Consider the following 70,401-nt stretch of genomic DNA (forward strand, 5'->3'; position numbering starts at 1 on the left):
CGTAGCAACATCATGGCTCATCAATTTAGCCATTGATAGTATACATTATGGGTGGGTTAGTTACCCTTGATTAGGATACAATTTTCCTATATAAATGATCAGTGTGAATGATATTACAAAACAAAGAGAAAAATAATCTTTTTGTTATGCTTCTTATCCTGTAACTCATCTATATATTCAATAACAATAATTATGGAAAAATAGGAATCTGAACTACTTATCAACCAAACAGGCCTGTAAGATGGGAGAGAAGGAATGCATTTCATCTGATGAAGGCTGTAAGACGCCAACGATTGCCTTTAGTTCCTCACAATCTCCTCTCACTTGGAATCGATATCCAACTTATGCATGACATTGAGAGGATTGAAATCTAAGAATATGAGAAGGAAATAGAAAAAGAAGATGTGGAACTAGAGGGCGTTCAGATCTGAGAAGATACTTTTTTTATCAATAACTGTGGATTGAATTAAGATTATGAAAAATTATAAAGCAAGGGAGCTAAACAATCTTAACTGACTAACACAATCATTGAACACCAAAAAACAATTACACTATTACAGCTCAAAATATAGAGTTTCTATTCATCCTTTGCCTAGCTAGACCATCTGCCAATGAATTTGCACTTCTCTTTACCCATTTGTATTGAATTTCAATATCCTCAGTCACCCACTTAAAATTTCTCTTTTAATCAGTGTAATTCCAGAGCCTAGAATAATCCGCTTTTCTAAGAAAATACTTATTTTACTTATATGCAATGAGATTGATGTACAAAAGACCAAAAGTAAAGGATTTTTATAGCATACGACCCTCCACACCCAATATAGCATTCTAGTTTTATACAAACATACCCTCTACACCCAATATAGCATTCTAGTTTTATATAAACATCCCTTTTATGGGAAGTATCGAAGTCTTTAAGAGCTAAATAGCAGTCCATAACCAAGGAATTTTTATATTCCACTCAACATATTAAAAAGGCCTTACATTATATAAATAACCCTAGAATCAGTCAATCTGCGTGAGATCAGTCCCATTCTCGTATGATAAGGGATCTCAACCAATCACATAGTCTATCAGTCCTTTTTCCTGTAGAGACTGATTTTTGTCTGTTACACTTTCTTTCCTTATTTGACTCCTGGGAGCACACGTTTATGTTGTATCACAAGTACTAGGTTATTATTTAAATATAACCAAATGGTTTTAGCATAACCGGTTCATTTATCCAAGATTGTTTAGGTTTATGATTCAACCTAGACCTGACCTGGACCCCACTTACTGACAGCCCTATGTTGAATGACCAACCTCCATTCGAGCCACCACTAGAAGTTTTACAAGTAACAGTCGTCCACTTATCCTAAGCAATGAAAAGAAAAGAGAAATCCATAAAGCATGTGGAAAAGAAAATTAATAAGAAGCAACTTTACTTCATAAATTGACAGTTACCTAGCGACACATATCCCGTCGTAGTGCGGGCTTTCCCTCTTGTCTTCGTACAGGCTTCTCCCTACTTTCACACCCTTGATTCCCCCCGGTTCATTAGCATGGTTGAGGCTATCTGGACGATGCTCTTCCCAATGAAGCTTGGAGACGATTGTTAGTTTTCAGGGTCCTCTCCGACCGTCCTGTTAAACCCGCAGGTCTAAAGGAAATGGTTTCAAAAGCTTGGCAAATCAAACCATTAGCTATTTCAGAGTTTACATCAAATACTTTAAGAGTGAATTTTTCAAGCAGTTTTGAACCTGCTCAAATAGTGGATCGAGGCCCGTGGCTCTTCAAAAATGATCTCATCACTATGCAAAAAGGTGAACCCAACAAGAGTCCTATAGACTACGTTCTAGATCGTGCAGATTTCTTGGTGCATCTATATGGCTTCCCTGTTGAGTACCTCTCAGCAAACGCAATCAAAAAGGTTGCACCGGAGAAAGGTAAACCATATGAGCCCAATCCGAAGGATATCCCGAAGTGGAGTCAATTTGCTAGAATTAAAGTTTCAATCAATATTTTTGATCAGCTAGTGCAAGAAGTTCCTTTTACTCTGTTAAATGGCAAAACAATTTCTATTGGCGTTCAATACGAACGTCTCCCTAGATTCTGTGTTTTTTGTGCTAGAATTGGACATGAAACAGTGAGTTGTAAAACAAAACATAGGTTGCAAGTTGCAATTGAAGATTGTTCTAACCAAGAAATAAAAGCTAAACTTGAAGCGATGTTGGTGGATAAAATATCCAAGGACTTACGAGCTCAGAATCAGCCCCGCCCTACAACTGGCCGAAAGAGAGAAGACCTTTCATCAGGCCCCCCTACATCGGAATCCGAACAGCATCTTACCGGCAGGGACATTGAATACGAACGGTTTGGAAGCAACCACTGAAGCTCGAGCATTCCACTTGGATGGCGGAATTTCTGCCGAAGAAACCGGAGGCAATCTTGCCAATATTGGCAACGCATCTTCAATGTCGCCCTCCCAGTCAGGAAAACATGGCGGGTCCCACCCCAATCCTTTAGAGATGACTCCACAGATTCAGGCTCGTCTCATTTAATCAATTTAAATGATTCCAATCTTTCCGCTTCAACTTCCAAATTCCAATCCTAGTGTTACGGGGGTTACTTCCACATGCATGGATCAAATTATGAAGGAGCAATTACTTTTGGACCATCCAGCTCAAGTCTCCTTTAAGTCAAATGCGCCAGAAAATTCTGAGAAGTCAAGGCTTATTGATTCAGATCCTAGTGATTCTCATAAGGAAGGTGGTACCCACTATTCATCTTCTTCTTTGAATGCACCCAATCAATCGGATAGAACTATGATGCAATATGAGTATTCTTTAGTCCACACAAGAAAGAGTCCTACTTCTTGCACAAAAAGGAGAGCTTTGGAACCTGCAGAAGAATAACCGGTTTCAAAAATACAACGAACCCAGTGCCCAGTAGCAATAATATACGTACCGGTCGTCGCAACTCGCAATGTGAAAATCTTGGCACTGAAAATGACCTATCTTATTTCTTGACTACAGGGGTGGAGGAGGCGCACCCAAATCATGCCCCTACCTCCCCATGAAGTTGCTCTCTTGGAACTGCCAGGAGATGGGGAGCCCCCGTGCAGTTCGTCACATTTCAAATCTCCTCGCCAGCACTAAGCCTGATATTATTTTCTTATCTGAAACAAAGGCTAGTGAACAAAAGACAAGGAGCTTAATGTTTGTTCTTGGTTGGGGTCTATTTCATATAGTGGAAGCAAATGGCCTCTCCGGTGGCCTTTGTTTAAGTTGGTGCAGCAATATTAATCTTCAAATTTTGAGCACTAGCCGCAATCTCATTATTGCAAGGACCGATGATCCCATTGGAAGAGGGCAGTGGGATCTTCTGTGTGCCTATGGTTTCCCCAACAGAGAAGATAGATCTAAGCTCTGGGATTTTATCAATTCTGACCATGCTTCTTCTACAGTTCCCTGGGCTTTAATTGGAGACCTGAATTCCATTATGAACGACAAAGAAAAAGAGGGTAGTCGCCAAATTTCCATCAGAAATACAAGAGAATTTAACTCTCATTCAAAACTGTGGTTTACTGGATCTTGGCTTTCATGGCCCAGCCTATACTTGGACGAATAGAAGATCTGCCCATCTACTCATCAGAGAAAGGTTGGATAGGATTTTAGTGCAACCTCTATGGCTAGAACTGTATCCGAAAACAATGGTCAAGCATCTCCCTGCTGTTGGTAGTGACCACAGCCTATTATCTGTAGTTTGGTGGGTTTCCACAAGAAGTTTAAACCCACAAGACGTTTCGAAGCGGCATGACTGACCTATGCAGATTATTCTGAGAATCTTGTTCAAGCTTGGAATTCTAGTGAAGGTTCTTTCATTACCAAGTGCAGTCAAAGTAAAAGCAAGCTATGGCTTTGGTATTCGTCTAAGCTGAATTTTAAAGCTAAGATCAAGGATTTAACTCACCGAATTGAAGATTTACAATGCAGCCCTTCTTCTCCATGGACTATTGCTGAAGAGACTAAGCTAAGAAAAGAGCTCGAAGAATGGTATAAAAGGGAGGAAATCTATTGGAAGCAAAGAGCAAAATGCAACTGGTTAAATTATGGAGATCGCAACACCCGTTACTTCCATATTTCAGCTACAAATCGGAAGTGCAAGAATGGTATATATTGGCTCAAGTACTCTCATTAATTAATTATTTTAAATCCATATTTACTTCTGTTAATCCGGCTTTTGCTGATCTCAACGAACATTTGATAATGCCTTGCATCACTGATCATGAGAACTCGATGTTGTGCACTCCAGCTCTTAACCTGGAAATCCAGCAAACCTTCTTCAGTATGAACACATTAAAGGCTCCTGGCCCTAATGGCCTACATGCTCTTTTCTTTCAAAATGGTTGGAATGTTGTGGGGGAGGACTTTTGTCATTTCATTCGCACCCTATTTGTTGAACCTTCCCGCATTGCATCCATTAATGATACCTGTATTGCTACTATTCCAAAGAAAGGAAAGGTGGAAACTGCAAGTGATTTCCGTCCAATTGGACTTTCAAATATAACTTACAAAGTTATGGAAAAATTGATTGCAAACCACCTTAAGCCTCTTTTGCAGAAAATTATCTCTCCATTTCAAAATGCTTTCTTACCTGGGAGACAGATAATTGATAATGTTGTGGTAGCTCGTGAATTTATTCACTCAATGAATAGAAGCAATTGCCGAGAAGGTTTCTTTCTACTGAAGGTGGATCTATCAAAGGCCTACGATCGGGTGGAGTGGTCGTTCCTCACTCAGTGTTTGAATCTATTGGGCTTTTTGGAATCTATTTGCAAATTAATTAAGGCTTGCATTGTCTCTAACTCTATGAAAATCTTGATTAATGGAAAGCCAAGCTATGGTTTCTCTCCTGAAAGGGGCTTAAGACAGGGTTGTCCACTTTCACCCTATCTTTCCATTATATATTTGGAAGTTTTTTCTCGGATGTTATCTAATGCCTTGGAGACTGGCACATTAAAAGGCTTCAGATTCGACAGGTCAAATGTGAAAATCAACCACTTCGTTGATGATTTATTATTAGTGGGAAGAGCTGAAATTGAAGAAGTTCAACACTTGAATGTCATTTAAAAAAAAAATTCTGTGATTGGACAAGTCAAGTGATTAACCTTGAGAAATCATCTATTTTTTTTTTCAGCAAAAATACCCATTTATCTACACAAAACTCAATTAAGAATTTGTTGGGTGTTGCTGATATGAAAAAGGAAGATACCTACCTTGGTGATCCACTCATTGGAGTTAGAAAATTCTCTTATTGGCAGTTTTTATTGGACAAAGTTAAAGCTAAACTCAAAGGCTGGAAAATGGGGGTTCTCTCTCATGCAGGAAGATCTACTCTCATTAAATCTACCCTTACCTCAATTCCTATTTACCACAAGCTATCTTACTCTCTACGCTCAACCATTTGTAAGGGTTTAACTGCCATCTACAGAGACTTTTGGTTGGGTGTGTCTCATGGTAAAAAACCTCTTTACCTCAAGGCTTGGAATTCCTTTTTACTTCCTAGTGAGAAAGGTGGTCTAGGCTTCAGACATTTTCTCTTGGTCAACAAAGCACTCATAACGAAGATTGCTTGGCGTTTCTTAAAGGAAAATAATTCTTTGTGGGCCTAGGTTCTCATTGCAAAATATCTTCTAAATGGTTCTTTCAGGCGTTAGAAGAAAAAATCAGGTGATTCACCTCTTTGGATTGCTATTCTTGATTGCAAAAATGGCTTAATTAAAGGGTGCAAGTGGATTATCTATAGCAGGTCGAATGTTAATATTTTTTATGATCCTTGGTTGCCAAATGGTCTTATTGACCGACCTACAACTTGGAACCGGCCCATAAACATGGTGGCTACTCTTATAGATCAGCACTCTCATAATTGGAATAATATTGTGCGCACATAGGGTTTCAATGAAGAGATTGTTAATATGATTTTGAGAACAGGTATCCCTTCTACTTCTCATTCCCATGGGGATACCCTGGTTTGGACTTTAACTCCCCATGGTAACTACACCTGTAATTTGGGATACAAACTTATTTTTAATTCTTCAGAATCTTCACACTCTATGTGGATTTGTCCAGGACTAAGCTGGAAATCTTTTTGGAAGATAAAATTCACCCTACCTAGAATAAAAACCTTTGTTTGGCGTTATTGCAAAGGAGCCCTTCCTATGTCTGCTGACCTTGCCAAGAGATCGAATCACATTGATCCCACTTGCAGACTTTGCCATGAAGATCATGAAACTTTGGACCACTTATTTTTCCACTACCCATCGGTTCAACCAATTTGGTTTGCCTCATCCATGGGTTTGCGAGTCAACATTTGCAATGATCAAGGTTTTCTTTTCTAGTTAGAGGAATAGAGGAAAATGGATAACATTATTAAAGAGGAGTCCAATCTCTCCCTATTTACTAGAGGCATTGTTCTTATGTAGTATATTTGGAAGGATAGATGTCAAACCTATTTTAATGGGAAGCCATTCACTCATTCAGCCGTTCTCATTCCCTATAATGCCCACCTTGGAGACTTGGTGAAAATGCATGAAAGACCTTTGTTGACCCAGCCTAAAAACTTAGGATTTGCTTCTCCTTCTTCTCTTCAAAGAACCTCATCAGTTTGGATCAAACCTCTTCATTTGCACAATAAAATCAATACTGATGAAGCATGGTCTCCATCAAAAGCTGCAATCGGTGTCATTGCTCAAGATGAATTTGGATCACTCCTGGTTGCCAAAGCCTTGTTGGTGAAGGGTTCTTCTCCCATTGAATCTGAATTTAAAGCAATTCTAGAGGGTCTTCAACTAGCAAAACCTTTCATCTTGGACCCGATTATCATAGAAAGTGATGCTAAAGTTGCTATTCAAGTTCTCTCTTCGGATCTGGAACCCCCTTGGAGTTCACTGCTAGTTGCCTTGGATTGCAAAACCATCTCAAAATCCTTCTCATCCTGTGCTTGGTATCACACCCCTCGGTCCTGTAATAGAGCAGCCCATGGGCTTGCCCAATTTGCTCTAAGACAAAACCGATCATTTACTTGGTCCTCTATTCCAGATTGTATCCGATCTATTATTTTGGATGAAATGTAACCTCCAAGTTGAAAGTTAAATAAAGCTCTTGCCCTATGGCTTAAAAAAAAAAACAGTTACCTAGCCAAAATCAGCATTCATAAAAGCATTTTAACAAAAGTGGCTGCTTAGTTCAGCCTGGCTGATTGCACCGGAACTTAACGAACAAAGTCGAACACAAAAAGCACACAAGGGAACTGTATATCCTTTTTTGCTTCCTTAATTGATCGATAAAATAAATTACATTAGAAGTCAAATGACATATAGGACAGAAAGAAAGGCATTTAACACATGATTTAAAATGAGAATATCTAGGACCTCTGAATTATTTAAGCTTTACAATGAGGCACTTCAATACCTTATTGAGAGTTATCTGTGTGCATGTGTTCTTGTGCGCGTGTGTGTGCATGTGTTGTTCACTCTCCGTAAATCTCCATACATCCTACTTTACTTTGGGAGGTAGGAAGCAGCAGTGGTTTACATTATTTTGAGCAGATGGAGGGACAAGAGGAGGTAAAAGCTAAGCTTGATAGAATGAAAGGATTGAAGACGGAAACCAGTATTTTGAAATACTAGATAGAATTAGTTGCATTTTTCCTTTTTCTAAATTCATGTCACCAGAAGAAACGGAACAGCGGGAAGGTTGGGCCTTAAGGCGCAGTTTGGAAAAAGTATAAATGCAAATATGTACAGCATAAATACATACAAAATAATACAAAATGTAAGATTTTGCACTAGGGCTTGGGTCAAGCTCAGGTTGGGCTTGGGCTTGGACTTGAGCTTGGGCTGCACTAGGCTTGAACTCAAGGTTCACACCTTTAGTATTGGGCCTGGCCCACCTGAGTTACACCCTAAGAATATTATTAATATATTTATTACAAATAAATAATCAAGTATTATAAATAGAATACATTTATTAATCATATTATTAATAAAATTTAATTTGCCAATTTATTTATCCATATATATATATATATTGATAAATGATGAAATGTTTGTATTGCTTATTAATAATGAGGGAGGGAGAGAGATATTCCCTCCAAGCTACATACATTGTACATAACCATATGGAGTTTTAATAAGGTTGGAACTAATAAACCAATCAAATGTACATTTTGTATTTTTGTAACGAAGTCAATTGATATCAAGTATCAACAGAAAACTTACTTGTCACTAATGACCAAACGCCCCCTAAGATTAATGCCAGATCCTTAGGATTGGATTAATGGTTCATGTAGCCCCAAGCCCAAAGGCTTCTAAGACTTACCATTATATGCCAAACAAAATAATTAAGCACATGCAGTGATTTATAATGTGTTATAAATCACAAATCAACCCAAACTTAGTTTCCCAAATAAAGCAAAAAAAAAAAAATCCAGAGAATGCTTTAAGATGTATAGTGGATGGTGGATCCCAAACAATATATTACCCTTTACATCCTTGGCAATCTTTACATAGGCCATAAAATATAATTAAGGTTAAAAAAGTCAAAGGTCTCCAATGCGTGTAGCAGTACTATTTGTTACCAGCAGGAAAACGTAAATCTCTCTCTATCTCTCTCTGCTTGCTGCAACCTGCATCTATGGTTGCAGCATTTTCTTAACACTGGGTGATCTGTTTAAAGAAAATACTGCCACCATATGCGAAAACTTCTCTCTCTCTCTCTCACAGATGGATTATTAGAAACACAAGATGGGAGTGAAAAGCTTGGGGCAGATACGATCCATGATAACCACAAAAGCCATGACCAGCTCGCAGTCGAACCCTGGTTGTACAACGAGATTAAATACGTCATCACTTAACAAAATTGTTGTGTTGTTTACTTTCTTCCTGGATATCTCTGCTGCCACCGTGCCATTGTGGCCTATGATCTTACAATGTCGTTTCCTAAAGGAACCCTCAATCTGAAAATCCGGATTAGTCGACGTCTTTGCATATCGCTTCCTGGGGACTCCCATGAAGGCTTCAGTTTCGCCGTTGCCGGGAAAAATCGATCGCCGTCTCATGCAGAACACTGGACTTTTATTATAGCAACCTTCCCCTTTGTATCCCTTCCATTTATGTTGCAGGTTTAGAATCTGGTAAATAATATTCCAGTACTTAATACTAGTCACCCTAAATGGAGAACAAAATTAAAAGAGAAAGAGAGAAAATTAACTAAAATTTGTACAGTAACTGTATATACCTGGGGCTTCAAAGTTAGTAGGGGTCTCCCAGCTCCGTCCATGAGAAGAAGGCCTCCCTTGGGACATGTCTTCCTTGAGTAGTTATCGACTCGGAAAGCCAACTTTCCCTCGTGATTGAACACCGTAAACCCATCTGTGCCCTGGAAAGTCATGCTTGACTTCTTCCACACAGTAAACACGGATGGAGCAGAAACATTGACAAGCTCTTCTTCTGTGGCACTAGTACTACTGCTACATCTATTCTGATGATGATTAGCTACTGTTGGATGTACCTTTGACATATCTTCTCTTCAGTTTTCAGCTACACTTAATCAAACTAACAAGCTAGTAATATTAATGGAGATCGATGTTGAAGAAGAAGAAGAAGGCGGGTTTTGGGTTAATTGAGATCTCCGAAAGAATTAATATTGATGATGATGAACTGTGTGAGAGCTAGCCTGACAGCAGGTGAAAGGTGGGTTTGGCCTTCTTATATCTGAAACTTCTCTCAGAGAAGAATTGGAGCGGGAGGGGACGTGGAAAGAGGGAACTTTTTCTCAACTCTCAAGCTGCTAGAGTCTGGAGTACTTTGGATAATTTCCAGATTGTTTATTGATTAATGGTTTCCACGACTCCCTAAGTCTTTTGACAAGGAATTACGTAGGCCATGATGACGATGATGCCGCCATCCATGACTTTGGCTTAAAAAAGAACACTACCATCCCGCACACCACTCTCACTATGGATGTATATACACAAAACAGGTCAGAGATCACTAGCTAGCTACTTATTTACTTTCTCAGAACTCGATCACGAGGGTGACACTAAAGCATGCATGTTTTCTGGCCCATCATTTCACATTGTTCACGCTGTTGTACTGTTTTCTTTTTCTCTGGTTCCCACTTGCTTTACTTAATTTATAGACACTATATAGCTTTATCGTCTATTCCTATTACATTGAGAAACTCTAGCTAAATATACTAACCCTTTAGATCCTTTATTCCATTGTTATCCAATTATCATGCAGAAAATATTCCGTTTTGTCTGCATAGAATGCAAAATGGATTATTGATAGATAAATTGAGCTAGCATGCACACGTCAGAACATATTGAACCAAATTAAGTTTTAGTTGAACGTAACACCAATGCCTCTTCCTTTTCCTTTTCAAAACATCTGTATTAGGTTTTTAGTAACGTTGTCATTGTGAGACTTTACGACTTTTAGTTGTACTCGTGGAGAGGACAAGAAAGATTGGAATGACAGGTAGATAAAAGAAGGTTTGTTTATATATCCTCTCCAGTCACATAAATATATTAATAAATTTAGTTTCAGTTCCCCCAGTTTTTATTTTCACCAATATCATAGCATTCACATTGCTAATGCTGTTTCTTTTTCCATGAATCCTTATACCTGTTAGGGGGCGTTCATTTTTTGGATTTTAAGGGGGAAAGTTGGTTAATGGGATTTTGATTCCCATTGATCAAGAAATCCATGTTCTTTTTTCATTTATTTTTTAAGTATTATTTACCCATCTTTTAGGTGGATAAATAATTTTGTTACTTGGGGAAAGTTACCTACATTTGAATGGACAAAAATGCACCTTTTAATAATTGAATTTTATAGATAAAATGGCTATTGCCTTTTCTACATGGGAAATAAAAGAGCATGGATAAATGCACTTACCCGGATAAATCTTTCTTAGGAAACACTTAAAATAACTTAACAAAAAACAAAAACAGGGCCTTAATGTTACAGGGTAAGCAGCATGGTGGCCTCTACTACCTGACCATGACCATAGACCCTCCCACTATCAGCTCCACTACTTCCTCCTCTTGCGCCTGTTTTTTTTTTCACCGTTGTTGATGATTTTACACTTTGTACTTTGTATTTTCTTATGCGTTTTAAGTATGAAACTATACAATTAGTACATGATTTTTTTGCTTATGTTAAAACCTAATTTAATTCTTCTATTAAAATTGTTTGTATCGATAATGGTTATAAATTCTTTGCCAATGGCTTAACCAACTTTTTTCACTCTAATTGCCTTGCTACCCCACAACAAAAAGGGGTAGTCGAACGCAAACACTGCCACCTCCTCAATGTCGCACGTGCCCTCCGTTTTCAGTCCATCTTCCCTTATCCTTTTGGGGAGAGTGTATCCTCACTACTGCTTACCTCATCAATAGGACACCCACCACTCTCCTTCACAATCGTTCTCCTCACGAACTTCTCTTTGGTAAGACACCCCCTACAAACATCTTCGCTTGTTCGGGTGCCTTTACAGCCGGATAAATTTGCCCCTCAGGCATGCCATTGTGTCTTCATGGGTTACCCCCACAACAAGGTTCAAAAAATCGTTACATATCCACCGTGCCCATACAAGGGTTGTATCAGGTCAAGGCCTGGTTCAGAGGGTAGTTGGAACTTAAACCAGCTCCTCTGAATTAAAATTGAAAAAAAAAATAAATGAAAGATAAAAGAAGGGTCGATACTGCCGACGTATCGGACAGTATTGATACTTTGAACCTTGCCCCAGGAGCAACAGGCATACTGCCTTTTTGGTCTTGACATAGGCCGGCTCTTCACAAATGAAGATGTTTTCCCCTTTTCTACCACCTTTGTCCCTGTCACTACCCTCCCCTCATTTATCATTCTACCTTCACCGATTCTGGATACAAAACCATACTCCCTTATCGACACACCGTGTGCAGCCACACCTGACTCATCTGCTCCGACTGCTTCCAACGACACTATGTTGGATTTTAATCTCATAAGAGATTAAATCCAATGGGTTCGATTGGTCAATTACATGAGAAATTGCACCTGCACACTTGATTGAAAAATTAGCTTTTCTCTTACAAAACCCAGTTTTGAACATGTCCCACATTGGAAAATTATAAGCTTTGTTTTCAGTATTTTAATAGGAGTTGATTTACACTCCTTAGAAATAGTAGAGGAGAGTATGGGGGTTTGATATCGTGCACACGTGTGTGCGGCGCAATGAGGCGCTTTAGAGGCACACTTTGCTCGCACTTCACGTGGCTCGCGAAGGGCGGCTTTGGTTTCGGTGCGATGCTGTCCGTTGATCACCGTTGATGAGATCAACGATCAAGATTCGATCGAGTGTGATCAAGAGGCACAATTCAAAGTTAGTAATCATTAACTGTTAACTACTTTTTAAACAGTCACAATATTTGCAATTGTGACTGTTCAAGGTGCCTTATTTAAACTAGCACCTACATTTTCTTCATACCTCTTCATAAACTATTTAAGGAGCATGAATCATACTCCAAAAACACACAATTTCGAAATCCACTTTCTCTTTCTCTTAATCCGGTCTGCTACAATCTTACAGAAGGTTTCTTCGGAGATTCTTCAACTTTGCTGGTTGCAGATTCTCGCCCAAGGCTCTGTGGGAACGGATTTGCCTATAACCCAACAGCAAACTCGATGAAATTGAGTGAGGGAAAATAACGTTCTAAAGACAGTGTCTTCAGATGCGCCTCAAAGCTTCTCCACTAAAGTTACAGTGACCCCATTTTCCAACATACTACTCATGTACCCCCGCCTCCACCCAATCATGCCACTGCCCATGACTCCATACATATTAATTCCTACCATTCTACCCACCGTTGCACCAACTTCAACCCCTTAACCTACCCTGCATTGCTCATCCTGGACCACCAAACCACTGGCTACCTTGCTGACTATTGTTATGTTGTCTCTACTCCATCTCCATCGGTTTCCTCATAGCAAGGTACACCTTATCCTCTCTCACACTATCTTTCATATAATCGTTTCTCTACTCCCCACCTACATTCTTGTCTAGCGTATCTTCCCATATAGAACCTACATCCTTTTCCACTGCTGTTAAGGATCCTAGATGGAGGGAGGCGATGGTGAAAGAGATCCATGCACTTGAACAAAACATGGTCTCTCACTACTCTTCCACTGGTTAAATCTATGATTGGTTGCAAATGGATTTACAAGGTTAAATATCACTCTAATGGCTCTGTTGAGTGGTATAAAGACCATCTCGTTGCCAAGGGCTTCACCCAAACAGAAGGGATCGATTATCGTGACACTCTTGCCTCTGTTGTGAAACTAGTGGCACTTCGTTGCTTCCTAACTCTAGCTTCTGCCAAAAAATTGGCATCTCTATCAACTCGATGTCAACAACACGCTCCTACATGGCGATCATGACGAAGAGGTCCATACGAAATTACCTCCCAGTTTTGGTGACAAGACTGATATCTATGGCCTCAAGTGTCTTGCAATTGGTTCACAAAATTTTCCTCCACTCTCCTTCAGGCTGGCTACACACAATCGCAGGCTAAATACTCACTTTTTACCTCAATGCGTGGTTCCTCATTTACTGCTGTTCTCGTATATGTGGATGGCATTGTAATTGCAGGCAACGAAGATCAGGCCATTCAATCGTTGAAGTAGTTCCTTCACAACCAATTTCAATTAAAGGATCTTGGTTGTTTAAAACTCTTCTTGGGCATCAAAGTCTCCTGCTCCGACGCTGGTATTTTTTTGTCACAGCATAAATATGCTATTGATATACTAACTGACATGGATGCTCTCGGTTCAATACCAAGCTCTTCCCCTATGGAACAAAATCTGAGGCTCTCTTCTGATGATGGCGAACCTTTGGCTGACCCATCTCCATATTGGTGTCTCATTGGCCACCTCCTTTACCTCACTATTACTCAGCTGGACCTCGCCTACTCTATTAACACTCTCAACCATTTTGTCTCTCGTCCTTGCACCTCTCATTGGAATGCTGCAATCCGAGTGGTACGATAAATCATCACCAGGTACCGGCATTCTTCTTCCCGCCAACTCAGATCTACAACTACGGGCTTACACTGATTCAGATCGGGCTTCTTGCCCCACCACTCGATGATCGACATCAGGCTATTTCATTTACGTCGGTTTCAACCCAGTTTCATGGAAATATAAGAAACAGACCACAATTTCCTGCTCTTTTGCTGAGGCGGAATATCATGCCATAGCCTCCACGGCATGTAAACTTACCTAGCTTTGCTATTTACTCTCATATTTGAGCATCCCACCTCACACTACTATTATGCATTGTGACAACAAGTCCGCTATGCAAATAGCCACCAATCCAGTTTTGAAAAATAGCCTCTCTTACTAAAACTAATTTTTAACTTGTTTCCCATTGGAAAATTACAAAATTTGTTTTGGGTTTTGTTGACATTTGGTGTGGCTGCGAAATTCAACAGCCACAATAAATGACGTCATTTGGTGTGGCTGCTGAGATTTCAACAGCCACAATAAATGCTCTACCATTTCGACTCCATCAAAACTGCCCATTTAATTCGACTCCTCAAATTCTGCCTCTCCATCTTTCCATTAGAATTCTAGGGGGCATGTTTCCTTTTTTTTTCTTCTATAAAAGGGGTGCCTCCTGGGGGTAGTGTGTGCATGGAGTGAGAGCATTAGAAAGCTGAAGAGATTGGGAGAACTCCATCGTCATCTTCCGGCAAGATCTGCTCCTATTCTGTTTGGGATTGGTTTTCTTCTTCACTGCTTCCATTAAGGGTTCTCTCACACCAGATCAAAGCAGCCATCTATGCTTTTGAGTGCTTCAAGGCTTTGTTAAAGGCATTTCGGCACTAGTAAGGTGGTCAGTTTGTAGTTCTCTCATCAAGGACATGAATAAACAAGTTTTCTTTCTTCTCCCGTGGATGTAGGTCTCTTTGACCGAATCACGTAAGTCTGGTGCCATCTTTACCTTTCTTTTACTCTTATTATTTGCTTTATAATTCACATATTTCTCAATTATTTTCTTGTTTGCCATACTAATTAATCGGTAATTCAGAGTTTAAATCCTATCAAACTGGTATTGGAGCATTGTTTTGGGATTATTTACTGATTAGTTTTGCTACTAATGGCATCAATGAAGTTTGACATTGAGAAATTTGATAGATCTGTGAATTTTGGTCTATGGAAGCTCAAGATGAGAGCGATTCTGATTCAGAACGGCTTGGAGAAAGCCTTGGTGGGGCAAAAGAAAAAGGCTGAATCCATGTCCGATGAAAAGTGGGAGGAGATTGATATGAAAGCCATGTCGGCTATTCATTTGTGCTTATTGAATGAGGTTCTTCGTGGAGTTGCTAAAGAAACCTCTATAGTAGAATTGTGGCTCAAGTTGGAGTCACTCTATATGACAAAGAGCGTGACCAATCGGCTTCTATTGAAAAGCAGACTTAAGGACCTTCGTCTTCAGGAAGGTAACTCGATTAAAACCCACCTTGATGAGTTTTTCTCGATTGTCATGGATCTACAAAATATTGGTGTTGTAATTGATGATGAAGATCTGGCTATCACTCTTTTATGTTCTTTACCCGCATCATATAAGCATTTTAGAGAGACCTTATTGTATGGGCGTGAGGAGATTACAGTTGAAGATGTAAAGAATGCATTGTTACAATGCGAACTGATTGATAATCAACTGACTAATAACCCAAGTAACTCTACAGCCGAGGGTCTCATTGTTCGTAGCAAGCCATCTAAAAGAAGTGGCAGCAGTAAGTCAAAGGGTTGGTCTAAGTCAAAGCATCGTAATTTGACTTGCAACTACTACAAAAAGAAAGGTCATGTTAAGGCTGAATGTTTCAAGTTGCAAAATAAGCAGAAACATCAGGCAAGTGGTGACACAAAGAAAGATCCTCAAGCCGAAGCAAGTGTTGCGGCGGATAAGTCAGAGAATGATCTTCTGCTAATTGCAGATGCAGTTGCAAGGAAAGGTTCAGAATGGATTATGGACTCAGGATGTTCTTACCATGTGTGTCCCGACAAAAGTGCCTTCTCCACATATGAGAATTTTGATGGTGGAGTTGTTTTAATGGGCAACAACGCAGCTTGCAAGGTTGTCAATAAAGGGACCGTCCGGGTGCGTATGCATGATGGTATTGTAAGGACATTAAATGAAGTCCATCATGTTCATGATCTGAAGAAGAACCTAATTTCTTTGGGTACACTCGACTCCAAGGGTTGCAGATATTCAGCTGAAGGTGGAGTTCTTAAGGTATCCAAAGGTGCTTTTGTAGTTCTGAAAGCTAACAAGGTTGGTAAATTATATGTATTGCAGGGAAGTACTGTGATAGAATATTCTGCTTTGGTCTCATCATCCATGTATGAGGAAGATCTTACAAAGATGTGGCATATGAGGCTTGGACATATGAACGAGAAAGGGATGACTTCTTTGAGCAAGCAGGGCTTACTTTGTGGGCATGTCACAGGTACTCTTTAATTCTGTGAACATTGTGTGTTTGGTAAAACACAAAAATGTTAGCTTTGCCAAAGGGATACATAGGACCAAAAGTACACTTGATTACATCCATTCAGATTTATGGGGCCCTTCTCGTGTTTCTTCGAAGGGTGGAGCAAATTATCTTCTGACATTCATCGATGATTTCTCCAAAAAGGTATGGGTGTATTTTCTCAAAAATAAAAATGATGTGTTTGGAATCTTCTTGTAGTGGAAAACTATGATCGAGAAGCAGATAGTGAGGTGGATTAAAAGGTTGAGGACTGATAATGGGCTCGAGTTTTGTGAGTCTGACTTTACAAATTATTGTTTGAAGGAAGGTATCGTTAGACACCGCACCTGTGTTGGTCGACCACAACAGAACGGTGTGGCAGAGTGGATGAAGCGCACACTCTTGGAAAGGGCTCGTTGCATGTTGTCCAATGCAAGTTTGGATAAGTCCTTTTGGGCCGAGGAAGTTTCCACGACAGCCTATTTGGTGAACCGATCTCCGCATTCAGCTCTCGAGGCTAAGACTACATTTGAGATTTGGTCAGGTACTCCTGCTAACTATTCATCTTTAAGAATTTTTTGTTGTCCTGCTTATACTCATTTTAACGATGAAAAGTTAGAACCTAGAGCCAAGAAATGTATTTTTGTGGGCTATGGCTTTGGTGTAAAGGGTTACAAGTTGTATTGCCCTTTGAGCAAGAAAATTATTATTAGTCGTGATGTTATATTTGATGAATCACACATGTTATCTCCAAGGAAGGAGGATTCTGTTGTTAGTGATTCAGGTACATCACAGGATGATCGGATGCAGGTGGAGGTGGAGTTCAGTCTATTTTCACAGCCTTCCCAGTCTATTTCAGATGAGTCAATCACATTGGATGATGTTCAGCCCAGTCAGGAATCGCATACTATTGCCAAAGATAGACCGAGGCAACAGATAAGACCACCAAGCAGATTTGATGATTGTGTGTCTTATGCATTGACCGTCGCTTGTGAGGTAGATAGTACTACTGATCCGACCACTTACGATGAAGCTATATCTAGTCCAGACAGTGGTAAGTGGTTAGTTGCCATGGAAGAGGAGATTGCATCTCTCGAAAATAATGGCACATGGGAGCTTGTATCACCACCACCAAAGAAGAAAATTGTTGGGTGCAAGTGGGTCTACAAGACTAAGGAGGGTATTCCTGGTGTTGAGGATGCTCGGCACAAAGCAAGGTTAGTGGCACAGGGTTTCAGTCAAGTTGCAGGTATTGACTATACCGAAGTCTTCTCCCCTGTTGTTAAACATTCTTCTATTTGTACCTTGCTTGCTTTAGTAGCTATGCATGACATGGAATTAGAGCAGTTAGACGTTAAAACTGCATTCTTGCATGGTGATTTGAAAGAGAAGATTTATATGAAACAACCAGATGGTTTTGTTGTGGAAGGAAAGGAATACCATGTTTGCTTGTTGAAGAAGTCTCTGTATGGACTTAAGCAGTCTCCAAGACAGTGGTATAAGCGCTTTGATGCTTTTATGACTTCTAGTGGTTATTCCAGGAGTGCCTTTGATAGTTGCATTTATTTTAGGAAGCTCTCTGATGATTCCTTCATTTATTTGTTATTATATGTTGATGACATGCTCATTTCCTCTAAGAATAAGTCTGAAATTGTGAAGTTGAAGTCTCTTTTGAACAGTGAGTTTGAGATGAAGAATCTAGGTCCAGCGAAGAAAATTTTGAGTATGGAGATTATTCATGATCGTGAGCACGGGAAATTATTTCTCAGTCAGCAGAACTATATTGAGAAAGTTCTTGATCGTTTTGGCATGTCAGATGCCAAACCTGTCTCCACTCCTCTTGCAACTCACTTCAAGTTGTCGGCGAAGCAGTCACCGAAGTCTAATGAGGAAAAGGTATGTATGGCTCGTGTGCCTTACTCTAGTGCTATTTGTAGCATCATGTATGCTATGGTATGTTCGCGTCCAGATATTGCTCAGGTAGTCAGTGTTGTGAGCCGTTATATGTTCTGTCTAGGGAAGGTTCATTGGGAAGCCGTAAAGTGGATACTTAGGTTTTGAGCGGTACATCTGATTTCTGCCTTGAGTTTGGAAAATCCACAGAGAAGCTTGTCGGTTATTGTGATTCTGATTATGCTGGAGATCTTGATCGGAGGAGATCTCTCACTAGCTATTGTTTCACTTTGGGTAGTACCTCAGTTAGCTGGAAAACTTCATTTCAGTCGACTGTTGCCTTGTCTACGACTGAAGCAGAGTATATGGCGATGGCTGATGCCGCTAAGGAAGCTTTATGGTTACAAAATCTGGTTGGTGAATTCACAGGTAGACAGGAGGCTACAGTGATCTATTGTGACAATCAGAGTGTCATACATCTAACTCATGACCAGATGTTTCATGAGAGGACCAAGCACATTAATGTGTGGTATCACTTTGTTCGTGATATTATTGAGAATGGTCGTGTTTTTGTCAACAAAATAGCTTCCACTGAGAATCCTGCAGATATGTTGACAAAGCCATTACCATCATCCAAGTTCGATGATTGCATCGACTTGGTGAGTCTTGTCTCATTTGATACTTGATGCCCTTGGGGCATTTGGAGAGGAAGATTTGCTGTTTGAATTCTCGCCAAGGTGGAGATTGTTGACGTTTGGTGTGGCTGCAAAATTCAACAACCACAATAAATGACGTTGTTTAGTATGGCTACTGAGATTTCAACAGCCACAATAAATGCTCTACCATTTCGACTCCACCAAAACTGCCCATTTAATTCGACTCCTCAAATTCTGCCTCTCCATCTTTCTGCCAGAATTCTAAGGGGCATGTTCCCTTTTTTTTCTTCTATAAAAGGGGTGCCTCCTAGCGGTAGTGTGTGCATGGAGTGAGAGCATTAGAAAACTGAAGAGATTGGGAGAGCTCCATTGCCATCTTCCGGCAAGATCTACTCCTATTCTGTTTGGGATCGGTTTTCTTCTTCACTACTGCCATTAAGGGTTCTCTCACACCATATCAAAGCAGCCATCTATGCTTTTGAGTGCTTCAAGGCTTTGTTAAAGGCATTTCGGCACTAGTAAGGTGGTCAGTTTGTAGTTCTCTCATCAAGGGCATGAATAAACAAGTTTTCTTTCTTCTCCTGTGGATGTAGGTCTCTTTGACCGAACCACGTAAATCTGGTGCCATCTTTACCTTTCTTTTGCTCTTATTATTTGCTTTATAATTCACATATTTCTCAATTATTTTCTTGTTTGCCATACTAATTAATCGGTAATTCGGAGTTTAAATCCTATCAGGATTTTTAATAAGAGTTGATTTACACTCCTTATAATTAGAAGAGGAGAGTATGGAGGCTTTCTCTGAACCAGCACTTTCCTCTTCTTCACAACTCTTCAGAAATTATTTAAAGAGCATGAATCAAGTATTTCACACACAATTTCGAAAATCACTATCTCGCTCTCTCAATCCGGTCTGCTACTATCTCACAGAAGGTTTCTTCGAAGACTCTTTAACTTTGTTGGTTATAGATTCTCACCCAAGTCTCTGTTGTATCCTAGGAACGGATTTGCCTGTAACCCAAAAACAAACTCAGTGAAACTGAGTGGGGACAAATAACAAATTTCCCTCTCCTACTATAATTATAACTTAGATTTTTGAGTCCTAGTAGAACTGGACACTTGTTGTATTTAAACAAAGCCATTTGGCTTAAATTGAATATAAAAAATCTCTTCAATGAAATTTAACAATTAGTGGCTTGGATAAACTAGCTACAAAGGAAAAACAACAACCAATTAATGTGAACCAGAAATTTGTTCATCAGAAGAAAAAGGAAAAAGGCTAGGAAATAACACCTCATCATTATCATCATCACCATCATCATCGTATTATCGAAGCCACACTCTAATCTAAGAAAAGTTCTTTAGCACGCATTCTAGAGTTGTTTAAATAAATACATTAATTAGTCAAAAAGTTCTACTTAATTTCTTCTTATAAATTTTCCCTAAGCACATAACATATTACATTTTGTAATTTGCAATTAGATTTAAGGTTAATAGGTTTGATGAAGCTACTTATATAATACCTAGTTGGACTTTCAAAGGTTAAGTCTAATAGATAAAGCATAAAGTACAAAAGTGTTCAGTTGTTTATTAAATTTTTAAAACATGCCATTCTACTTCTTCTTTCTCCCTTTTCTTCTTTGCCCTGCAAACACAATCAAACGAGAGCTTACTTCTCTTTCTTTCTCTTTTCCTTAAATGGCGTGTCCTTTGATTTTTATATTCATTCTCACTCAACACAAGGAAACATGGTGCAAGAAAAGAGAGAGAGAGAGAGGGGGGGGGGAGAGATCTGTCACCACTATTATTAATTTGTTGGTAGAGACATGAAAGACAATGAAGGAGAGAAGAGGAGTAAATTGGGATAAAAATATGGGTTCGACTATGATACGAAAAAGATATGATATCCGAAAAACAACTGACCAATAAATCTGAATCATAAACATGATGGGGGAATATGGTGTCATTTATCAAAATTCATAGATAGGTTTTGATTGGTCAAAACTCTTTTCATACCGTAGCTTTTCTGCATCATAGATTGATCTTTAAAATATTTAATGATCATGTGAAACACTCAGAATCTGCTACCCACAAGTTATTCCCTTAGAGCACAACCACCATGTATTGGGTATATATATTTGAAACTACAGCGCCTATATAAGTAGTTCGCTCAAACTTCATGATATATAATTGACCCTTAGACTTATTCACTATAACTTTTAAACTATTCACTATTCTTGAACAAATCTCCTTTGAAGAATATAATTTCAAGAAAAAAAAAAGCCTTAGGATCATCAGGTACTTGCGGTAAAAGTGGTACTGGACATATATACCTCGTTAAAATTTTAGAAAAGAAAAACTTTCCAATGACGAAACATCCATCGACTTATGACCAATTAAATGTTTTGCATTATGAATTCTTTTTCAATCCTTATTGGTTTTGATTTGTTTTTCCTTTCCTTTAGTTGGCTGGTGGGTCTGGATTTGCCCCTCACAAGTCACACCGACCTCACATCATGTTTCAGTTGTACATTGAAAATATTTCCCATATTTATATATTCATTCATGGGGTATGTTTCTAATGATACTGTGAGGTCAGTGTGAGGAGCAGATCACATGCACATGGGAAAAAAAACTAAAAATGTTCAATATATCAACACTTATATTTGCTATATATAACTAATTTAAATCTCCTACCCACGAAACACTACAGTTACACATTGAGAACATCACCAATCTGGATCTCCTACCCGTGATCACTACAATTATACATTAGGAACATATATACATGTTAGAGAGATATTCCCAATATACAACTGTAATATCGTGTTGATAGGTGTGAACAGGACTGCAGAACATCCAAGCTCCCATAAAACATCTACCAGTTTTCTGCTACAAATAATGCATGATATTATCGTAAGTAGCTAGTTTCACATCAATAGCATATCCCAACTACTGCTCTAATTAAATGGAATTTTAGTTGCAATGCCTGTTGGTTGCAGCGGAGACCTAGGGTCAAACACTCTCAGTTGCTATGAACTCCCAATCTTAATCCCCTAATCCAACATGATGAAAGTGGATTGGGTTTGAGTGAGTTCAAATCAGCCCCCCACAAGATTGCCCCCCAAACGTCCCACGTACAGTACATCCCTGTCATGAACATTTCCCGATGATGACATCATCATTTCTGGGATTATCATCGGGAGATGTTCTCAATACAAGGCAGGGATGTCTGTAGAACGTTGTAGGGGGCAATCTTGTGGGGGGCTGATTTGGTCTCGGTTTGAGTAGGGTTATGGTTGGTACTGATGGGCACAATGTTACAGTAATTTAGGAGTATATGTTAATGTCAAACTATTTTAAATATAAAATATTGATTTGGCTAGTTAATTATTATTATCCTTTATCTACCAACAAAAATAAAATAAAATTATTGGATACATATTTCATGCATACATGCATGCAAACATACAAAAATAAATGAATTTATGCATGTATATTACAAACTTAAAAACAGATTCATGTATGCAAACATATTCAGTTGGGTTGCCCAAAGTTTCAACACTAACCTAATCCAAAGTTAAATTAGGTTTATATTCTTTTGAATAATCTTAATTTGACTGTTAAACGAATTCGGACTAACTCAAACCAAGTTGACCCTACTATTCATTTAATTTTTCTGTTTTTTTTAATTTTCATAATAATAAAAAGATTTTATAACATGCATGGGAGGATGGTGAAGGGCTCCATCAAAGATAAGAGAATTCTCGTTATATCTCATTATTTTGCCTAAACCAAATATAAGAAAATAAGAATTTTCGATGAATATTCTTTTTTTCTCATCCCAATCGCACAAACAAACATACCATTAAGGCTTTATTCAAAAAACCAAAACAAAAACTGCCGACCCGAATGATTAAAAACGACCTTGGATAGTACTCTAGCATCCACCTTCCTATTAGCCGAATGTCATGCATCCAACGACTTCTATCCATAGAAATTTTGTAAAAGCCCGTTTACATGCTTTTGATTTGAATAAGGTGCAAATATCCAATTAATTGGACCCAAATTTTACAGGTGGTGGCTTACTCAGAGTCGGAGGTGGTGTTTGAAACTTTAACAAATAATCCAACGTTGGTCCGATTTATGTGGGGTGGATTGGATATGGTTATATGGTTGCTTTTAAATTGGAACATGTGTTATCGGGGTTCGGATGTAGTAGGCACGTTAGGTAAGTACAATGAGTGAGCTGAGTGAGCATGTAATAGTTGTGCGACGTATGTCCCATTTAATGTGCTTTTTATCTATACGTTTTTGTTTTATTAGACAAAAATTATCCATTATTTTATTATTTTTGTCAAAATAATTAAAAATAAAAACAATGAAAAAGGAAAATCTAAACATATTGGAAGTTAAGACTTATTTACATTTTTTTTAATTATTTTTACAAAGATAATAAAATAATAAATAATTTTTATCTAACAAAGCAAAAACGTTTGGCTGAAAAACACATTAACTGAGACATCTGTTATACAGCTATTATGTGCTCATTCATTGTGCTTACCTAATGTGCCTACTACATTCTTACCCGTGTTATCATGCTCCTCATCAGTCTCATCAGTGTAGATTTCATCATTAAACCAAATAATAATTCAGGGAAAAGTATAGCATTAGCATTTTTGCATAAAATGGTTGTCTTCAAATTGGAACCTGCATCTTCATACTTGTCAATCTTGCCGGAGCCTTCATGAATCCTGGACTTTCGCTATGCTGACTTAATGGTGGTTCAGGTTTTTTATTATTTTTAATTTTTTATTCCTAAATTTTACGTTAGGTGGAGGAAGGATCGCCTAAAATTTTATAAAAATACATAACAAAGCAGATAAAATAGAGGAGGACATAACCTGCATTATTCGCAAGCTCGAGATACAGCAAATCTCTCCCTGAAAACACTTCACCGAACTCCCAATGGAGACTCGAGATCTCGGACTCATCGTAGTGGAGACTATCTATCCCACACCTTACATTATGTTAGTAAAAATATTACAGTAAATCAAATAAATAATATCCACGTTATTCTTTTTAATCTTGAATTTAGACATATTTCTTATTTGGTTATTTCACTTGTAAAAGATGATCACTCTAAAACCCACTTGGCCGAAGAGACGAATAGGCATAAGAGCTTACAATATAGGTTTGAAAAGAAACAAAAGAGAACCAAATTAAAGCTAGTTACCCGTTTCATTTAATCTTTCACTTGTGGTATAGCACATTAGTGGGTTGAGCCAATATTTATTTATGGGCAAATTTCTTAAAGTATCTCTAAGGTTTAGGAAATTGACCTAACTCCACCCTTACAGTTTACATGTTATCTTAAAATACTCTTGTCAGGAACGTTCACTAACAAAAATGTGAAAAAGACTATTTTACCCTCCACTCTTCTTTAAATTTAAATTTTCAAAAATACTTTAAAATCTTCAGACAACTATTTGAGAGACTGACATGTTATCACCGGAGAAGATGAAATGAAATACAATCACCAAAACATTGGCAGTCTGAACTCTGAATTGTACGATATTCCAGCAGAAAGTTTAGTTCAAAATGGATTTTGAGAAATGATGTAGGCGCAGATGGCCCAGACCAATCGCAGGACTCACACGTGTCGGGCGGCGCACATCAGGGCTGAGCCAATCAGCTAGTGCGCTCTACCCAACTCGGCGGAAAGTGTGGAACCAATGGCGCGGGGTCACATTGCGGCCTAGGATGGACACGCACCCCATGTACGAACTCAATCCCTGTCATCCGAGCTCACCTACTTCCAGGCAGTTTCAAGTATAAATATGGGGTGACCCCCCTCCAGGTAAAGGATCGAATACTCAAGCTCTCTCACTTGCTCTCAAGATCTTTGGTGCTCGCACCTCAGACCTCACTCACTTCGTACCACATTACCAACTTGGTCGTCGTAGTCCTTGCCTTAAGTCTTCACCCGAGACCTCTAACATCATTCTTCTTGCAGAACCGAACCCGTGATCCTTGCCTACCTCAGATACTAGACACCACGGACCTTAGATCTCCTTCACCTCGGCCGTGTCAATCCTCAGACCTCGAGTACCTCTGTCCTGCTCGGGATTATGAGTGAATTGACAGTGTTGTCCTTGACCAAACCGAGTATCAACAAGAACATTGAAAATGGTGTAGCTGTGTTGGGAGTAAATGAGGTTTCTGAATTTGTTTCTACCGTAGGTTCTATCAAGTAAATGAGGTAGCTGCCCAGATCTAGCTTTTCATTGAATGCTCAGACTTCTCTAGGAGGATCAGTATCATCTTCAACTCTCTCTCCATGGTCAACTAAAAAAAAAAGATACTGTTTTAAGCCACCATGAATTCCCCGTCTTGCTTAACAACACTCGGTCTACCGGTCTTCACAACAATGACAAGTCTCATAGATTTCTGCTCGTACTACCAGAATCGTCGCAGCGCAGTTCAATATTGTATTACTTCAATAAATCAAGGTGCGTTGCTACCTTAAAATGAGAGCTTTTCTGGTTTATTCTTTTTCTCTGTGTTTTATTCATTGAGAATTCAAGAATATATACACATGAATACAACCACCAAACCTCCTAAGCTTATGGCAACTAGAACTCCTAAGTTTACAGGGACTCAAACATATCTTTCCTATCCTATCTGAACTATTCATGATAAGGAAAGGATAAGAAGATATATACAAACAAGATAATACTAAACGGACTCCTAATCCTAACACCCCCCCTCAAATTGGAGCAAGCAGATTGTGAATGCCCAACTTGCGGAGAAAGTACTCAAATTCTTTGCGACCCAGTGCCTTTGTAAAAATGCCAGTCAGCTGAACGGTAGTCAACACATAAGCAGGACAAATGCAAAAATTTTGAATCTCATCACATACAAAATGGCAATCAACTTCAATATGTTTCATACGTTCATGAAACACTGGGTTTGCTGCAATATGCAAGGCTGCCTGACTATCACAATATAATCGCATTGGGTTTGAATGCGTAACTCCAAGAGCCAATAACAATCCCTTCAGCCATTTTAATTCACACGTGGCTGTGGCCATAGAATGATACTCTGCTTCCGCTGAAGAACAAATCACAGTGTGTTGCTTCTTAGTTTTCCAGGAAATAGGCAATTTTCCAAGCAGAATAAACCATCCAAACAGAGAACGTCGGGACAAAGGACAGCTCGCCTAGTCTGAATCACACCATGCATATAACTGTAAGTCGCAATCTGAACGCAAGAGAATTCCTTGACCAGGATTTCTTTTCAAGTAGCGCATCACTCACAATGCAGCCTCCCAATGTCTTTCTTGCGGTTGCTGCATAAATTGGGACAGAACATGCATACAATAAGACAACTCTAGACGAGTTGCTGAGAGATAAATAAGCCTGCCCACCAAGCGCCTGTATCGCTCAGGATCAGATAAGAGAGGCCCATCTGTCAAGGCGAGATTGTGATTCTGCTCCAGAGGAAAAGGAGCAGGTTTTGCACCAAATAATCCAACTTCAGAGATAATATCCAAAGCATACTTACGTTGAGATTGAAAAAATCCTGTTGAGTTCCGGGCAACTTCAATGCCCAAAAAATATTTCAATGGTCCCAAGTCTTTCATATGGAAGCAGTCACTCAAATATTTCTTGAATACTTGAATTGCCATACGATCATTACCTGACACGATAATGTCATCCACATACACGAGAACAAGCACATGCACCCTGCCTCGATGAAAGGTGAAGAGGGAGTAATCTGAACATGATTGCTAAAACCCATATGTCTTCAAGGCTACGGTTAATTTAGAAAACCAACATCTTGGCGCTTGTTTCAAGCCATACAGAGATTTTCGCAATCGACACACCATACTTGGTTTATTCGACTGAAAACCAAGGGGCATTTGCATGTAGACTTCCTCATGAAGGTCACCATACAAGAATGTGTTATGTACGCCCATTTGATGAAGCTCCCAATTTCTAGCTGTTGCGACTGCAAGGTACGGACAATAACCATTTTTGAAACTGGGGCAAAAGTTTCATTATAATCAATTCCCTCAACTTGCTTGTTCCCAAAAATCACGAGACGGGCTTTGTATCTTTCCACTGTCCCATCAGCGTTATACTTGATTCGATACAGCCATTTGCATCCTATGGCTTGTTTTCCGGATAGCAAAGGCTCCACAGTCCATGTTTGATTATTTTCAAGTGCCTGTATTTCTTTCTGCATTGCATCCCTCCATTTTTCATCATTTACGGCCTCAGCAAAATAAGTAGGTTTAATTCTTGCAATAATAGCTACCAAGAAAGCACGATGTCGACAAGAAAAATTGTTACAGTTCACATAGTTATCTATGGGATAAGGACTACCTACAGAATGTGATTGGCCGGGTGAGCTTGCAAAGGGACGCGGAGAGGAACTCAAGCATTGTGTGGTGTGAAGCACATAATCTCTCAACCTTGTGGACTGTTTTATCTGTTGATGCCCACGCCCCAAATGAAATTCAGAGTGCTACTGTTGAAATTTAGAGAGTTGTTGTTGCTCAACATCGCCACCCCCTGACATCTGGATCGTCTTCGCTTGCATTTTCTGTAGTGGCGTCACAAGAATGCATGGGTTCACCAGCATTTGCATTTGGGTCTACGCGGGTTCCTTCTTCTACACGGACTCCTTCAGCGAGTTCATCTCGCTGGTTAGCCTCCATCTCGCCATTTTCTAGTCTAGGTAAATAAATGGATGGTACCAACACCTCATTTGTCCCACCTATTCCACAATTAAACTGGCCTTGTGCTTTGTTCGGCTGTGCATCTTCCTTGTGTGCATACAGGAATTCATGCTCTAAAAAAGTAACATCTCTTGATGCAAAGAACATGTCGGACTCTAAATCATACAAGCTCCATCCTTTCTTTCCAAAAGGATACCCAAGAAAAGCACATTGTCTGCTTCGACTGACAAATTTATCCCCTCCATGTCCATGATTGTGCACAGATGCTAAGCAACCAAAAGCTCGCATATTATCATAAGGAGGTCGCCCAAATAACATTTCATAGGGAGTCTTTCCCTTCAACAGAATGGACGGTGTCCGATTGATCAAATAACATGCGGTCAGGACACATTCCCCCCAAAAATAAATAGGCAAGCTGGCTTGAAAGCGCAAATCTCGGGCAACATTGAGTATGTGGCAGTGCTTGCATTCAACCCTCTCGTTTTGTTGAGAGGTCCCGACACAAGTGGTTTGATGAATAATACCACTTTCAGCAAAATAACTTGCCAAGCATACAAACCCAGTCCCATTATCAGTACGGATCACCTTTACAGGTTTGTTAAATTGCCTTTGAACCATAGCAAAAAAATTTCGAAGAACTCGTCCCACTTCCGTCTTATCAACCAGAAGATAAATCCAAACGCCTCTAAAAAAATCATCTACTATGGTCAAGAAATAATGAGCACCACAAGAAGCTGCAGTTATAAGGACCCCACAAATCACAATGAATTAATTCAAAAATATCGGATGCTTTATTATTACTAGAAACAAACTCTTCTTGACATTGTTTAGCTCGGAAGCATGCATCACAACCATTTGATGCCAAATATCACACGTCCTGCTCTCTGTAGTCTTCATTGCTCTTGTTGATGCAATGCTTCAGAAATAATAGTGTCCATCTCGCTGCTCACCCGCTCCAATCAGCATCCTCGTAGTGCGGTCCTGTATCACACAGAATTTATTAGTGAACTGGACAATACAATTCAATTCCCCAATCAATTGCAATACAGAAAGTAAATTGCAATTCAAACTAGGAACATATAGAACACTAGTCAGTTTCAAATGATCGTCCAATGCAACTGTGCCTTCTTTCTCTACATTGTTGCTTTCCCGTCTGGTAGCCCGACAGAGTACGGAATGACCTTCTTTATGTCTCTCATTGACTCGAGGCTTCCTGTCATATGATGAGAGGCCCCTGTGTCTATTATCCATTCTGACAATTTTGCTTACCACTTAGTCATTGACTCCTCTCTTTCTGTGTGTTCAAAAGGTTGAGTAACATGTTCCACTGCTTGCTACTCAGTCCATTTAACCCAGTCTTGGCTGCATCAATTGATTCTCCTTGAGACGCATTGCCTTGCACAGAGGTTTTGGCTGTATTGGCCTTGACTTGGCCGTCACGACCTTTTCCTCCTGCCCCTGCTCCTTTTTCTCTGTTTTTAGTCATGCTGACTATTGTGTCTGAAAGCCCACGATCGGTGCCACAAGAGACAAAGCACCGATCTCAGGATCTCCCCAAAACCTGCCGCAGAACGTTAACTCACCGAAGACTTGTCAAAAATCAGTACGTTCAAGAACGGACCTTCGAGTTCTCTGTTACTCGCGCAAGAAGAACCGTCCAAGAGAAGACCGAAGTCGAAGGTCGGAACTTTTGTAGAAGGAGACCGAGGGCTCAGGCTCAGACCCGTATTCCTTTCTTGCTTTCTTCTTCTTCAGTCAATTCTATTTTTGCCTTCCCCCAACTAAGCCTTAGCGACCAGCTCAGACAGCAGCAATGGCGAGTCAAGCGATTGAGAATTACAGAGAGAAGGCGGAGATCTACCATGGAGACACTCTCTGCAAGGAGAAATCGTTGCAGCTTCTGGAGGAGATATCGCTGCCCAAGGGTTTGTTGCCGCTGGACGGCATGAAGGAGGTGGGCTACAACAGGGAAACCGGGTTCGTTTGGCTGAAGTAGAGGAAAGGAACGCAGCACACCTTCAAGCGCATCGGGAAGCAGGTCTCGTACGCGAATGAGATCACCGCCTTCGTGGAGAACCACTAGATGAAGAAGCTGACCGGGGTCAAGAGTAAGGAGCCCTTGATTTGGGTCACCCTGTCGGATATCTACGTCGACGACCCCGCTTCCAGTAAGATCTCGTTCAAAACGCCGGCCGGAATCTCTCGTTCGTTCCCCGTCTCTGCTTTCGAGCTTGAAGAAGAAGCAAATAAGAAGGAAGAGTGCCGAACTGAATTTAGAGTGCAAAGCTTGTCCTTTGCCGGCGCCGAACAATCGTTGTTGCCGCCACTAATCTCCAGAGGTCTTGGAATGCAAATCTCTGGCTCTGATACCATGTAAAACCAGAGCTTTTCTGGTTTATTCTTTTTCTCTATGTTTTATTCATTGAGAATTCAAGAATATATACACATGAATACAACCACCGAACCTCCTAAGCTTATGGCAACTAAAACTCCAAAGTTTACAGGAACTCAAACATATCTTTCCTATCCTATCTGAACTATTCATGATAAGGAAAAGATAAAAAGATATATACAAACAAGATAATACTGAACGGACTCCTAATCCTAACACCTCCCTTCCACAGTTCCACTTCGTGAATGGATAGAACCCTTAATTGATGTTTCTAATCTCATCATAAACATTAAGAATATGGAGCCTTCGCCTTGGATCAGTCGTATTGTTTCTTTACTCGATGGTTCTTCGAACATAGAGTAGATGAATATTGATTGCCAGAAGTTTTTATTCAAGTTATCGCCCAACTTTGCAGCTTGTCCTAAGGTATACTGATCAGCTTAGGGAAAAGCCTGACCATGCTTTTTGATTCTTTCTTTAGGCTGGTAAGTAGAAGAATTACTCGCATAAGCTCGAATCGCTCCAGTGTCCCATCAACTTTGGAGGTGGTCCCGATTATAACTTATAAGCATAGATGGGGAAGCCTTTCTTGGAATTTACATTAATTCCAACATGATCTGACACACCGCTCTTAAGAAGTTGTCATATATTTTCTTTTCTTTTCTTTTTTGTTTTAGGGATTTTTGAATTTCCCCCTCCCCTATAAATCGCATCTTACTTATGAAATTTGACATCAAACTATGGGCAGGATTCAGTCCACCCCTAGAAATCCTAGGTTGGACTGAATGGTTAAAATCCCTTTGTTTTATGTTTCAGGAATTTGCAAATTGATGGTTCTATGGAAGTTGGCAATGAAAGTGACGGATTGGGACACAGCGTTTCAGGTCATAGTCGGTTTGGTAGTGATAAAGGAAATTGAAACCAAAGGAGAAAAAGAAAAAGGGAGTATTTTAGGAATTTTTAGGAAGATTGTCAGAGAAAAGTATTTTAGGAATTTTTAAAAATTATGAATTAGGTGATTTCATGCGACTAAAACTTAATGATAATAGAAATTTTAAATAATTGTCAGAAAACTTAAGGATACTTTCAAAGACATATAAATAGGAATAAAATTAATCAATTTCCTAAACCATAAAAGTACTTTAAGAGATTTGTTCTTCATTTATTTATTTTTAATGGGGGAGGAAAAGGACGGCTTTAATACTCCTTACAAAATTATATTCACAGCCTTTGAGTAATACATTGGGAATATTTCCATACTAAGGACAGTGTGAATACAATTTTGTAAGGACCAACTCCGATTTAGGAGGAGAAGTTACAATCAAAAAACATGGATAGAGAGGCAAATATAAACCATTAATCTATTAATATAAATGAAAAACTGAAGTCATGACTCTCCTAGGTCTCTCTCTCTCCACCAAAGAGGGTGTTAGTGAGAACAATAGGGTCCGAGGTGTAAGAAGACGAAGATCAACGGTGGAACAACCTTTGTTTCTACGTACTCAGGTATGTAATAAAATATATAAAAATAAAAGTAAATGATAAAATATTATCATGGTGTGGGAATCTGGAATTAAATTAAAATGGATAGAATGGAGCGGGGTATGGAAATCTCTACCCGAAATGATTATAGGTTTTGAAATTACAAATAATATTAATGGCAGCACTTTCCCTGGAGTATATGAATATCATTTCTCCAAATGACACGAGAAAGGAAAGCTTTCTCCATTTATGAGTGGGGCTGTAATTAGAGTCTGGGTCTTTCACCCAACAAGCTCCCCATATGCTACTCACAGCCCACTACACAATCTCCATCCTACTTGCATGTTGATGTTCTCAATATACAGCTATGGTGTCTGTGTGTTGAGGAAAGAAAAAGTAAGATTTATATATAATATATTTTTTATCTGTTTAAAATGAAAAAGAAGTGTACATCCACATCCACATCCACATCCTCATCCTTATCTTGACATATATAGACATACATCCACGCGCGATAAGAATTATCAAGAAAAGAAGTGTAAGACAGCGGGGAATCCAATAAGCTATGTGTAGTAGACCACTATTATACAGCAAGCAGATGTAGAGCAGAACCAAGGATCTTCCAATCAAATCTCATTTTACTCAAATACAGTATAGCTGCCTAGCATACAAATATATAACAAATCAAAAGACGCATCATTCATCTTTCAACTCATGGCGATGGGCTCATGGGCTCATGGCATATCGATCGATCTTAGCTTGAGGCAAAATTAAGTAGTGGTGCAAATAAATGGGGGTTGTGAGGAAAGGATGAGGTTTGCATTTGGTGAATGGGTGGGGAAGAAATGAAGGGGGGACGAGGGGGAACAGCTGAGAGTCAGAGATGAGGAATGAAGGGTGACGGTGGGTCATGATGTAGCACAAGAGGTACAATTGCATGTCTTGGGTACAAAAGCACATACCCCATATGGTTTGTCTGGGAGCTGGCAATCGATTCCAAAACAACAAGGCATGCTGAGACAGGTGCTGGGATCCCCCCCACCCGCCGACGCCGTGCAGCACTTGCATAATAAGCATAGCTGGAATGGTGCCAGTTGTCTCCTCCTACTCCTTCCCTCCTCTCCACTCTTTCCTTCCACCAATTCCGTTAGCACCCGATATTCCGCCACTTCCACTGGTATTAATCCTTCTCCTCCTCCTCCTCCATCAACCCTACTACTGTTATAAGACCGACCTACAGCAACACCATCCATGAGTATGACCTTGTTAATTATAAGGTAAAGGTAAGATGAAATTAATTAAAGATAGAAGAAAATCAATCCAATTAATTTGATTGCGAGCTTACCTTGATCGCAAATGATCAGTTGGATGATGAGGCAGAGGGCTACTGTTAATCTTGTTGTTAAACGACCTTGATTTGTGATGATGAAATTTTCCATGGCCAGGGCAAGGTGGTGATAGTTGTGATGATAAGGGATAGAGCCAGAGACAGTCGAAAGACGAGAGAGAGAGAGAGAGAGAGAGAAAGGGAGAGGGCCTAGGGAGAGAAAGATCCGGACGAATATATTTTGTGTGGTGGAAGGTGGAAGATAAAGAGAAGAAGAGGTGTTTAGTGTTTAGTTTTTAGTGGTGGGAGTGGTGGGAATGGGATGATGGGAAGCCAGCAAGGAGGGTCACTATTATATTATTATTGCATTTGCAGCCAGTTACGTACTAACTTAACTAGTATTAATGGTATTATAGTTTTCACAAAATTAACAAACCATCTAATTATCTTATTATCACAAACAGCACTAGGCAATTAATTAATTAATTAATTAGCTATGTTCAAAGACAATTTGGTTGCCTAAAAATAAATTAAAAGACAATTTTATCCAATCCATTCTCATAAATCATAATAGCGATGACCTATGATATTAGCTACCCTGCCCTTTTTATATTTGGCAACACCCCACATTATCTTATCTAAATTTAAACTTAAACTTCTCATGTCATGTCTCCAAAGTTTTGAAAACACCTTTTCATACACATAACACATTTGGGGAAGGACGACCGATGATAGGAATTTGCCACTTCCCACCATCTTCTTCCCTTTTTTTAGTTATTACCACAACAGAGTTCAATCCGTTTCCACTACTACTCTATTGTATCAATGACAAGTTGCATGTCATTAGTGCTTTTTCATTATATAATTTTGTCTTATAATTCTTTATTTCATTATATTAGGCCATTTTTTATTAAATTCTTATTTTTGTTCATTCTTATCCAAGATAAAATTCTAAAATAAATAAAAATGGATAAAAATAGGTAGAATGAGAAAATATTGCTATGAACCAAAACACCAAACTGATCAAAACTGAACCGAAAAATCGGTTAACCAAACCGACCTGATTTAGTGATTTTAAAAAATCGAAGGTATCAGTTCGGTTTCGGTTAACCAATTTAAAAAACCGGTGGTTAACTGAACCGATCGGTATACATGTTTTTGTATATATTTTTTATATATTTATGTATATTATATATATTATATGTATTTTATATATTATAAATTAATAAATACGCATTATATATATAAATACATATATATTTATAATATATTATTTATTATTTATTATTTAAAATATAATATTTTATATATTTATAATTTTTATTATATAAATATACATATTTTTTATAATAAATATTATAAAGTCAACAAAACCAAAAAATCAACGAACCGAACCGTCGATTAACCGACTAATTCCGATTCGGTTCCGATTACCGGTTTGGTCCAAAAAAAAAAGGCCCATGAGCACCCCTAAAGATAATAACCCTTTCACTCAATTGTTAGCTCAGTTGCGTGCTGTTGCTTTATATTAAAAAGAACCATCAATTATAAATATAATTCTAGATTGCTATTCATAGGTGTATCAATGGTTCTCCCATGTCAGTTGAATTATAAATAATTCCACTATGATACCGAAATACATTAAGTTGTAACCAATCAACCGGATCATAAAAGTGCCAATCTAAGTGCATGAAAGAACTTCCAGTATCATGCCTTTTGAGTTTTTCCTACATTTACCATTACCAGAACTTGTGTTTTTCCCTTATAGGGCTGTATTTCAATTTTCCTTGGTACAGTATAATACTTTTTCTAGCAATATTAATAACTCTTCTCAAAGGGCTTGAAGCGGCATCTTACCTGAAACTACCCAGTTTACGTGCCAACCAAACCACCAGAGTGATTGCCTCAAAGTGGCTCCCGCTCATCTGTGATGATAGCAAAATAGTATTGGACCATGGGTGGAGCTTTAGTCACTGAAGATCTTAAATAGGACTGTTGATTTTGCATGTGCTGTAGACAGAATTTATAAATCATCTATTTCTACCTGTAAAGACACTAAACATTATTCTATGCATTACCATTCATATGTACAGAGAACCTGATATTACCCCTGATCATCACATGTACAGAGAACCTTAATGAGCTATTTTCTGTCAATTGCTAAACTACAAGGCGCAAAGTGAGGCGTGCAAGAAAAGCGCAAAAATAAAAAAATAAAATAAAAAATAAAAAAAAAGCTAAAAAATCATAAAAAAAATCAAAAAATTCAGAAAAATACCAAAAACTTTTTAAAAATTCAAAAAAAACATTAAACATACTGTTAATAAAAATATAAACTTAAATTTTAAAATAAATGACTTAAAAAACCTATTATCTAAAATCAAAATACATAAAATAAAGTGTATTCAAATAAAAATTTAAAAATATAAACAAACATATAAAACATTTTCAAGCATGAAAAACCCAGAATCTCTTTTTTTTCCTTAATTGCATCACTTCAAGTAGTTAATGTGATGTAAAACATATTGCATTTTTTATTCTGAGTCACCTTTGTACCAAGGGGCGTGAAAGAATGAACATTTCTTATTGCAATGAAAGAATGAACAACATTAGCAAATAAAAGATTGCCTCAAGGGGTGTGAGAAATAAGAATTTCAAACCCTAACATAGACTTGTTTGGGCTTGCCTCAAACCGGACAAGCCGTTAGACTCAAAAGAAAAACAAAAAGTGCAAAATTTCAAAATGATGCACACCTACACACCAGGTACACGCCTTTTGAAAGGAGTGCACCTAGGACCTGAGCGAGGCACATACCCCAAAATACACCTCGCCTATGCGCCTGGGCGCACCTCAGGCACCTTTTAAATCACTGAACTACGTTCTGGTGATAGTGTGAAACCACTACCATGACCCCGGTGAGCATGATATGAACAGTACACACACAACTGTAACAACTCCCCACCCTTCTTTTCTCCCCCCTGATTCAGGTACCAACAGGACCAAGGCATCTAGACAATGAGTTAATAATAGATTTGTAGTCAACATGTACATAAAGTATGAAACATCAAAATGCAGTATCAAGAACATAGTCATGCCTAAATACACATCTCAATACCTTGTTGTAAGGGACAACAAGCACACTTAACATATACGAATATAAGGTTCTCAGAAATCAGAATCTACTCATTACTCATCTAACCCTGCATGCTGCAGGGCCACCTGGAGAATAATTAGGGTTGGGGGACCTACAAGCTACCACATTACCAGCAAACCTACGGTGGATCTGGTGGTCTTGGAGACCCATGCTTGCCAGACCCTGAGTTGAGAATTCACTTAAATCACTGCTTTGCAGTGGCTCCAACGTCTCAACGACGTCGCTCATGAGAGGCCTTGCTTTAGGATTCTGGCTCAGGCAATAGTATGCCAAGCTGCAAGCTTTCTGCGCAGCCCTTACCGAGTACTGATTCTCCAATCTAGGATCGATAATCTGCAGCAATTTTCTCTTGTCATTTAGTTTGGGACGGGCCCAGTCTACTAAGCTCTGTTCCTTGCTAGGACGTGTCTTGTCCACAGACCGCCTTCCTGTCAATAGCTCAAGAAGGACAACCCCAAAGCTGTAAACATCACTCCTTGCAGTCAGGTGACCTGGCAGTACATAAAGGAAAATGAATCAGAAAGGATAGCATGACCCAGTACGGAAGACAGCAAATGAATAAACAAATCGCAAGAGAATTACAAATACAAAGACATGCAATTTGTTTTTAGAAGTTGGGTGGGGTGGTGGGGGGGTTGGTGTGGACAACTAAACAATTTCAAGCCATACCAGTCATTACATATTCGGGTGCAGCATAACCATAGGTACCCATCACACGAGTTGATACATGGGTTTCGTCACCTTGTGGCCCGGCTTTTGCAAGCCCAAAATCAGAAAGCTTGGCTGTGTAATCCTGCAGTTCCACAAATAACACATGAAATGAAATCAACATGAACATAACCATGCATAAGAAAAAGCTGGCCATGAGAAGAGTTTTGTTGGGTTTTGAGTTCCAAGAAACACCACTAACAGAGTCCAATAGTATATTTGAGGTCTTGAAGTCCCGGTAGATAACAGGCCTTTCTGCATTGTGAAGGAAAGCAAGCCCTTTGGCAGCTCCAAATGCGATCATCATTCTTGTTGCCCAAGATAATGGAACAGCTGCCTCTGGATGCCTCAAGCGAGGAAGCTAATGTCAAATTGAGTAATTCAAATTCTAGGCATCAAGTTCAAAGAAGAAAAATTGGTAAAAGGAACACAGTTTTTAATCATCCAATGAAAAGATGCATGAACATAAAAATATTAAAACCGTAACCCTGGATTTTATGATTGTCACGAAAAATGAAAGCAGGCCTATAAACCATTTTGCAAGCACATGGAACATATTAACTGTAATTATATATGAAACCAGCAAAGCAAAATATAGCCATTTACAAAGAAATTTTGAAACGAAGGGAGAAAACTGTCATTGTGTGCTCATGTCGAGTGTTCCTCAACAGTGATATGTTACACCTTAACCTGTGAGGCAAGGAATCCCGTGAAAGAAACATACCACAACACCACCTGATTGTGGTGTGAAATGGGCAAAGGTTCCCACATCTTTTTGACAGGACAGTAGGGAAGTTAGTCCAAGTGATTAGAATTTAATCAACCACTTAGAGTGTAGGAACATTGACTAGCAAGACTATGTAATTCTGAACACAATGAAAATGAGAAAGATTGTAGCATGCTTACAATAGACTAATGTAAAGGAGAGAAAACTGAAGAAATTAATAGCTATAAACCACGATAAACATAAGTAATAGGTATAGAGTGGTGATAATAGCGGAAAAAGATTAAAAAAAAAGTTGTAAATGTTACGAAAATTGAGGATAGAATAATTTTAACTAAACTTTCTTTGGGTGATGAAATCATTAACATAATTAGTGTTTATGCACCTAAGATGAGTTTAGAAGAAAATACCAACGAACAACTTTGGGAAAAATAAATGGACTAATTCAGAAAAAAATAAAAGGAAAGATACTTTTATAGGACGAGATTGAAATATAAAGTAGGGAGAAGTGCAAGGTATGATAGGGTGCATGGAGTGTTTTGGTTTGGGGAGAGAAATGACTAGAGATACAGCATTTGCAATAGCTTGTGATCTAGAAATAGTAAACATATACTTTAAAAAGAATGAATATTTTATAATGTTTAAAAGTAAATCAAACTCAATTTAAAGTAGATTTTTTTTCCTTACTAGAACAAAACAATGATATATAAGGATTGTAAAGTTACTCCGAGGGAAAGATTAACCACACAATATAGATTAATGGTGGTAGATGTTCACATTGAAAGACAAAAATAGAAAGGGAGAAGAACATAGGTGATTAAGAATTAGGTGGTTGAATCTAAAGGAAGAAACTAATAAAATGTAAATGACAAACTGATGGTAGAAGGAAAATAGAATTTTCATGAAAAGATTAGTTGTATAAAAAATAGCATAAGAAATTTAGGAAAATACAAAGAGAAATGGCAATGTGCTAAAGAAATTTAATGGTGGAATGAAGTGGTTCCAAACACAATAAGAGAAAAAAGAGAAATTTATAAATATTGGAAAATGACTAAAAATATGGAAACTCAAAAATATAAAATGCAGAAAAAAGAAGCTAAAAAGAAAGTTTAATTTTAAGTATACTAGAAGTGTTACCATAAGCACTAAAGAAGAAGAAAAATGGAATTTATAGACTTGCAAAGATGAGAAAAATTAAAAAAAAATAGAGATTTAAATCATGTTAGATGCATCAAAGAGGAAGATCAAAGAGCCTTGATAAAGAATGAGAAAATTAAGGAAAAATATTTTAGGAAAAAATTACTGACATATACAGGGTGCAAAGGAAGGAGGGATTGATAACTCTAATATAAGTAGAAATAATAGATAAAAAGACCATTACCAAATACCAATTTTGGTCCCAACTATCTAGGGTCTTGGGAAAGGTTGACATGATAAAATAGACCACTTATGACTAACTAAAGTATTTAATAAGATAATGAAAGGAAAAATCTACAAGGCAAATGGGGAAAAAGCACCATGGTGCCCAAACATGTACATAATTATAATTACTGTTTATAATTAATGAAATTTACTGTAACTTGTCAAAAATAAGTTGCAATGATTATCATGAAACTGAAGTCAAGAACCACACTAGTTAAAGTTTAAGAGAGTGATTAATAGAAAATTGAAACATGAAACAAGTAGATAAGGTAACCAATTTGGTTTTATGATAGGGAGGTCAACCATGGAAGCTAGCTTTCAATTGAGAAGATTGATAAAAAAAGTTGAGGGAAAAATAGGAGAGGTCTTCATGTGCATTCATTAATTTGAGGAAGGCGTATGATAAGGCCTCTGGAAAGGTAATATGGTGGCTTTTGGAAAGAAAAGGTATCAAATAGATATGTGAACCTAATTAAAGACATGTATGTGGGAGAAACATCAGAGTTTCCAATTAGCTACAGTTTTGGGGGTTGAAAAAGCTGAAGAGATGGGAATTAGTAATTTGATCATTGAAGGTGATTCGAAGATAGTAGTGGGATAGTTGATGAAAGATGAGGGGGTGACTTGGCAGCTTAGAAATGAATTCAGGTGTTTCAAATGGCTGTCAAAAGACATGAATGTTAAAATAAGTTGGGTTAGAAGATCTGCTGACAGCTTGGCATATGGTTTAGCTGAGCAAGGGGTTCAAAGACAACAAATGTACTAGGCCCAATTGTAATATAGTGTTGAGTGGCTTTTTTTGTAATGGGTTTGCAAGTTTCTCACAACTTCTTGTTGTAATCCTTTTCTCTTAATGTTTTAATGAATGAATATGGTTTTTGTGTTGCTGCTCAAAAAAAATTGCAAATGGCATATTTAATGATGGCTATAGAACTAAAGGGAGACAAAGAGAAGGATATCTATTAAAGTATCTTAATTTTCTCCCATTTGGTTTATGAAATTCTTTGCTATGGGTTTTTTAGCCTTAAATGTGCAATTATACTTCTTCTAATGATTCCTTGGAGGTTAATTAACTAATTCCATGTTTCTAGAAAACTTTCCTGATTTTTTGGATTTTCCAAATATCTTAGCAAAACTTAAAACTACAAAGAATAAATAAAAAGGAAAATTTTATTAAAATGAAAGGATTAGAAGAGAGTGGTGATGAAAAATCACCCAAAAACAAAGCAAAACTGAAATTACAGCAATGAGAAGTACATCAATTATCACCCCCCCTCCCCCACACACACAATCCAAACCCAACACCAACACTAACAAAAAACCAGAACCCTGACCAATCCAAAATTCTTTTCCCAATGATGCAAGATGATCATGAAATTTGTGTCCGTCTTCAAAGATTCTTCAATTTCTCTCCTTCCATAACTCAAGCAACCCACAAATGGAATGATGCAACAAACTATCTTCACCTTCCTACTTCCATTTAGGATTGACCAATTGAGCAAAAACCTCAGTGACTTTAGATCCCACATATCTCTTTTAAACACGGAGAAGTAACCCCAAATAATCTTCGCATGGCAGCAACCATAGCAAAGGTAAAGAACATCTTCATCCTCCCTTAGACATAAAATGAATCTTCCTACTAGCTGAATGCCCCCTACTTTTAAAAGCCTCCACCCTTGGCCACTGTTGAGAATATGCAATATGATGAAAGGGCTTTTTTGGTTTTTTTATTTCCTCTTTGTTTTGGGCACCCAAGTAAGGGCAAACTTGTACTTTCAACAACATTATAATTTTTTAGTCTCTGATGTGAACAGTAACTCGAGACACACCTTCGTAACATTTCTCTTCTTCTCCTTTCCCTTCTTCTTCCTTTGTTTTTAGGCTTCACCTTAAACAACTTGGTATCAGAGCTCATCTGGATTCAAGGTAGGCTTCTGCTGGTGTCCGTTACCCTAGAGGCAACCTGCTGACATCAGACCGCCGCCAGATGATGTCAGCAGCCTGTACAAGCGATGGCAACCATTCTTGAAATTGGTATGGTTCAAATTGCCCTAAATTTAGGGGTTTTTTGGTATAGGTTTCACCTCTGTGCAAAACCTCTGTGATTTGTTATGATTTTTCCAAAAAGAAATTCAGATAACTCAGATTCAAGTTTGAGGCTGTTTCTCCTTAAAACCAACAACTTGGTATCAGAGCTCATCTGGATTCAAGGTAGGCTTCTGCTGGTGTCCGTTACCCTAGAGGCAACCTGCTGACATCAGACTGCCGCCAGATGATGTCAGCAGCCTGTACAAGCGATGGCAACCATTCTTGAAATTGGTATGGTTCAAATTGCCCTAAATTTAGGGGTTTTTTGGTATAGGTTTCACCTCTGTGCAAAACCTCTGTGATTTGTTATGATTTTTCCAAAAAGAAATTCAGATAACTCAGATTCAAGTTTGAGGCTGTTTCTCCTTAAAACCAATTTTATTTGGCTTGTTTTATATTTCTAGGAAAACGGGAAGTGGTCCCATAATTTTCTGAAGCCTAGGAATTTTTTGGGGTTTTTTCTTCTTCCTATATTTTGCTCCTAGGCTATTCTTGGGGCTGTTGTTGCTTCTTAGTCGTACGTTGGCTCTTCTTTGGTCTTGTTGTGTCATTGTGTGCCGGTGGTGCATAGGAACTCTTTGTGACTTTTAAAATTATTCATAGTTAAGGAATGGAAGCTTCTAAGGATGTTCACTCGGTTCCCGGAGTGCTTCCAGGAACCATCAATACCTCTAGTGGCATGATAACCACTATGAAACTTGATGGAACCAACTTCCTGGAATGGTACCAATATGCTAAGCTCACCATTGGAGGAAGAGCCGAAGAGGTAAGTTGGGTTTTATCACCAGAAAGGAAATCAAGCCTAAATTAGAAGACCCAAAGTTTGCTAAATGGTAGCAAGACAACCTCATGGTAATGTCATGGCTGGTTTCTTATCCACTGCTAAGGATATTTGGGATAGGATCATAGGGTCACGACTACCATTTCTCAAGCCAAAAACACTACTTAGATTTCTTAGCTTTGTAGGGAAGCCTGCAGTTTGTGTCAGGGGGAGAGGACTATAGCTATGTATTTCTCCTCCTTACAGTCCTTGTAGGAAGAAATGGATCATTTGAAGGACTTAGAATGAAAAGATCTAGAAGATGGGGAGCGATACAGGAAATATGTTGAGAATAACAGGGTTTTTGATTTTTTGGCAGGGTTAAACTCTGAATTTGACTTTACTCGACAACATATCCTGAGTGCAAACATTGTTTCTCTTGTTGCTACTTACTCCCAAGTGTAGGGTGAGGAGAGTAGGAGGCAGCCATGATGACATCTCCCATGGTCGAACATTCAGCTTTCATGTCCTCTAAGCCCAGGAAAAGCAATAATAAGTCTATAATCATTGAGAGGTCTGATGATGTAATTTGTGAATATTGCAAGAAGCCCAGACATAGGACATATGTTAGAAGCTTCATCCTCACCTGAAGCCTGAAAAGTTTAAGACAGGAAAGAAGGGCAATGCACACTTGTCTGTAGTTGGTAATGGTGTTCAGCCACCTGTTCCTATGACTTCCTCTCAGGAGTCTTCTGATCTAATGGATAAACTAAGAGGCCTCTTGTTGCACTTGGAGAAGAATGGGACATCCTCTTGTTCTAGTAATCCTTCCAATGCATACGCTAAGTCAGGTACTGCACTTGCTTGCCTCTCCACTAATAACCCATGAATTGTTGACTCTAGAGCCAATGCCCACATGACTGGTATGTCTTCTTTTTCTTCCTACACATTGACCACTGGGAAAGGTAAAGTATTGTGCCCTAGTAACCCCTTGCTTAGCTAGAGAATCGGAAAAAGTATTGGCTGTCCTCCTCACCCACTGGATTCTCAATATCATGTTCCTTGTCAGCCATTTAAATTTCTTCATCTCATTCTTGTAGGCCCAAATTACACCTTCGGTTCCTTTAACCAACACACCACCACCTTAGAATCCATTTTAATTACCAGCTTCTCCAAACTTAACTCACTTGCAATTTGTATACTTGTAGAACTGCAAGCAACTCGGTTCTAGTAGTCTTGCACCCCTATCAGGCCTGAGTCAAATTAAACTTGGGCAGATGCAGCTTGGGTAATTTGGGAGAATCTGGAATAGGAGATGCTATCAGAGATCACAACGGAAGCATTGTGGCACTATTTTCAAGGACTCTAAAGTTGAGGTATGTTCTAGTAGAGGGGGACTCAAAGGTGATGGTGCAATGGCTACATCAAAACAAGCAAGACCCTTGGCAATATTGGTATCACTTGAAGGAGCTGACAAACTTGGTGGCTAAAATAAATGTATGCTTCACTTGGACTTGTAGATCAGCAAATGTGTTAGTCGATGCAATAGTTAGGCAAGGGGTGATCGGGGGAATAGGGCACAGATTCTCTGTTGTAAGAGACTAAATGTAGGGTAAGGAAAATGCCTCAAAAGAGTGAACACTCAATTATTTGAGATGCTTGGCATTCTGTAAATACCCATTCTTTCTTCTGAATATTAATAAATTTTCAGAGTTGTCAATGAAAACATTTCACTTTGTGATTTATAGTTGCATAGAAAGTACAAAACAATCATCAAACAGTATCAAATGACGTGAAGATTCATTTTTGAAAAAAAAAAACAAAGAAAAGAAAACTCCAGAATTTGTTATAGACATTTTATCAAAGCCCTGGTTGCTGGCCAGATGGCTGCTGATGCCATCTTCAGTTAGCTGACATCAAAAGATCTGAAAGAGATCGGTGATAAGCAGTGGCTGATAATCCCTGGCCTAATACCAAATAGAATGTGATAGATATTAAAAAAACAGAAAAGAAAGTGAGAGAATAGAATAGATAGGAAGAAAAGCCTATTTGTTGAAGAGATGAAGCAAAATTAGGGTTTCACAACCCATCTCACATTAGTTACTATTTGGCTTAAATCAATGACAAAAAATGCCCCTGCCCATCATATTACATATATTGCCCTGATACAAGATCTTGGTCTCATTGGATAGAAAATAACTTATTCAGTAATATTAGGGGTGCAACTTGGGCAGGTTAGGCTGGGTTCAGGACCAACCCTGGTCTTGACCTAACCCAAGGTCAAAGCCAAAATCTTGTATTTAAGCCCTTCATTTGGGCTTTACAGTCCAAATAGAATAAAGAAAAATAAGCATTAAATAATACAGACATACATTTTTCATACATATAATTTGAAAAAAAAAAAGACGGATGCATAAAATGTGTGCTTCAACATGTCTGTGCATAAGTGTAGGCCCATATTATAAACTCTAGATTGTATTTAGTAGTGTAAATAAGTATACATACATATATGCATAACTTAAACAGTTGGAAAATTTTAACACTTCCAAAGAATGACTAGGTGCAATGCTTGGAGGAACTGATTGGCCAATTTTCAGTATCAGTAAAATTGAAAAGAAGAGAGGATGGAATTTGTGAATAAACCCTAGTTGATTCTAGGTCAAAGTAGAGAAGAAGGAAGAAGAAAGAAAAGAGAAAGAAGGAGAAGAATGTTCAGCCAGACTAGAAGAGAGAATGTGAAAAAATCACTCTCCTAGCCGACCCACTTGGATTTTATTCATAAAACTTGGAGTTACAAGAAAGACAGTTTTGTCCCTCATATAAGATGGGACACATAACTTAAACTCAGATACAATAGACCTTTCACTTTCAAGAAGATAAACCAGAATGACCAAAATACCCCTGACTCGAGCACTCTAACAGAATTGAATGGGTGCTAAGCAGCGTGGATAGTCCAAACTCCTATAGGGAAAGGAATGAATTTTGGGAGACTTGGGATCAAATCCCGCCTGCACCTGGGTTGGGGAATGGGCTACCCCCTTTTGTGTAAGAATGAACTTTGGGAAGAACTAGCAGCTATAAGAGGACTTTGGGACGGGCCTTGGTGCTTGGGTGGTGACTTCAATGTGATTAGATTCTCTTATGAAATAAACAATCCAAATGACAGAATCACCACCAGTGTGAGAAAATTCAATCTTTTTATGGAGTCCTTTGAATCAAGGGAACTGACTTTGTTACGAACTAAATTTACTTGGTCAAATTTTCAAGAGGAACCCTTGTGCTCAAAATTGAACAGATTTTTGTTTTCTTCAGATTAGGAGGATGGTTGGAGAGTTTCAAATCATGGGCCGTCTAATGCTGTTGCTGACGCCTTATCGCAGGATGAAGAATTTCAAATCATGGGCCTATCTCAACTACAGTACCCACTCTTGGAGAATTTGAAGGCCGAAGCCCAACAGGATCCGGATCTGGCCCACATCAGAGCGGTTTGCTCAGCTGATCCAGCCTTTCATCCGGCCTATTCTCTGCAAGGTAATGCACTGTTCCATAAAGGGTGTTTGGTTATATCTGCTAAATCAGTCTATCTGCAGGATCTACTCAAGTTATTTCATGACTTGGCCCACTCAGGGGCTTTACGAACCTACCGGAGGTTGGCTCAACACTATTACCGGAAGGGTATGAAAAGAAAAGTCTATGAGTATGTGCAGCAATGTCAGGTGTGCCAGCAACAGAAATATAGCACCCAACTGGACTGCTACAACCTCTGCCCATTCTGGCCCAAGTATGGGATGACATCACCATGAATTTTGTTTCAGGGTTGCCCAAGTCTGGAGGAAAATCAGTGATCTTAGTGATTGTTGACAAATTGAGCAAGTATGCCCACTTTGTGGCTTTACAACACCCATATACTGCCTCCTTGGTAGCCAAGCTCTTTATTCAAGAGGTGGCCAAGTTACATGGGACCCCCCAGACCATCTCGACCGACCGAGACCCACTCTTTATGAATAAATTCTAGGAAGCATACTTTCAAGCCCAAGGGGTTGAACTACTATACAGCACTAGTTACCACCCTCAGACAAATGGACAATCGAAAGTCGTAAATAGGTGCCTCGAAACTTATCTCAGATGCATCCTCCCTTGGTTCCCATAAGAAATCCCTTGTGAACTTCTCTAGTTGTCTTGCTATCCTTGTCGGGATGCAAAAGGTTGAAAGGAAGTAAATGGGTAGATTTGCTAGTGTGGCCCTAATCAAGGTGATTCTTCCCCCTAAGGATAAATAAGTTTTCTTTCAAGAGGCCAGTTTATTTTGCAAACCTTTCAACCACCGACTTCCAGAATCCTTTTGTCCTCGGGTCCCCCCCCCCAAAGGTAAGCCTAGGTAAGTAACAGATCAACTTCCAATCTCATAGCCCAACACCTCTACAAAGCTCAAAAGCTCCTCTTCCTCCACATTAATTCCAGCAATTCTGCTTTTGTTCCAATTAATCCTCAAACTAGAAATACCCTCAAAGGTCTCAATTGGCAACTTTAGGTTTCTCACCATTTCCAACTCAATGTTCTCGCAAAATAGAATTGGTCCCTTTTGACCCTCCAACCCCTAGAGGAAGGGAGAAATGGGACCCCCTTATCTTAGACCTCTCTTAGCCAGGAAGAAATCTTTGGCCACTCCGTTAATAAGAATGGAACAGTGTACTGATTTAATGCAGCCTTTAATATATGCACACACATAAAAACCGGTCCTGCCACATCTACAGGCCTCTCCTTTCTCCCCACCCCTTCTCTATTTTTTGGTTTTCTTGGGTTTCTTTATTTTAAAAAATAACTTAAGTAGCCAATTATCTTAAAGACTTTCATCTCTCCTCATTAATTTTTTTTTATCAGTCTCTCCTCATTAATTTACCATTAACTATCTCTTCTCTTTCTCATTAACTCTAGTTATCTCTCCTCATTAATCATGCCATTAACTCTCTCTCCAATAACTCCACTAATTCTCTCTCCTCTCAATTACTTTATTAAATTGTTTAAAATTCATTGCCTATTTTTTCTTTTTTTATTTTTATTTTTTCTTTGAATGAATAATAAACAAAACACCCTTTGCTTAGGGGTCATCATTTCAGCCTAGCCCAGGCCCAGACCTGAGCCCACAAATTTCAAGATTGGGCTTGGGCCTAATACTTCAAGCCCAACCCAGCCCACAAACAAACAAAAGTTTAAAATTTAGTTAATAAATAATATTATAAATAGTTATATCACCCAAACATAATGCTTGGGTCGGACATAGGAGGCACTTTACTTCAATTTCACTTAACAAAGCCCATGCATCGTATAGTCCCAACTAGAAATCTATACACACGCCAACACAAGGGAGGAAGTGCTTTTTTCTCCTTTTTTATTTTTTTTATTTTTTATTTCATGTCATATTACAAAAACAACCAATCACAAGTGTTTCCCACCAATTGTTAGCATTCCAATAGTTTGAATGCCAAGAGTTATCATCCTTTCGGACATTTGTCAGGACTCAAGAGGGAGAGAAAGGGGGAGAGAGAGAGAGAGAGAGAAAGATTTACTCATTCAAATTCCATTTTTTTCATATTCAAATTCCATTTAATTGGTTATTGTCATAAGTTATAATTTAAAATCCAATAACTAAAATTAATAAAAAGTATTAAACTTTAGCAAGCCTTCATCTAACAATTAATAAATATCAAGAAATTAATAAACTTAGTAGTTTATAAATTAAAAATTAAAATACATATGAATTCCATTTAAAATAACTAATATTAATAGAAAAATTAAAACTAATAATAAATAGTAAAAAATATTAAGTAATAAAAACAAGACCATTTGCATTCCATGTAAAGACAATAAAAATAATAATCTCTCAATTGTAAATGTCATAAGGCTCCTCCTTAGGGATGATCATTTATGAGCTAGACCAGCATAGCTAGATCTACAAATTTCTAGGCTCAAGCAACTATTTTTCTTCTGGTAGGCCCAACTTAGATCCACACCAAGCCCACACATACTGCGAGCTAAGCAACCCCTAAGCTTGACCTAGAAGTTATATACATATATGGTAAATATCATATATAATATTTAGATAACAAACCATTTCCATTCCATATAAAAGTAGTAAAAAATAATAATGGCCCAATTAGAAATGTCACAAGGCTCCTTTCCTTAGGGATGATCATTTATGACCTAGACCAAGCTAGCTAGACCTACACATTTTAGGGCTTAGGCAACTATTTTCTTTTGGGCTAGGCCTACTAGCTCGGATTTGCACGAAGCAAACACATAATGCAGGCTAGGCCCAAGCAAAGCAACCCCTAATCTTGACTTGGAGGTTATATACATATATTGTAAATATTATATAATAATATATAGATAACAAATCTTATATAGATATATGGTAGAATATATTAATATGAAGATAACAAATTACTGATGAAAAAAAAAGATAACAAATTTTTATATGTTTTCCTATAATTGACTAAAACTAAATAAGAACTTCAATTTGTAAACATTCATAGTTTTATAAACATGGGCAAGCCTATCCCTGTCCCAAACTCAGACTAGGGGTGGGTTCAAGCTGGGTTGAGCCAAATATTTGGCTATTCAAGCTTAGCTTAGGAAAAAAATAAAAGAACATGAGGCTCGAGCTCAAGCTAGAGACTTGAGATCGAATTCGACTAGACTCAAAAGATCATATGTTGAGTTTGGTTTGGCTCAAGCTTTACGATGAGCCAAGCTTCATATGAAAAATAAAAAGTTAGACATGTAAAATATTATACATATAAAAAATAAAAAGTATACATATAAAAATTTAAAAATATTATATATATATATATGATCAGCAACACAGAAATGATTTCATTAATAAAAATTAGGCATCAGTACAACAAGAGGTTGTGAAAAGAGAAGAGAAACACAGCTATAGAATTGAGCCCAATATAATTGAGTTCTTTGCACCCCTTGCTTAGCTAGACCATTATTATGTATAATATAAGCTTGATTATGTTCACAAGTTTCACGAGTTGAGCTTCATTGGGCTCAATCTTGACTCAAAGCTCAATTTAGACTGAGCTGAATCGAGATTTTCATAAGCCAAGCTTCAATAGCTCGTGAAAAGCTCAGCTCATGTCCACCGCTAGCCCAAACAAATATTATCAAGCTTGGGATGTAGGTCAGGCCAAGCACAGGAAGCTTTAAAAATTGTTAATACACTATGAAAATCCAACCCAAGATCTTTTTTTTTTTTGTTCATTAATGCGGGCACCCCATCCCCCATATCATAACCCCACAACCCTAGGTGGTAGTAGAATTCAATCCCAATCTGCTAGAACAAGCTAGCGGCCATACCAATTAAACCACCCATTAGTTGGGTGGCTCGGTACCAGCTTGACCCATGTTCATCTAAACTTCTACTTTAATTTCATGGGCTCTTGCTTCAATTTCACTTAATAAAACTTGTGCATCCCATGGGTCCCAACTAGTACATACATACAAACAAGATGGGGCAATTTTTATTATTTATTATTTTTATATTTTCATTATTTCATTCCTTGATCGTTTCTTTTGTGCCTATAAGCTATGATTGTCAATATGGAAAGAGCATGGATGGAGTTGTCAAATAACTTGTACTAAAATTGGAGTATCCAGCACACATGGCACCAATATGGATATATGGGTATAATAGCCAGTAAAGCATTATTTTTCTCTTTTGAACTTAGTCTATGCATAAATTGAGCCAACCATAATTTGAGTACCTTCTAAATGTTGAAACAAATTGAAGATGTTTCTAATGCTAGCACTTGATCATAGTAGATGGTTCGTAAAAACCATGGTACTGAAGATTTTCTGTCATGGTTTATCAAGTTCACATAGCATTTTATTAGTGTAAGTATAAACCAATCTAAAGAAACTAAGGACATGGCATCTTTGACCTGCTTGGAAGCTACATTATTGACTCACTAATCATTGAACTAGAAGGAAATGTAGCAGGCAGAAGGCTACTCTATTTATAAGACATAGAAGCCCCATTTGTATTGCAATGTTACAACATGCTACAAGATTGATGGATATTGAAAACAACGTCTATCTTTACTAAACCATTACAAGTAGTAAAATCTTGTACTTCTGCTTCAGTTTTCATTTCCCTAGCAAGTCACAACTTCTTTTCTTCTAGAAATTTACATACCGATCTCAATACTTATGAATTGGCTAATGTTGTTGCTTGGGTTATCAAGACTTCTTTTCTTCTCCTTTTTCTTTTATTTTTTCTCATTGCAAGCACATGGCTTGAGTAATGAAGACTGATTTATATTTTCTAGAATATTTTCTGGAAAGCATTAGAAATGGCAAATGACAATGTATGGGAGAACAAGCAGATTTAGTATAGTCTCTTATAAGGAAGCGCTTTTTCGCTTTTTTTTTCCTTTTGAATGGCGTCCTCTCTACACATTCTTAGCATTCTTTCTGTTATTTCCTTGTTCAATAAATTCTCATTATACTACAAAAAAGATCAAAGCTATCAAGCCACTTCACGATGTTTCAATGACGATTAATAATAATTGAAAATACAAACCAATGGGAAGAAGAATAAGAAAATACTTCGAAACAGGTGGTTCTCAAGGCTGCCCCTGAACATGAACTCATATACAAGCAATCTATGATCATCCTCACAACAGTACCCGATCAGCTTGACCAGATTTGGATGTCTAAGCTGCCCTAGAAAATTAACCTCTGTCTGAAATATCAAACACAAGAGACAATCAAGCAACAATATGTGAAAAAAAGAATTAAAAGATAATAATAATGATCACATAAAGTTATTGATACCACTATCATCAACTTACAAGCCATTCTCGATGGCCTTGATGGCCATCCTTGTTAAGCACCTTCACAGCAACTGGGAGAGATTTGAGGCCAACTCTCACATTCTCATCTATGTATCCTTTGTACACAGTCCCAAACCCACCTTCACCAAGGATGTAATCTGAACGGAAACTCTTCGTGATGGTCTCAAGTTCAAATAATGTGAAGGCAATCACATGGGTATATAACATGGCATTCTTTCTTAAGTCCTCAATGTTTCGTGGGGTAGAAGAATCACTCAAGTCTGAGAAGGAACGATTATGCCTCTTCTCAGAAGTAATGTTCTTAGCAGGCAAAGGTACTTGCTGCACTGCATATATTAAAGAAAAAAAAGGAAAAGATCAGATAAGAAACCCCGATTCAATCCAGAAAATAAAACCATCATATTTAGAAATAGCCCATGAACATGTAAGTTTCAACCAATATAAGAAGATGATTAAATTTATGAAATCATTGGAATGGAAAATAAGCATATAAATAAGGATTTTTACCGGTTATTCAAAACATTATTGCAATAATAGGCGAAAGGAGTTGACAAACCTACCCAAAGAAAAGTAAATAAATAAATTCTATAGTTCACGTTTAGTACATGTAGCCATGAATGATCCGTAGGAAACGGTGGGGATTACCAAATGTTGTCAAAATGCCATGTTCTCAAGAAACAACCTACCTACATTTTAAATTTTCCAAAAAAAATGTGAAAAGAAGATACGAAAGGAAACCCCTTCTCTGGCATACTTTCAACTCTTCAGCCAAAAAAAAAAAAAAGTAAGAACACAGGAAACCCTAAACCCACAAAAAAAAGGATAATTACTGAAAAGATTTGTTTACATACAATGATAAAAGTGGAGTCCCGATCATCTCTGATCATATGTTAGATTAAAACAAGGAAAGCGCATTAAGGGTTAGAGTGAGAAAACAAAAAATTGGTAACATGCATGGTGGGATTAGGGGGTTCCCGCCTCCCACCATAAATGGATCCAACTCAACTCAATTAAAGCTACTATTGTTAAGACAATTGCAATGCATCTCATATTACTATAGCAACTACCAAGCAGAAGTGCAATTCAGCCCCCCACAGGCACACAAAAATCAGAATCTCCAATAGCAGCAGGCAAACAGATGAATTGGAGAGGTAGTTCAGAAATATAGATAGAGACGGAGAGAAAGAGAGAGAGAGAGTACCTTGAGCATGAGCAACAACAGCTGATTCCTCTCTAGTACCGCAATTACCCATCTCCACCTTGTTCCTGTTGTTTCCCTGACCTAGCCCAGAGTCTCATTCTTCGCCACCGCCTCCCTCCCCTCCGCCCCCCCTCCTCCTCCTCCAATCTCTATGTCTCTATCTCCGACGCCTCTATTCACCTCCTCCGATCCCTCCGCTCTCCCTCGCCGTCGCCGCAGATGATCTTTAGAAGTTTTTCCGTTCAATACAGCATACCCCACTGCCCAAATCCAACACTCACTTCACTCCCCTCTCCTTTCCTTTTCTCTCTCTACCACGCTATTATATACAGAAAGAAAATTATTTGTTTATTTTAGACAAAAAAGAAAGAAAAACTCGCTTAGGTTTGTCGTAAACTCGTAACCGATCTGGACCTCATAACTTGCCATTTGTTTTACCCATCAATCAAAAATATAAAAAAAAAAAAGAAAATCTTGCCATTTGTCTTAGATCAAGACTCTTCACTAACTGGGCAAAAAAAAAGGACTAGATGGGTGTTGTGTGATTAATTACAAATAAAAATAAGGGCATTTGGACAACGATGCATGGATCAATCAATGGTCAAAAACATATCAAAGCTTTCAATTAGCCGTCCTCTGTCCCATACGCGAATCAATCCCTTTATTTATTTTATTAGTTTTATATTATATTGGAGAGGGTGAATGTGAAGACTCTGAGGAGGGTGTATGCGACTCTCACCTTCTTCATTTCATCTCTCTCTCTCTGTAGTCTGTACTGTACAGTGTACACCAGTAACACGCTCCTCCGAATTTCGAATTTCCCCTCGCTGCTCCATCCATAATTCGATATCCAGGTAGAGGATAGTCCGATCCGACTCCGAGTCCCTCCCTGTCTCCCTTCTTTCACCGCTTCACCGCTTGCTTCAAAGTTCAAAGTTCAAAGTTGAACCGCGAGGCGAGAGGAGAGAGACCAGACCAGACCAGATTCCTTCCGCTTTAATTAAGAGCCAACTGAGCAAAGTTCTCTCCCCACACTACCTTTTCTACTGCGTCTTTTCATGGGTCCCACCATGTGTCCCCTTGCCGCGTTTCTACCTAGCTAAGCGTTCCTGTTCCGTTCTTGGTTATCAAATGACCTCAAAGTTTTCCTCTTCACGTGTAATACGGTTTAACCGCACCGCGACTCATATTAAGCGGGACCCGTGCAATCTACGGGATTTCTCAAGTAAAACAACAACAATCGATAACTATTGGAAGAAATGCAATATTATTTAAAATAGTTTGTTTTTACTTTAATAATTTATTAATTCAGTAATTTGAATTAATTATATCAATGATTTTTAATAAAAATAATAAATTACTGTCAATTACTTAATAAAACAATTATTTTTTACTGTCAATTACTAAATGGTATAAATTTCTGTAAATATCATTTAAATATTTAAAATACTTAAATATTATTAAATATACAAAATTAGGTTTGTAGTCATAATTCTATAGACTAACTTTTTTGCCATAATTAAATTAATGTAGGCCCAAGCTCGAGGTTTAAGACTTTGGGTTGGGCTTTGGTTGATCTTCAATCTGACCCAACCCACACAAGTTGCACCCTTAAGAACAATGTGATATTTATAATTGGACTGAACTAATGAGGGGTGATTCGGCCCGACCTACTCATGTATGGATACATTGAAGCAACCTGCTGATTGGACCTTTACTCGGCACTTTCTACCACCTCAGTAGGCCAAGTCACCTCGGGTACCTCGGGAACCTTGGCCAGGACCGAGGTCCGAGCAGCTCGCGACGGCCCAACCTGTCGATGTGACACATAGCCATCTTCTAGAAGCAAGGCCAACTGTCTCCAAGCTCTCCAGGATCACGTCGAACAAATGTAGGTCTTATCCCTATCCAGCCCGGATCGGACAGACTCAATAAACCTTATCAGCTAGCACGAAGTCCTCCTCCTGGTGCAAAGCAGATTCCTAACAACACAGGCCGGAGATCTTGGAGGCATTTCGTGAGACATACGACAATTCACCTATTTAAGGGCATCAATTTCAACGACATAAGGTACACGCAATTATTTGCTTACTAACCTACTAAATATACAAGCTTTCAGTTCGCACTACCAAGTACTAATTTAAGCATCAGAGCACCCACACCGGGTAAGCCACCCCAGGTACTCTGAGCATCCCTTTCTTGTTGTTCGACCAGTCAGCTAAGCAACCGAAGTTCGAACTGCCCTCCAGCTAGAAGCTTCCAGATCGCACGCAATTATGGACCAAACTAAGTACAACCAATACATGCATTAATTTTGGGTTTTAACTATTTTTAGATACAAATTATTAGTATTGAAGTTAAAGGAGGTATATGGGATCAGCTACCCCCTTTTTGTGTAGCCCAATGAACCCAAGAAAAAAGATCTTGAGCCAAATTTTAATAGTGTATTAATAGTTTTCAAGGCTGCCTAGCCCCGCCTGGCACATACCCAAGCATAATAATATTTGTTTGGGATTGCGACGGGGACAAGTTTGTTTATGTTGCAAATTAAAAATTTTATGTAATTTCAGTCTATTATAAAAATATATAAAACATTATCTAAATATTAATATAAAAATTATTATCTAAATACTATATAATAGTATTTACCATATATGCAACTTCTAGTGTGAGCTTAGGGGTTACTTAACTTGGGCCCTATCAATAGGATTGTCAATAAACTCCGAAATCTAATATAAAATTCAACTCTAAATCTGATTATCCTAAGTAGATTTGGATGTTAGAACTTTTATCTGATTAATAATCATATTGGATGTGAATTTAACCCCATCCGATTTGATTAAAGTCCAAGTCCAATAAAAAGTAATATTTTATGTATATATAGTATAATTATGAAAGGAGAGAAAGAATAAAAGTATAAAGATGTTATTTTTTGCTAGGAATGGCAATGGGGTAGGTTCAAGGCGGGGGTCATATTCCCTATCCCCGACTCGATCCCTATCGAGGATAAAAATTGTCCTCCATCCCCAATCCCCAATGAGGGCGGGTTCCTCGTAGGGACCCAAATCCCCAAAATTTTTTAGTTAATAATATTTTCTAAAAAAATGATTTTACTTAAAATAAATAAAATTTTAAAATATAAATACTATTTTAAATATATTTTGATATATATATATAAACAATATAAATAATATCATATATATAATAATATATATTTAATATGAATAATATTTAATATATAATCAGGGTTGAGGCGAGGCAGGGACCTCATTCCCTATCCCCAACCCCAACCCTGGTCGATGATCCCTATTAATCCCCGTCTCCGTCCCTGTCCTGCCCTGCCAAAGCAATCCCCATCCCTGACCCCATCGGGTCGAGGAAGTCATGTACCCGTCAGGGATAGGGGAAATAGGCATCTCTATTTTTTGCCTACTCTCTCTCTTTCTCTCTCTTCAATTAAATAAAACAAAAAAAAAAGAAATCCATCATTGTTTCTTCTATTTTACTTTCCATATTGAATCTTTATCATATAAAGGTAATAACCTTCTCTTGCTACTAATTGATATGAAATTAATATATTAAATACTTATAATATGACTTTTGAAAATAATGAAGTTAATATATGAGAAAGATGTAATGATTTGTTACATTTTTAGAGGAAATTTAACGTTCTTGATAAAGTGAACATTCTTCAATTAATATACTTGTTGAATGAATGGTATATAAAACTAGGGAATTTAACCAAAAAATAGTTCTTTGTATTATAAAAATCTTATCACTTAGCGCCCACCTAGGTGACTTTGGCACCCCCACTATGACCTTGAATTGCCTAGACACCTTTAGAACTATGTGAAGAATAATATTTTGAATTTCATGTGAAGAATAATTGATAGCTTATGTATTTTTACATATCTTAATAAAGTAATTGGAATATTTTTGTTTGTTCATGTTATTTTACTTAATTATTTTTTAAATATAACAAGGAATAATAGAAAATTAGATGCAGGTTCTAAACCCAACCCACCTTATCCTCGAATGTGGGGAGGGTAAGGAGGTTTTGCATTTTCATGTGTGGGAAGAATTTGGATTCTCAAAATCCAATCCGCTACAAATTTTGGGGTGGACACAAATTGAGAGGTTTAGACAGACAGGTAGGGCCTAGAATTTACAAAACCCTCCCTAAACCTATCCCATTGCCATCCCTACTAGAGAGGCTAAGGGTCTTTTGCCACAAACTTCATATAGCCCTCTTTCTTCTTGTTTTTTACATATGTGGTTATATTTTGTTCAAAAGACAAAACTACTATTTTTTTCGCAAAACACTATCTTTTGATAAATTTTTTTGTTAAATATTTTAATAGTTATCAAATTTGCTTTTTATGTCCTAGTAATGAGCGATTCCATATCATTAGTGAATAGGGATGGTAAAGACTTTTCAACAATGGATGCCATCACAGTGTTCCCCTTGCATTCTTTAGATGTGCCACTGGTGTGTTTCACAAGCGTTTTGTTTTACAAGTGGGCTCTAATTCACAAATTTTTCATTTCACCTATATTTTCAAGAAACACAAAAAAATTGGGATTTAAGACGATTAGGTGTTTAAAGTGATTTCACTTAATACTATAATATATTTATAATGACAATTGTGTGACATCTCAAAAAAATAGTGAGCTTTTTCAAATTTAGATGTGCCATGTCATTAGGATGATTTAGGATCGCTAAGGTGATTCAAGAAATGTCAGTTGATGTTTAAGAAACACCTCCTTTCTTGAATCCCAAAGCTAATCATTATAAAAACGTTTTTCTAAGAAACATGATTGTCAAATGAGATTTTTCTTTGTCAATTCTGTTTATTTGTTGATGTGATGCATATGACACATCAACAAAAATAAAACTCTTGTAAAACGCATTGGTGCCAAACACTTGAAAATCTCTCAATGTAACGACTATCACAGTTTCTAAAATGGCTAGATATTGTGTTCTCTTCCATTATTTTTTTCTTCAAATGGCTGTCACGCTCTCTTTCCAATTTCTTCTTCTTTCTTTTTTTTTGTAATTCTCATCCTCTACCTCTATCTCTACCATTTCCCTTCCATTTTCTATTTTGCTCATACCGACAAATCTCTCCATGTAACTCCTACCAAAAAAACTCTCCATGTAACGACTAACAACTGTCTTAGTCTCTCATATGGAACAATTTCTCTTCCATCCATCTAAAGGGTGTCAATTGGACTATATTTGGTCAAATCCGATCCAGTCCAATGTGAGTCCATTACAAATGGACCTAGTCCAATCCAATCCAATGAATATTTTGGACAATTTTGGATTGGTTTAATTTAATGTCTGAACTGTCCAATTTGTTCAAATTTATTTTAATTTAGATTAATTCTATCCCAAACCTAGTCCATTGACACCTATATTCTTATTTTCTATCAATGGACCAAATATTGGCTCAATCCAACCCAATCCAATATAAATTTATTATGGATGAGCTAGGTCCAATCCAATTTGATAAATACTTTAGACCATTAAGTCTGAATTGGTCCAATTCAATATGTCTTGTTGGTCTGTCCAATCTGTCCAAATTGATTGTGGTTTAAACGGGGTTCAATCCAAAACCGGTTCATTGACACCCCTACATCCATGCATCAAGACTCTCTTATGATTTGTCTTTTTTCCATACTAGTAATTAAGCACATGTGTTGCATGTGAGAAATTTTTCTTCATATTAATGACTTGAATTTTAGATATATCATAGTTAAGATAAAAGTTGAAAATTAATGAAAGTAACAATATGATTAAAAATAAACTTAAATTCTTGTAGCAAATAACAATTATTGTTGTTGTTGTTATTATTATTATTTTTATTATTAAATTTTGTTTTCCATTTCTATCATAGATAAAAATAACATTTATTTTAACAATTATTTTTATTTAATATGATGAATATATAACATTAGAAATATTCTCAAATGTTTTTGACAAAATTCTGCATATTTTCATTTTTAGTGTTCTATCTTTTTAAATATTTAATATTCAATTATGGCATCATGAGTTTCTTTGAAAAGTTGGATCATTGACTCACCATCTAGATAATGGTTTTTGGTTTCTTTTTTTACGTTCTTTTTATCAATTTCTCTTATTCTCTCTCTATCTATCGTTCTCCCTCAATCTCTCTCATTTTCTTTCTCTCTCACCCCCTCTCTCGTTCTTTTTTTTTTATTTTCTTACACACTTATATGGCATTAATTAGAAATATTCTCAAATGTTTTTGACAAAATTCTGCATATTTTCATTTTTAGTGTTCTATCTTTTTTAAATATTTAATATTCAATTATGGCATCATGAGTTTCTTTGAAAAGTTGGATCATTGACTCACCATCTAGATAATGGTTTTTGGTTTCTTTTTTTACGTTCTTTTTATCACCTTCTCTTATTCTCTCTATCTATCGTTCTCCCTCAATCTCTCTCATTCTCTTTCTCTCTCACTCCCTCTCTCGTTCTTTTTTTTTATTTTCTTACACACTTATATGGCATTAATCAGATCATATAAAAGAACATGAGAGCAATTTGGTATGGTTCAAAAATCATTACGTCAATTTGATAAAACCTCACAAGAAACTCTTGGCTATGAAATTTACACCAAGTTGATAGAAGTTTATAAATTGATTGTACAAGTGGTTGGTCCCTTTAGTTTTTTTATATGGTCTGACTAATATTGTATAAGTTTGTAATAAAAATAAATTAAAAAAAGAATGAAAGAGGGAGCAAGAGAAAGACTAAAAGAAAACAATAGATTGAGAGAGAGAGAGAGAGGATTTGATTTGGCTACAAATTGAAACTAAGAGAATGGAAGAGAGAGGGAGCGTGAGATCAAGAGATGACTATGAGAGTGAGAAAGAAGGAAGGGAGATCAAGGGATAAAGGGAGTGGGAGAGAAACTGAAAACCTATTTTCAATATAGGTATTTTTTTCTATGTTCAACATGGATTAATATACTTGTTGAATGGTATATAAAACAAGGGAATTTAACAAAAAAATAGTTCTTTGTATTATAAAATTCTTATTCCTTAGTGCCTACCTAGGAGACTTAGGCACCCCCACTATGACCTAGAATTGTCTAGACACCTTGAAAACTATGTGAAGAATAACATTTTGAATTTCATGTGAAGAATAATTGATAGCTTATGTATTTTTACATATCTTAATCAAATAATTGGAATATTTTTGTTTATTCATGTTTTTTTACTTATTTATTTCTTAAATATAACAAGAAATAATAAAAAATTATATGCAGGTTCTAAAGTCTAAACCCAACCCACCTTATCCTCGAATGTGGAGAGGACAAGGTCAGGGAGGTTTTGCATTTTCATGTGTGGGAAGAATTTGGATTCTCAAATTCCAATCCACTACAAATTTTGGGGTGGGTACAAATTGAGAGGTTTAGAGAGACAGGCAGGGCCTAGAATTTACAAAACCCTCCCTAAACCTATCCCATTGCCATTCCTATAGAGAGGCTAAGGGCCTTTTGCCACAAACTTCACACGTAGCCCTCTTTCTTCTTGTTTTTTACACATGCGGTTATATTTTGTTCAAAAGACAAAACTACTATTTTTTCGCAAAACATTATCTTTTGATAATTTTTTTTGTTCAATCTTTTAATAGTTATCAAATTTGCTTTTTGTGTCCTAGTAATGAGCGATTCCATATCATTAGTGAATAGGGATGGTAAAGACTTTTCAACAATGGATGCCATCATAGTGTTCCCCTTGCATTCTTTAGATGTGCCACTAGTGCGTTTCACAAATGTTTTGTTTTACAAGTGGGCCCCAATTCACAAGTGTTTCATTTCACCTATATTTTCAAGAAACACAAAAAAAATGGGATGCAAGATGATTAGGTGTTTAAAGTGATTTCACTTAATACTATAATATATTTATAATGACAATTGTGTGACATCTCAAAAAAATAGTGAGCTTTTTCAAATTTAGATGTGCCATGTCATTAGGACAATTCAGGATCGCCAAGGTGATTCAAAAAATGCCAATTGATGTTTTAAGAGAATCCATCCTTTCTTGAATCCCAAGGCTAATCATTATAAAAACTTTTTTCTAAGAAACATGATTGTCAAATGCAATTTTTCTTTGCCGGTTCCGTTTTTTATTGATGCGATGCACATGACACGTCAACAAAAATAGAACTCTTGTAAAATGCGCTGGTGCCAAACACTTGAAAATCTCTCAATTCAATGACTATCACAATTTCTAAAATGGCTAGATATCATGTTCTCTTCCATTGTTTTTTTCTTCAGACGACTGTCACGCTCTCTTTCCAATTTCTTCTTTTTTTGTAATTCTCATCCTCTAGCTCTCTTTCTACCATTTCCCTTCCATTATGGAATAGTTTCTCTTCCATCCATCTAAAGGGTGTCAATTGGACTAGATTTGGTCCAATCCGATCTAGTCCAATGTGAGTCCATTACAAATGGACCAGGTCCAATCCATTCCAATGAATATTTTGGACAATTTTGGATCGGTTTAATTTAATGTATGAATCGTCAAATTTGTTCAAATTTATTTTAATTTAGATTAGTTCTATCCCAAACCTAGTCCATTGACACCTATATTCTTATTTTCTTTCAATGTACCAAATATTAGCTCAATCCAACCCAATCTAATATAAATTTATTATGGATGGACTAGGTCCAATCCAATTTGATAAATACTTTAGACCATTAAGCCTGAATTGGTCCAATTTAATATGTCTTGTTGGTTTGTCCAATTTGTCCAAATTGGTTGTGGTTTAAATGGGGTTCAATCCAAAACCGGTCCATTGACACCCCTACATCCATGCATCAAAACTCTCTTATGATTTGTCTTTTTCCCATATTAGTAATTAAGCACATGCGTTGCACGTGAGGAATTTTTCTTCATATTAATTACTTGAATTTTAGATATATCATAGTTAAGATAAAAATTGAAAATTAACAAAAAGTAACAATATGATTAAAAGTAAACTTAAATTCTTGTAGCAAATAACAATTATTATTATTATTATTATTAAATTTTGTATTCCATTTCTATCATAAATAAAAATAACTTTTATTTTAACAATTACTTTTATTTAATATGATGAATATATAATTGTAGAAATGTTCTCAAATGTTTTTGACAAAATTCTGTACATTTTCATTTTTAGTGTTCTATCTTTTTTTTTTAAATATTTAATATTCAATTATGGCATCATGGGTTTCTTTGAAAAGTTGGATCATTGACCCACCATCTAAATAAGAAATTAGCTTTGCTTTTGGGTTAGTTTTAAATTAGGAAAAATTATAGTCAGAGTCGGTTGTACATTTAAAACTAGGATACAGGTTGGTCCAAAAACCAACAAAACTCTAACAATTAGCTCTACGTTTCAAATTATAAAAGCCCCTACCATGTCATCGAAGGCTTATGTGGTTGTTACCAACATGAGACTCTTAATCCATGTTGGACATAACAAAAAGCTTATACCAAAATTGCCCTTTAATGTTGAGTGATTGGAAAATAAAAAAAATAGTTTTTAGTTTATTTCACGCTTCCTCCCTGCCTCTCTCTCTCTCTCCCCCTCTCTCATTCTCATAGTTGTCTCTTTCTATTCAATGATTGTATGATTTGAAAATAAATAAAAATGGTTTTTGGTTTCTCTATTTACATTCTTTCTATCAATTTCTCTTATTCTCTCTACCTATCGTTTTCCCTCAATCTCGATCATTCTCTTTCTCTCCGCTCCCTCTCTCGTTCTTTTTTTATTTTTTTTACACACTTATATGACATTAATCAGATCATATAAAAGAACATGAGACCAATTTGGTATGGTTCAAAAATCATTACAATGATTTGATAAAAACTCATAAGAAACTCCTGGTTATGAAATTTATAGCAACTTGATAAAAATTTATAACTTGATTGTACAAGTGGTTAGGAGAATGGGAGAGATAGAGGGAATGAGAGATCAAGAGATGACTATGAAAGTGAGAGAGAAGGGAGGGTGATCAAGGGATAGAGGGAGTGAGAGAGAAAATGAAAACCTATTTTCAATATAGGCTTTTTTCTATGTTCAACATGGATTAAAAGTTCCATATTGGCAATAGCCACATAAGCCTTCAATGACATGGCGGGAGTTTTTTTATTTGAAATGTAGAGCCGGTTGTTAAAGTTTTGTTGGTTTCTGGACCAACCTCAACCTAATTTTAAATGTACAACCGTCTTTGACTATAGTTTTTCCTTTAAATTATATATTCCATTTATATTTAATAAAATATTTTTTTACTTATCACACTTATTTTTTGTTTTCTTATGATATCATTTAACCCAAACCACTAACCCATCACTCAAAAATAAAAATAGTTTGATTTATAGGTTGACATTAAATTTCGTATTACATTTCCATCACTAATAAAATTATTTATTATGTATAATACTTATTTTTGTTCAATATAATGAATGTGTAATATTAGAGATGTACCCAATGTTTTATTTTTTTTTATAAATATATAACATTAGATATGAGCCCAAATTTGTCTCTATCTTTTTTTTTTGTGATTCTTTGTATTTTCTATTTTTAAAAATTTTACTATTTGACTATGGCACCATTTCATTTTTATGTAGATTTTAAACTTAGCATTCCATTTTCATCATTAATAAAAATACTTCTTACATTTCATCATGGTTTTTAAAACTGACCTAGAGACCTAACCGATCAGGGGTCCGATTATCGTGTCGAATGGTCCGACTGTTCGAACCAAACGGTTGGCCCGTTCTGACAAAAAAAATGTCAAAACCGTTCGAACGGTTAACCGCCTGGGTCAACGGTTTGCTGACCAAAATCAACGGTTTTTGTAGAAAAACCGGTTTTGGGGAAAAACGAAACTGGTCACTTGACCGGTTCCCAATTTTTCCGGTCCGATCCAATTTTGAAAACCATGCATTTCATACTTATTTATTTTATTTTTTATTATTTAATTATGACATTGTTTATTAATCCATTTGTTCCCAAATGGTCGAATTGCTTGCCCACCACCAAGAGGGAAGAAAATGGTTTTGTTTTCAAATTACTTTTCAAAATATTTATTTTTATACTATTAAAATTAATATTGTGGATTTAATTACAAGAATATATCTCATCATTAATAAAATTATTTTTATACTATTAAAATTAATATTGTGGATTTAATTACAAGAATATAATGATGAGAAAAATAAGAAAATGTTTTTATTTCCAATTGGTTTTGAATTTTACATTCCATTTCTATCATTAATAAAAACATTTCTTATTTATCACACTTATTATTGTTTAATATATATTTTAAAAATATTCCCACTTTTTTAGTTTCTATTTTTTTCATTTTATTATTTAATCGTGGCAACAACATTCTATTTCCATCATTAATAAAAACATTTCTTATTTATCATACTTATTATTGTTTGATATGTTTGTTAAAAATGTTTCCAATTTTTTTTAATTTCTATTTTTTTTCATTTTATCTATTTTTTAATTTTATTTAATGGTGGCAACTTGGATTAATCCATTTGACCCAAAATGGTTTAATTTCTTACCACCACTTAGATGAAAATACTATTTTTTATAGATAGATTTTAAAAGTATAAGTTTTTATGTTATTGAAATTATTAATTTATTAAGTATGGATTTAATTAATAGAATTTAATGATGAGAAGAAACAAAAATGGCTTAAATATTTGATTCAATGAACATGAATGTAAGTTAATAACTTAAATGTTAGATTGAATGAGTGGGAATTGAATACATTGAGTATCTTAAAATTACCTCTTTTCAATTCATTTAATGTTAATAACCAATTACCTTATTTGTCATCATTTTTATCAAAAAATTTAAATATAAAGGAGTAAATTTTGTTCTCAATAAATTTCAGAAATATTCTTGAACTCACTATTCTTCTCCTTTATCACAAGATTGAAACATTTCTGTTTCGTTTAATTCTCTGAACTCACTACTCTTTGGTACTTGGTAGGACAAATACTCTAACCGAGACCCTCTAATCTATACGGTGATCTTTAAATCAAGGAAAAGTCAATAATAGCTTTTTTTTTTTTTTTTCTTAGGGCTGTGTTTGGTTGCAGTGCAAATTTATTTGTATTAGTACAAATGTAAAAAACACAAATTATTGTTTAATTTTGTTTTAAACTTTACTTTATTCTGCTTCATGTCTTAATTTACTTCATTTATACTGCAATCAAACAAAATAAGCTAAAATTTGAAACAAAAATAGGTCAGAATTTATTCTCAGTTTGGAAAGAGTACAAATGCAAATATGTACAGTACAAATACATACAAAATATAAGGTTTTGCACTCTACGTATTTGCATTTGTACTCCTTCCAAACTGAGCCTTACACTCAAATCATTTGCAATGTCATGGTTTTGCATCAGTACAAATTTATTTGCATTGCAACCAAACACAGCCTAGGTTCCAAAAGTAATTCTTTTGTCTCTTTGTGCTAGGAGCCTTTTTTCCCATTCAATTTCTACATGCATTTCCTAATGTCATTCTAATTCTTTGGTGAGGTTTTCTCTTTGATTTGACTTTCAAGTCATTGGGTTTACCCTCTTGAATGTTCCCAAGTTTCAAGCCTGTGAAATCTTTTTAAGTACATTAATTTTATAAGTTAATCTTTATATTATGTTTCCTTTTCTTATCGTCATGTTTCGTTAATATGTAACTTTTTCCTTTTTTTTTTCATGGAATTATTTTAATAATTAACTTGGCTAGTAATCAGGTTTTCCATCTAATTAGCTTCACCTGTTCACAGTATTTTCCACCATAAAAAAAAAAAACATATACACCATATTTTTACTTTGCATGAGTTTATTCTTTCACCACAGAAAATAAGAAGATCTAAATGATGTTTATTGTTAATAATGAAACATAGAATATGGGTTTTTCGAGTTAAGCCATTAAGCAAAACTATAAACCGTTTTCATGAGCTAAGTAAACCAAAAGCCCTCTTCCTAAGAGAATCAAACAATGCCTCTTTATATTAAAAAAAAAAAAAAATTATGTATATTCCTTTGTTCCCAAAATCTCCACCGAGTTGCATGTATGATCCTTTTTATCTACAACCTAATGGAGTGAGTGTTTCCAACCATCCTATTTATTGCATTTATCGGATGGTTAAGAAGGGCGTGAGAGCTGAGATGGTGATCTCTTGTTAAATAGTTGGCTCCATTAGTTGGAATTGATGTCAAATCCTTTCGTTCTATTCGCAGCAAAAAAAAAGAAGAATTCTCTTGTTCTATTGCATTAGTTATTAGCGATAATCAAATAATAGTGAAAAAATGAAACGAATAGGATTTTCTCCCGGATCCAGCCTTTTAATGGCCATACCATAAGGAGATTTAAACAGTGATTTGCTTATTAAAATATTGCACATATGTTCTACATGCTGCATACAAGCACGAATATGTTCTCCAATGAATTTGGCTTTATAGCACCAATGCAATGACATCATATTATGTACATCTTTCTAGTAAGGAAATGTTGCTGATTACCCAGTAATGCAGATGGTCGGTCACTCGGCATCCCTTTGAAAAAAGAGCAAGTGCAGAATCAAACCAGCATATGCACAGGTTCTCTGTGGTAAGGTCCATGACCTCATGTGCACCCTTCTTGTTCGGTATCCCAATGGGGTGTTCATCCATCTTAAGCCACTAGACTGATTCAATTAAACCGAGAAATCGATCCAAATCGATCCTTCATGGTTATGTCGGTTTTTCTTTGAGATCAGTCGGTTTCGATTTACTTGTTTACCAACTCAAGAGGTTAATTCGATTGGCCAAAATGCTTGTAACCAAACTAATTCATGAACACCCAGAAAGAGAGACTTCTAATACCTGTTTCTCATTAAATTCCTAATCTTCTACTTTGGAAGTTGTTACTGCATTTATGATTTGGACCTGAGTATTCAAGTCTCACCCTCATTTTCCTACACTTTAATTTCCTTTTTTTTGCACGGAAAAGCACAGGATTACTATAATAGGACTGAACCCACCTTATATCTCAATTGGAATTTGGGACGCAATGAGGAAACCAGTCCATTAGCCACATCTTGAGGGATGAATCCTTCTCATAACTATCAGAAAGAAGACTGAATTTTAGGATCAGTTTAAAAAGTGAATAAATATATACAATATAAATACATATAAAATAATACAAAATATAAGATTTTACATTCTACATATTTGTCTTTGTACTCCTTTTGGATGAGCCTTAGGCCGTGTTTGATTACAATGCAAATAAATTTGCACTGATGCAAAACTATGATAGTGCAAATGATTTGAGTATAAATTCTAACCTATTTTTGTTGCAAATTTTAGCTTACTTTGTTTGATTGTAGTACAAATGAAGTAAACTAAAACATAAAGCAAAATAAAGTAAAATTCAAAACAAAATTAAATAAGAATTTGCATTTTTTACATTTGCATTCCTATTCATTTATACTAGTACAAATAAATTTGCACTACGACCAAATACAGCCTAAGGATTAAATTTCTTTGCAATTCAAATATTTTATTAATTCAACATATAACTTATGAGTCAAGTATAAATTATTAAAGGTTGAAACGAATCCAGAGCAATAAATAATTATTATGTTGAATACTTTTCTTCTATAAATTTAAATTAATTAATCTCAGATGTATTCTTTATTGCTGTATTAATAACCCCGTGCAGTGCACGGTGTTTTGCTAGTATAAAATATATGGATTATGGACATGCATTACATCCTTCCAGGCAAAAATAGGCGGATTCACGTAGGGAAAACTCCCTGCTTAACCCACTTGCTGAACATTTTTCCTACACACACCTACCTTTGTATATTCTATTTTAAATAAATGTATAAAAATATGTTATCAATTCAATTAATGTAATTAGATGAGGCAGCGCCACTTGTCATGTGGCAATTAATGGACAATTTATTTTTTTATTTTTTTATTTTTGCGCCAGGACAATGTTATATAAGAAAATTATTTTGGTAGCATAATTTTTATGGTATAATGCTAACAAACGAGTTTTAATGCAACTGTTGCATTTCTATGTCTTACAAAAATGGTAGGACCCATGATAGGACAGGCTATGACAGAAAGTTGGGTATGTCTTTTATTGGATCCAACCTTTCCTACGGGGTGAACAAAATCCGCATATGCTCATTATATGGTGGCGCTGTTCTATTATAATGTAGTAGAAGCGATCAAAATCAATGTTTTAAAAATAGGCTCGGAAATGAAATCGTTCTACTCACCGATTTTTGGATTAGTGGTTCGATCACTCAGGTTAAATAGTTTGAACGATTTAAATATTTTAACAGTTTATTTATTAGATTGGAATATTAGGATAAAATGCATGTAAATATAAGAGAAATAAAGTTTGACTGTTTGAGAATGAAAGAGACTTGAAAAGCTGGCCGCGGTTGAGAGAGTTTAGAAGAGAAAGGAGAGAGAAGAAGAAGAAGAGGAGGAGGAGGAGGAGGAGGAGGAGGAGGGGTCACTTACATGCTACAGCAGCGACGACGACGGTGACTTATAGTAGTGACGACGATGATGACGGGGATGATGAATTGCAATGGCAACATCGGCGGCGATGGTGGCAAACTAGTGATGAAAGTAGATTTGAGATTTCTCTCAATCTCAGATCTCACACTCCCTCTCTCGCAGATCTGTCGTCTAGACTGCTCTCCCAAATGTGAGATCTCCCTCATTGTCTCACACATCTCTCAACTGATCTCTCTCTCTCTCTCTCTCTCTCCCCAATAGGTCTTAGATTTGATAGATATTCTCTCTTTTCATTTTTGTTCTAACTTGTCAGAAGTAATAAACTGCGAACCGTTCTCCAGGAAGAACGGTTCAACGGTTAAATCATCTGGGTCAATGGTTCGTTGACTAATTCAACGGTTTTTTTATCAGGGATCGGGTTTGGGGTAAAATGGAACTGGTTGCTTGGATGATTTCTGGGCCAAACGGTCTGACCATCTGGGTCAACGACAATTCAAAAACATTGATCAAAATACATGTTTTGTAAAGAATTGAGATCTTCTTCCAACAAAATAGGTTCTAACCCTCTACCAACTTGATCTAACACCACACATCTCACCATGAGATTGGGACCCATCATAAAGTGGGACCCACAATGTATGAGATGAGTGGTGTAAAATCATGTTGGTAGAGGGTTGGAATGTGTTTTGTTGGTAGGTGATCCAAACTCTTTTCTAAATGGTCGTATAAGAGTTTAAGTACACCTGTTTTTAATATTCTTGTTTTTTTAAATTAAAAAAATAAAACTTAAAATGGTAAAAAATGCACCAACAAAAATAAAACTTAATATTTTTGTTTTGGGCAAATTTCTTAAACTACCCATATAGTTTAATTAATTGATTAATTTTACCCTTATTGTTTGTATATTGTCTTAGAGTACCCTTAAGTTTTTTGACAATTGACTAGCTCTACCCCTACCATTAGCATCCGTTAATGTTCCATCACACTCCGTGCATGTGACACCACGTGGCCTATAAAAATTTTTTAAAACCCAACATTACCCTTTTTTTTATACGTTTTACAATTCAAATAATTCATTTCCCGTGGTTAGGGTGACCTACGGTTGAAAATCCTGAATCTCAACCTCTATGGTTCACAACATCAACTGATGGAATCATCGTTGTAGCTGTTGCCCGATACTCGACCAAATGACTCAACCAACAAATCAAAGCACTCCTCCTTGTGAACAACAACCACCCAAACCCTCAAAAGATTAAGGAAATGCGGGCACCCTCTATTAAATCAAATGGACAAACAAGAAGAAAGAAAGGTTCTTTTTTTTTTAATGCAATCAAGCTGTTTATTATCCCATTTAAAGAACCACCACAAACAAATCTGATCGGGTCATGGCTGAGCTAGTCCTACAAGACACGTGGCCGCCCAACTATCGCCCTGCCACATCTTCCTAAGTCGGCCATGTCGGCACATCTCGGCCACGTTGGCGTAGCCCAGCCAAGCTATGCTAGTGTGGTGGCCCCCCATCTTTTCCTTTTAGCCACATCAACTACACGTCACGTAGATGAGCATAACCACGGATAAAGAGGAATAGGGAAGACAACTCCGCCAGGGAATGGGACTCTATCCCGAATACCTCGGCGGCTAACCTCATCCTAGCAACCCCAAAAGCCCAATCTGACCAGGACACGGATTTTTGGCTATAAAAAGGTACTCCATGCTCGATGTAAGGGATCTGACTTCTAAGACCCATATAGCCACTTAGCTCGGGCCCGACCATCCCACCACCTCCTACTGACTTAAGCATTGGAGTTCTTACACAGGGATAACTCCTTGGGTCTTTGACTTCTGTTTCCTTGATCACAGATCTTGAAGCATGGCCTCATCCTTATAGCTCGGCCCCGCCTTGCCAACAAGGACTATTTGATCGCCTTCCTCGGTTCGTGCCCTACCTCGGATTGAGCAGCATCAGATTGACATCGTTAGTGGGAACGACACAAAAAGCCTTTCCCGAAAATCTCATTCCTCGCCGCGCAATTAAGGAAGTAATCAAGATGCCTACAAACTAGCCTGAGTGATCAACTGACCATTCCCCGACTCTGGAGAACCAACACTCCCCGCACCAAGAAGTCCCGCAGCCTTCAGCCGTGGTAGATCAAGCGCAGTTCTGAGCCATGCAAGAAAAGGTTGACAGGATCTTCGAATTTATGCACACACTAGGGTCAGTTGCACCGCTCAACCGGGCTACCCTTTACGCCCCAACGCGCACGAAGGACGATCCTCGGACCGAGAACCCCAATGCACGCTGAACAGACATAAGGGGAGAACGGTCTGAGCACATGAGGCAGGACACGACCCAAAGGCCCACCGCCACAGCTCGTTCCCGCGGACAAAACCACCATAGCCAGACACACCAGTTAGTGTGCACCCCCGCCAAAGAAAGGCTTGGCGAAAGGATGCCACCCTTCATGGTCTCCGTTGCTGAGTCAAGTTCAGTCAAGGATTACCCCACATGGCCCAAAAGGCAGGCCATACACACTGTAGCCTCATGTAGCAGAGACGCCAAGATTAAGGAACTACGTCAACGTCTGGAAGAGTTAGAGCGTACGTTCGCCCCTAAGAGCGCAATCTCCATCACAGATCAACCTGTGCAGGCCACTGTGCATATCACCAAGGAGCCGCCCTTTGTCCAGGACATCGTGGACGAGGTACCCCTTGCCGGATGGCGAGCCCCCCAACTCGACAAGTATGACTGAAATTCTGACCCTTTCGACCATATTGCGATGCTCCAAGCCCAGATGATGCTACATGGTGCGTCGGAGGGACTGATGTGTAAAGCCCTTGTAACCACATTGCAAGGCCCAG

General features: G+C 37.3%; 5 protein-coding genes across 7 annotated transcripts; 2 read left to right on the forward strand and 3 right to left on the reverse strand.

Annotated features, from left to right (window-relative positions):
• Positions 1-1,648: 1,648 nt before the first annotated feature.
• LOC148791953 (uncharacterized) lies at positions 1,649-5,111 on the forward strand. The gene is made up of 4 exons (XM_088888337.1): positions 1,649-2,352; positions 3,015-3,502; positions 3,854-4,150; positions 4,294-5,111. Exons 1-4 carry the CDS (start codon positions 1,649-1,651, stop codon positions 5,109-5,111), a joined length of 2,307 nt encoding a protein of 768 aa, XP_088744463.1.
• Positions 5,112-6,565: 1,454 nt separating this feature from the next.
• Positions 6,566-7,114, forward strand: LOC148791954 (uncharacterized). The gene has a single exon (XM_088888339.1). The coding sequence runs from the start codon at positions 6,566-6,568 to the stop codon at positions 7,112-7,114; it is 549 nt and encodes a 182-aa protein (XP_088744465.1).
• A 1,301-nt stretch (positions 7,115-8,415) lies between these two features.
• On the reverse strand, positions 8,416-9,852 carry LOC104612941 (protein LURP-one-related 8-like). 2 transcript variants are annotated; one of them, XM_010280604.3, is made up of 2 exons: positions 9,279-9,852; positions 8,416-9,144 (listed from the first exon to the last, which is right to left on the reverse strand). In XM_010280604.3, exons 1-2 carry the CDS (start codon positions 9,558-9,560, stop codon positions 8,773-8,775), a joined length of 654 nt encoding a protein of 217 aa, XP_010278906.1. In that variant the 5' UTR covers positions 9,561-9,852; the 3' UTR covers positions 8,416-8,772. The 2 variants fall into 2 exon arrangements, with proteins under 2 accessions (XP_010278906.1, XP_010278905.1); XM_010280603.3 differs by having other exon boundaries at positions 8,416-9,171; positions 9,279-9,845.
• A 22,413-nt stretch (positions 9,853-32,265) lies between these two features.
• On the reverse strand, positions 32,266-33,469 carry LOC104612940 (uncharacterized). The gene is made up of 2 exons (XM_010280602.3): positions 33,072-33,469; positions 32,266-32,960 (listed from the first exon to the last, which is right to left on the reverse strand). Exons 1-2 carry the CDS (start codon positions 33,163-33,165, stop codon positions 32,635-32,637), a joined length of 420 nt encoding a protein of 139 aa, XP_010278904.1. The 5' UTR covers positions 33,166-33,469; the 3' UTR covers positions 32,266-32,634.
• A 2,594-nt stretch (positions 33,470-36,063) lies between these two features.
• LOC104612939 (Protein kinase superfamily protein) lies at positions 36,064-52,383 on the reverse strand. 2 transcript variants are annotated; one of them, XM_088887472.1, is made up of 6 exons: positions 51,973-52,383; positions 50,769-51,097; positions 50,498-50,659; positions 37,119-37,277; positions 36,878-37,001; positions 36,064-36,699 (listed from the first exon to the last, which is right to left on the reverse strand). In XM_088887472.1, exons 1-6 carry the CDS (start codon positions 52,022-52,024, stop codon positions 36,245-36,247), a joined length of 1,281 nt encoding a protein of 426 aa, XP_088743598.1. In that variant the 5' UTR covers positions 52,025-52,383; the 3' UTR covers positions 36,064-36,244. The 2 variants fall into 2 exon arrangements, with proteins under 2 accessions (XP_088743598.1, XP_010278903.1); XM_010280601.3 differs by having other exon boundaries at positions 37,119-37,255; positions 50,524-50,659; positions 51,973-52,327.
• Positions 52,384-70,401: the final 18,018 nt, after the last annotated feature.

This window comes from Nelumbo nucifera, chromosome 5 (genome assembly GCF_055504915.1).
Source record: "Nelumbo nucifera cultivar China Antique chromosome 5, China Antique-T2T, whole genome shotgun sequence".
Taxonomy (NCBI): Eukaryota; Viridiplantae; Streptophyta; class Magnoliopsida; order Proteales; family Nelumbonaceae; genus Nelumbo; species Nelumbo nucifera.

Excerpts from the sequence above, each read along its gene's own strand:
- LOC148791953 (XM_088888337.1), top strand. The coding sequence starts at position 1,649 with ATGGTTTCAAAAGCTTGGCAAATCAAACCATTAGCTATTTCAGAGTTT. Across the intron at positions 2,353-3,014 it reads AGGGACATTGAATACGAACG|GGGTGGAGGAGGCGCACCCA; the intron begins GTTTGGAAGCAA and ends TCTTGACTACAG. Across the intron at positions 4,151-4,293 it reads AAATCGGAAGTGCAAGAATG|CTCTTAACCTGGAAATCCAG; the intron begins GTATATATTGGC and ends TGTGCACTCCAG.
- LOC148791954 (XM_088888339.1), top strand. The coding sequence starts at position 6,566 with ATGCATGAAAGACCTTTGTTGACCCAGCCTAAAAACTTAGGATTTGCT.
- LOC104612941 (XM_010280603.3), bottom strand. The coding sequence starts at position 9,560 with ATGTCAAAGGTACATCCAACAGTAGCTAATCATCATCAGAATAGATGT. Across the intron at positions 9,172-9,278 it reads TACTAACTTTGAAGCCCCAG|ATTCTAAACCTGCAACATAA; the intron begins GTATATACAGTT and ends ATTATTTACCAG.
- LOC104612940 (XM_010280602.3), bottom strand. The coding sequence starts at position 33,165 with ATGGAAAATTTCATCATCACAAATCAAGGTCGTTTAACAACAAGATTA. Across the intron at positions 32,961-33,071 it reads ACTGATCATTTGCGATCAAG|GTCGGTCTTATAACAGTAGT; the intron begins GTAAGCTCGCAA and ends GTGTTGCTGTAG.
- LOC104612939 (XM_088887472.1), bottom strand. The coding sequence starts at position 52,024 with ATGGGTAATTGCGGTACTAGAGAGGAATCAGCTGTTGTTGCTCATGCT. Across the intron at positions 50,660-50,768 it reads AAGGCCATCGAGAATGGCTT|ACAGAGGTTAATTTTCTAGG; the intron begins GTAAGTTGATGA and ends TTGATATTTCAG. Across the intron at positions 37,002-37,118 it reads CAAATATACTATTGGACTCT|GATTACACAGCCAAGCTTTC; the intron begins GTTAGTGGTGTT and ends GTGGAACTGCAG.